The following is a 72,089-nucleotide window of genomic DNA, read 5'->3' as shown; positions in this document are numbered from 1 at the left end:
TATAAAAGCTATATAGTATACATAGTTAGCTGACAAGTAAACGTAGTAAGGTTTTATGAATATGGGCCCTTTTAACCTCTCCCTAACCCCTTGGCCGATATGCATAAGATATTACAAAGCTAGATGTCAACTAATTACATAGGCTATCGTTAGTTGACAACTAGGCTTAGTAATGTTTCATGAATATGGGCCCTGCATGTCTACTAATTATTTCAATTTATGCATGCTTTCCCTCCCTACCCCCTTGGCCCAAATGCATAAGACCTTAAAAAGCTAGTTGTCAACTTAATACAGAGGCTATAGTTAGTTGACAGCTAGGCTTAGTAAGGTTTTATCAATATGGGCCCTTTTTTCTATTGTATTTCAATTAATGCACGTTTCCCTCCCTAGCTACCCTCTTTCAAAATGTATGCATAGAATTTGGAAACAGGTTTATTAATTTATCAACTAATAGCTCCCATCCATAATGTAATGTAGTCTCTTGGTCTAAATTGCCTGCTCTGTTGAAAATGTCTCATAAATTCATGCTTTTTATTGCCTTCTGTTGGTTCTTTGTAAACAAATGTTTATTAGCTTGACTCCTTTTTTGTTGTTGATATACATCATGTTTCCTTCAGCTTCTATCTTCATTATTGATTGTTTTTTTCTTTTCCCTGCAACATAATAATTGTAACCACAAGTTAAAACCAATTTTAGATTCACCTCTCTCTCTCTCTCTCTCTCTCTCTCTCTCTCTCTCTCTCTCTCTCTCTCTCTCTCTTTCTCTCTCTTTCTAAAAATAATAAAATTTATGTTTACATTTCTCACTTCTTAATCTTTTCTTGCACTCTTGCCTGCCCTCTCATTTTAACCTGCATTCTGAAAACTAACCCAATGATTTCCTTTGTGAGTTGATCATTTGTTTTTTGTATTTAGAATTTTGTAAATATTTGTGTTAGAGGAAACATTTATCAAACCATTTTTATTCTATTCCTTCATCATCAACCAATATGATTACTCTAAGTACAAAACAAACAGAATTGGCTGTTGGCATATAAATTAGCATGTTTTATTTGATCGTTATTGCTTGATTTTAGAAACTTCTTGAATTTTATCAGAGTTCCTGAAACTTTCACCGAAAAAAAATTGTCTTTCCAATTTGAAACTTGCTAATGTGATTTATTCCAAAATGTTATAATAATAGATTTACGCTTAATTAATAAATGAAAAGAATAAAATGCTACCTTTAAAGGAAATGTCATTTGAAGGTCAGGTGACATCTAAATATAAGTTGATTCCTGTTGATGTTCAGGGCTTCATACAACTTATATTTCGTTATTCAAATATCTAAATATATTTCCTAGATTTTAAAGTATTTAAAACAATAATTTTCTCAGACCTGCTAAGCTCCACCCTAGACAAAATGCTCCAGATCTCATTCATCTTGTGACATCATCTGTCAATAGTTAGTGAGCTAACGAGACGGTGGTATGTAACTTCTCTCAGCTCAGCACATGCTCACAAAAGAATTGCATTCTTTCATACAATACCTCCACATTACCTTTCTTTTCCTGGTGATGCTACAGCAACTCATATGTTTGTATTGTATGGTCTATAGTAAACAAGTGCTCAGCTCTGGAGAAGCTACATACCACTGTCTCTTGTTTGCTCACTAATGATTGACAGATGAGGTCACAAGATGAATGAGATCTGGAACATTTTTTTTTAGGGTGGAGCTTAGCAGGTCTTAGAAAACAATGTTAAAAAATCTATGAAATATATTCAGATGTTTGAATAACAAAATATGAGTTGTATGCAGCCCTGCACATCAGCAGGAATCAACTTATATTTGGATGTCACCCAACCTCTAAGAGAGCTGAAAACTCACTTGATGAGAAACACCTGAATCAGAATATAAATGCATATTATGTTTTTTTAAATATGTGTCTTAAGCTCTTTTTGAGTGATCATGTTTGTTCTAAATTATCTTTATTATTATTATTTTTCTAGTTTTATTATTATTATTATTATTAGTAGTAGTAGTAGTAGTAGTAGTACTATATATTTATTATTTTAATCATTATTATTATTAATATTGTTGTTGTTATTGTTATTATTATTAGAATCATCATTTGAAGTAGTATTAAACATTATAATTTGCAGGTATTCCCTTCTACACATACAATACTAAAATATATCATTAATGAACGCACGTTAGGGGGGTGTAAGTTTGTAATAATCTATTTAATGTTGGCTGCAGGTACTCTGCAGAAGCATAAGTGGGAGAACTGTATGACCATTGACAAGGTATCCTGGGGATTCAGACGCAACGCTCCACTCGCTGACTACCTGGACATGGATGACCTCATTGAACTACTCGCCAGCACTGTCAGGTAACCTTTGACCTTTAAACCCATCGGCTAAAATGTAACTCCCCTATGATTTGGAAAGTGAAAACACTAGCAAATGTTTCTCCTCCTCCCTTCGCACTATGCCAAAAGGAATCATTTTAAACTGTGTCATGTGAAAGTTCAAAATGAATCCTGTATGTACACACAGTGCCGTTCATCTTCAGTATGTAGGCACCCCCCCCCCCAAAAAAAAAAAAAAAAATTGCGTGGGCAATTTCCGCCCTATAGAATGCAGGTTGCCGTTTGGGAAAAGACCTAGACAACTTGTGATATCTTTAATAGTGCTATTGAACCGCAATTTCATGCAGAATGTGCCTTTACCAAAAATACTGTCTCTTTGGTTATCGTCAATACTGCAGTGTACCTTAAACCTTGCAAGCTTATGAAACCTTTATGTGTGAGTAGTTTAAGAGCATACTTGTATGTGCAATAGAATCATTGATGTTGTTTTATTAAATTTGCTGTTACAGGAGGCTGTTTAAGTCCAACTTCATGGCAGCCCATTGAAACATACTGTATACAAGTAATTAACACACATTTCTATGGGGATGCCCATGAACTTAGACTTTAGACAGTTTCGAGAACTGGCCCCATGGTACTGGTTTAAGATTAAACTTTGTAGATTCATCCAAATTTGTGATTTTGTGATTTCATGTGCAGCTGCAACGGTAATCTCCTCATGAACATTGGCCCGACGGCAGATGGTCGCATCGTACCCATCTTCGAGGAGCGTCTAAGGTCCATGGGTGATTGGCTGAAGGTCAACGGAGAAGCCATCTTTGAAACCAGGCCTTGGAGGGCTCAGAATGATACCGTCACTGAAGGAATTTGGTGAGTGTTGTAATTTGTATGGAATGAATGACAGTAGTCCAACTCAATTGGAGGCGGGAAGTATACAAATTTATGTTCTCTCCTCTATTTAAATGTGGTGGATATACATGTTGCATTTTACAAGAAACGACTATTAGTAGTAACAATATCATAAGCGTTATTGCTGTTATCATTACATTGTATATTAACATAAGTGACTAGACAATAGACCTCTTTAATAATGTATTTCAGTTTATGCATGTTTCTCTCCCTAGCCTTTGATTCCCAGCTTTTTCATACACCTTTTTTGAATAATGGCATCTCTATAAAGATGGGATCCACTTTGCATACTTAGTTGTTGCTATGTTAGGAAAGCCTCTGCCAACGCTTGTTGTCAAGAGCAACTTTTGTTCAGAAAGTATTCATAAGATTAGTAAACAGGTCTCTTGATAGACATTGAATCTTTATTCTGAAAATTGTCAGCTCTGTCCTGCCAACAGTCACTTGTCATTTCCAAATCATATTCATAAATATTTTGACAAGCTAGTATGATATGAGGATTGGATAATTAAAACAAATTCTGTGTTTGATTGCAGGTACACCAACAAGACTACGGCTACCTATGCCATCGTACTGGACTGGCCAGCCGACAACCAGCTTGTACTCAGTGTCCCCATACCCAGCTCCCAGACCAGCCTCTTCATGTTGGGGTACAACCAGCCCCTTAAGTGGTCTGGTATTGCCTCTAAGCCTGGTATCACTGTTACCATGCCCCAGTTTACCCCTGACACCTTGCCCTGTGAGTGGGCCTGGGTGATTAAGATGAAGATGGTGCAGTAAAGGAGTATTGGGGAGGGGGATGAGTGATGAGATGGGGGAGGGGTGGATAAATGAAAGGGGGGGGGTCATAGTTTCTTGATGGCATAATGGTTACAGTGTTGTTATCACTTTTTTTCTGCCATCATACCGGTTATGCCAATGAAAGTAAAGCAGGGGCGATGGAGAAGGAGTGTGAGTGGATGGATAGGGGTACATAGCTGAGATAGGGAGGGGGGGGGGGTGGCGTGGGTGGTTATAGTTTCTAATAATGGTACGGATACAGTGCTTTAATTGCTGTTTCCTGCAATCATGCCTTGTGAATGTCCCGAGTCATCAAAGTATAGTAGGTGCGATGAAGAAGGAGTGATATTGAAGGAAGGGGTAGAGTTTCTTGACAGTATAGTGGTATCATGGTTATAATTTGCTTCAGCTCGTTCCTGCCACCATGATTAGAATGTGTGCCTGGATCATCGATGTAAAGCACCTGTGACGAAGAGGGGTGATAGTGAAGAGAGAGAGGGGGGGGGGGGGATGGTATCATGGTATTTTAGAAATAATTTTATTAACACATTCATTCAATATGTTCAATATATGAAAAAGTAACTTCAGTGTTTAACATTCTTTCTTGTCCATTAACTCAGTATGATACATGTAGTTATGGAATAGTATATGAACAAAGTAACTATATTCTCAATCAATGCAAGTGGCTTAAATAGAGCAATTATAAGATTAGATGAGATTGATTATTAGATGTGGGCAGTACCTGGTGAAAAAATAACAAATTTAGTATATGAATTGTAGGCATAAGTAAATTTGCCTCTGTTATACTTATAGACCCGAATTCACAAAGGAGGTTTGTCGACAAACCTTGGTTTTCGTACGTCATATGACGCGTTTTACGCGTTTTTTACAAACCTGGTTTGTAAAGAACAAAAGGAGGTTTGAGCTCAAACCTTGCTTCGTGAATTCGGGCCTTTGTGTCTAAAAATTGCATTTAACCAAAACAATTCTACTAGACAGCATTGAAGGAATGAAGATGAAAAATTAATTTTCTACTTTTTTTTCAGTCTTTCAAAAGTACTTGATGAAGAGAGATCATGTTTCATTACACTGTGACATCTATGACACAGTATGAATAATGTATTTATAATTTCATATAAATTTGGATTCTATACATTTTCTTTTTATTCATTTTGAAAATGAACACAAATATTCAACCTTTTTTTGCATTTTTTTTGCATTGTTTTATTTTTGTGATGTTTTGTTTTGTTTCGTTTTCATCCAAAGCCAGCCTTGTCAAAATATTAAATATTACCTTTAAAGTATACCAATCACCTTAACAAATGATTAGCTTGGAAGGGATTAAATCAACCTCAAAAACTTTACCTTTCTTTCTAAAGGCTAAAAGTTGTGGAGTATAGAAGATAAAGGATAACATAAAAATGATTAGCTTGAAATAGAAGATAAAGGATAACGTAACAATTATTATTATTATTAACATAAAAATGGTAGAAGATAAAGGACAACATAAAATGGTGCTGATGGTTCCCAACTCTGGATTCAATGTGGGCCCTATTCTATGCGAGTGCATACACACTCGTCGACTCAAAAACTCATTCTTATGTATACTGAGGGTGTATTTAAACTGCCATCTCTCTTTGGACAAATAATATGTCAAGCTCATATCTTGAATCCAGTATAGCCACATGGAACCCTTTAAAAGATCAAGAGCAAATCATATTTTGGTGATTGGTACAATTTACTGGTTGATATAACTATATTGGTCGAATGTCGTAGACATGGTTAAACTTTTAAGAAATGATTGTGTTAATAGATGGTTTATTGTTTCTTGTTTTTTTGTAACAGCATCAAATGCTTGAGTTACCTGAAATATCATAAGATCATGTTCTGTTATCATGGTGAAAAGAGGTTAAATAATGAATAAAGATTTCTACTCATTTGTCTAATGATCATGGCCCATTTGCTGTCCTCATTTAGAGTGTTGAAAAAGCCTGTTCATATATTCCTCGTTAAACCGTTACAAAAAACAACCCTGCAGGTTCTTTTCTTCTAAACGAATGGCGACTGCACACACTGAAGTTCATGCACGTATTTACTATCCACTGAGCTCTGTGATGTAGTTAAGGTACAGAAAGGTGAAGTGTTTTACACTTTGTCATCATTTTCTTTTGAAATTATGGTTTTGCCGCGTCATATCTGATCAAGTCTCAAGTCTGCATCATGCACAACATATTCGTGTGAAAATATTTTCATGGATGATAGAAAAGGAGATATTTTTGCTACCGGTGATTGTTATTTTTGCATTGATTGACACGGGCTAGTTACATATACATGTCCCCTCATGCATTACCAGCTCAATGTTCGTGTGTATAGAACAACTATACCACAAGGTGCAGTGGTTCATTCCACTGGACTCCTAGTCCAAGGGTTGAGGGTTGTAATCCCAGTCCGGTACGAACATCCTCTGGCAAGGCATAAATCCACATTTGCAACTCTTTATCCAGTACCTGGCAATTGCTGGGACAATCAATATTGGCGGGGCACTCAGGAAGACCAGCATCGATGCTAATGAGGCTTCTCTGGGTTAATAAAGTCAGTATTATTCTAATTATACAACAAACATTCACAAAAATAAGGCCCTTATGAAACTATGGCTTACACACCGTTACCAGTTTTTACGATTTCAAATTAAATCTTGTATCGTTTCTCTTTTGTGATCGTATTGATGTAATCTGATGATCCATCTCTTTATTTTCAAAAAGAAATTTGCCAAACTTTGCCCCCATTACACATCAAAAGGAAAAGTGGTATCCTATTCCTGATTTTTTGAAAGTTATTTGAAGTAAGCACCCATTAATTATTCCCTAATCTTCATACTTTCTCTAATCAATTTGATAGAAAAACTGAAGTACCGGTAGTTTATTTTCAGGAACTGAAGGGGAAGAAGGGTGATAACTTGGAATCCACAACCCAGAATGCCATTGCAGACTTTGGGCGAGATATAATGATGAAACTGGTATTTCCATTCACAATTGCTTATTTGAAATCTTGCTGTATTGCATGTGGCCAAACCTGATTTCATAAAAAGTCCTGAACATTAAAATCTTGATGATAAGTTTGTTGATTATTAGTTTATTTCAACATGAACATGTTCTTATTTATTTTTATTTTGTTGGATTTTATGAAACTTTTTGATGAACACTATTTAAACTCACTCTTCTAATTAGTGCACAAAACAAAGAAGTTCACCCTGAAGAAATACACAAGACATTATTAATTGCTTTTTGTTGTTTTCAGCAGTTGCATTTATTTCATTTACATCAGTTTATTATCAGGTAACAACAAAATGTCTTCCTTGTTTATCAGTACCTGTAATATGATAATTATAATAATGCTTTTAAAAAAAAGAAGAAGAAAATGAATCATTTATCTACATCATGTAATAGAGATTTTTTTCAGTATTGTAATACAATTTACATATTCATATATATGTTTCAAATGTACAGAACAATTAGACTACATATATGACAAGCATGTATTGGCATCCACTTCATTCAAAGCCATCTTCATAATATCATAGACAAGTTTTTAACCCCCAAGACATAGATATAAGCAGTAGATATTCATGGCTAGCAGTGCCAGCCATAAATCACAGACACAAAAAGAGCGTTAGATTTTTTACTTCTTCCAATCATAGAGCACACGTAATCATGAAAGAATAACGAGAATTTGACATACATGTAGACTGCTTTCCATATCCCACTAAATCTTTGCAAAAATACTCCAGGGGCCCGTTTCACAAAGCCTTTTTTCAACGATGAATAACAAAAATCAGTGACAAATCTGCTGATGACCAATCAGAAGCAGGATTTCAGTAGCTTATAACAAAAGCTGTCATTTGTCACTGATGACAAGTTGTGTGTAACGCCCCCTGAAGCTGCACGTTCTGTTTAGATTTTACATGCTTCACAATTCATGACAGTCTGAAACCTCTTCTTCATCAGGAGTTTATATTGCCATAAAAACGAAATCATCTTGAATAGAAATTAAAGGGAACACTTAGCTAAGGGATAACTCTCCATAATGTGCATATTGTGAGTGAGATTCTCAATTATTTTATTATGTGTTTGTCGGGCATTCATTTTTGTTCATGCAGGTACAATTAACAACTAATGTTAAAATAAAACAATTTTTTTGTTTGCAAGCATTTCCAAATTCACATCACAGAAGCACATAGAAAAGCAAAAAGAATCTATACAATTTTCCTAATGCCCTTGAAAAAAAAAGTTATTAAGATTTATCAGTTTACATGTGTATTGGGGGGGGGGGGGCAGCTCCCTTTAATAACAACCCAAATCAACAACTTGCACCACAAGGACTTCTTTTAGCTTCACCACAAAAGATAAATACATGTACAGCAATTCACACAATCTAAGGTAGCCATTCATGTCAAACTTTCAAGCACTGAAATGTATTTCAAAAGGCCCTGCTCCATTAATTTACCCCCCACCCCATTCCTTTGAGAGAAAAAAAGAAGAGATAATATGCATGGCTTTCTATAAAGTGAGTCAGAATTCTGTTATTAAAAAAAAAAAAAAAAAAATCCCTGTTCCTTATATCCTTCCTACTGTAGACTTATTGACAATGCGCTTACACTAACATTTTCTTACAAAGGAAACAAAAGATATATTTTTTCTATTCTAAATATAATCATTTTTAAACATCTGGATATAGGAAGAAAACAAATAGACATACAAAAAAAGAAAACCTAACACTTTTCAATACATGAGCAAAACACATCTGTTCACTTTTCATGCGTGAATGTTGCTTTACTGTACATGTACAGTTCAACCACGACAGATTCTTTCGTAAAAACTTACTGTTTATAATAACCTACCATTTCATTTCTTGACTGTAAATACATTGTGTCCAATATCAGAACCCGGTATTCATATTGCCATATCAAGAATGCCTGGCTGACGAACGCTGTGAATATTAAATGATGAATTCTTGAATCAAAATGACATTTTTAAGAAAGAAAACTCTCGATTTTCTTTTTCTAAATTTACCTTCCGCTTTTTTGAATTGCAGTGACCCTCCCAAGTAAAATTTTCTAAAATGTAACTTCACAGATAAGACAGATACTTGTACACTTATTTTCCAACAGTGAGATTTTTTAAAGATGAACTAGAATTGAGTGATGTGTGCATATTTCTGGTTACCTCAACTCTCCTTTCATATCTCACAGTGGTTCGTTCTGGATGAGTTTTTCTAATCTACTCTGAATCTACAGGGTAAGGGTTTTCATGAAGAGTGTCAGAAAGGAAAAATCAAACCTGCTTTAGTGACCACTAGCATAGAAAGACCAACTGTTTATAAAGACCCCAATGTTTGATTCCCTTGAACTGTGTTTCTCATGGAAAAATGTATAACAGGAACCTGTACTTAAAAACTACCTGCTCATAAAGACCAGTTTCATTGTCTCCCATGAGTGGTCTTTATACACAGGTTTCACTGTATTTATATTTGCACTTACTATTCATATCTCAAAGTAGATCCTTCTGATAGAGTTTTAATCTACTCTGAATATACAGAGAAAGGGGTTGTATGAAGAGTGTCAGAGAGGTATTTGTATTTGCACTTGTTTATAATAATACAGTGAAACCTGTATACAAAGGCTGCTAAAGGAAGAAAAAAAGGGGTCGGTTATAGGCAGGTGGTCTTTATGTACAGGTTCCTTCAGGGCTTGTTTCAGTGACAACATTCGAGGGAAACCGAAATTTCAGTCTCTTTATAGACAGGGGGGGGGGGTGGTCTTTCTATACAGGTTTCACTGTGGCAGACTTGATGGTAGCAGGACTGCGCGGTCACTCAACTGCACCTACGTGATGATCTCGAATGAAATTCATGCGGCACTCACCAAGGCTTGTGAATTCACAGACATGTATACATATTGGAGAGATCATTGCAATAGTACATTTTACACACTCGTGTAACTTCCAACCTACTGGGTAAATGATGCTGAAATGCAATGAGGTACTACTGTACATGAATGACTGTAATGCCAAAAAAGTTTCTACAATAACATACCAGTACTAATAGAGAGAACCCTGCATAACATGAGATTCCATTTTCCAACAGATAACACAAGCATGCAAACAACTGATGCAAAGCACCAATGACTGATGTAGTTAGGTTTTGAATCCTAGGAAAATATGTTAAGCAAGAGTATCCATACGATCAACAATACATGGATCTACATGTATAATAAATATAGCGTTGAAGCATTTGTCTTTGTGGAGAAGATTTTCAACTATGGGCAATCTCAGGAAATGTGTCCCATTACAACACAAGTCTTTTTCCATTTAGTTCACCTCAAAATGAATACTATTTTGAAATGAACATTTAACAATGTTGATAATGCCAGAAAGAGCCATTGCTTGATGGCCATATCAAGAAATTTTTATTTTTTGATGAAATAAATGGACAAAGTTCATGTGTTGTTCAAGACGCATCACATTGCACGGAATAGCCCTATATATAAACCCCTCGACAAAAATTCTGAGAGAGCCATTGGTGTTCTCAATACAGGCATCATCAATGCATACTTTAATGGTGAAGCCAAGTTGATGATATGGGCACCATCCATACTTACAACCTTGTGTGGTAAACAAAGACAGTAGATAAAAGGTTCCTTTGGACTTTTAACAGTAATGATGAAAATGCCCCGCCTCAATTCTAGATCAATTACGACAGAATCTAATGTGTGAAATCAAGAGACAGATACAATGCGGCACAACAAATGTACATAGTGTCATACATGCATGTATGATTCGTTATCCATGTAATTTATGTTGATGGGTGGGAGAAAGGAGGGGGAAGGGGGTCGATAAATTACGTAAGATCTTGGTTAATATTTCTCTTGATAATAACAGCAGTATGCCCACTTGCACATAAAAATAGACTCCACGGAGGACGAGCGGAGTCGGTTTAGAATTTGCACAGTCACATGAACAATGACAAAGACGTACGCAAGACTGGATCCGGACCGTCTTAATGCGGTCATTCCGTGTGTTGCATCATGGGAGGGAATTCATTGTCGTCGTCCAAGCGTAGTTGGTTGAGTCCTGCGGCTATACCAGGGGCAGCGAACTGGTTGTCGTCTGCATCGGCGGTCACTAAGAGTTCGTCGTGCCTGTGGTCCACCGTGCTGGGTATCATTGGCTCTGAGGATACAGAAAGAAACAGTTGACGTTCATCTAGAGTCTCATCTTCAAAAAAGCTTATTGTTTAATCCAATATATTTGGATGAAGAAAAACTGGCTTTTCTTCTTGAATTTAAAAACTAACTATTGTATTGTTAAGTTTGATATCATGGAACATTGCTTGTATCAAGATTTACATGGAAAAAGAAACCTCCAACTAAAATCTGGTGCTGTGAACTTGTGATACCTCATCTGCGCATGATGCATGTTTGCAAATTTGGTGGCACCATACCGATTAAAGCCTGTCTGTACTAGTTTGACCAGGGGGACTAGACCTCCCTGCAAGTTCTTTAACAGGTGGTTATCTCATCAAAGCAGCTCTCAATTAACATAAGAAAAAGGGGATCATGGGGGACCAACAGACAACGATTAGGCATTGTTTGCTATATAGAGGGCTATATAACGTTTCACTACAACTGTAGGTACTCAAAAGTGTAACGTGAATAGAGCGTCTCGCATACGATGCAGTAAATGTAGCAACAACAAAATCATTTCATGAGTAAATGAGTGGAAAGTGGAGTGAAAAATGTAGTTGCATAGAGCAAGGGTCCCTAAATTTACTTACTCATCTGTGTGCTAAAAGACAGAATTGTGAAGCACAAATACATCATTTCATTTTTCGACAGCCAGTTTTTAAGGCAGTTAAAGACCTGTAGTGGTAAAATTGCAGTTCAAGGGTTTTGGGTGGAAAATATCCATTCAATATTGTTATTAAATATTGCCTTCAGAAGTGCATACGCAATATCTATCCAGGCCGGATCAATATGATAACTTACCAAATATATCAATTAGTGGGTGATTTCCCGGCAAAATTTGTATCATCACTTATTAGTCAAAACATATTCTTTCACATGATTGGTAATAGGAGGTTCCATTTCATTTTTTGAGAGGGGGGGGGGGGGCAATCATTATACTCACCTCTAGCAGGGCTTCTGTGAGGTGATGATGAAAGCAGATCCACGTTCCTGGATCCTCCCGTAGCCGAGGCAAACGTCTTGGCAGGAGCGGGCGAGTACCCCATGGCAGCCTGCTCTCCGTCACTCTGATCGTCGGATCCAGCACCGCCAGCTCCAGCGGCTCCTTCTCCTGCTCCTGCTGATCCTCCAGCTGTGGCTCCGACAAGACCCCCGCTCCCTGCATCAGTCTGTCCATCTAACCTGTTTCGTGATGGTAATGGGTATTGAATGTCTTTTAAACCCAATTGACAACTGAATTCTCTTAATCCCTACAAGACCCCCGCTCCCTGCATCAGTCTGTCCGTCTAACCTGTTTCGTGATGGTAATGGGTATTGAATGTCTTTTAAACCCAATTGACAACTGAATTCTCTTAATCCCTACAAGACCCACGCTCCCTGCATCAGTCTGTCCCTCTAACCTGTTTAATAATGGTAATGGGTATTAGATGTCGTTTAAAGCCCCACTGCACTACTTATGGCTACTTGCACCCTCTACATAGAAACAATGCCTAATCGGTGACCATTGGTCCCCCATGATCCTCTTTTTTAAATATTAATTGAGAGCTTATTTGATGAGATAACCACCTGTCAGTAACCATGCAGGGAGGTCTAATCCCTCCTGGCCAAACTAGTGCAGTGGGGCTTTAAACCCAATTAACAACTGAATTCTCCTAATTCCCTACGAGACCCCCGCTCCCTGCATCAGTCTGTCCGTCTAACCTGTTACGTGATGGTAATGGGTATTAGATTTCTTTTAAACCCAATAGACAACTGAATTCTCTCATTCCCCTAAGCTTCATACAAGAACCCCGGTTCCCATAAAAAGGATAGATGACAATGAAATAGCATGTTCCTACAGGGATTAAAAAATGCTGTTACTTTCCATTACTTTCCGGAATTTCCCGGTACGCGCTTCTGTAGAAACACACCATCCTCTGATTATAACAATGGCGCTAATGGAATAGCGTTTCCATCTCAAGACATGCATTTATCTGGGTACACTTGCCTTCATATTTATGTAGAAACATTTCCGAACCTTAGCGTTAGCTTACCGGTATAGGTCCCATGACACAATGTATCAATACTGCGCACAATGCCCACTTTCCAGACATTCGGTATACCCACTAAAATCGGCTAACGTCTGTTAACTGTGTTACTTTAGAGATTGGGTGGTGACATCCCAAAAGGGGTTACCTTACAGTTCTATTCTTGGTATACAATACCATTACTTTCTGGGTATCCTATAGATATACGTCGAAAGAAGAGGAAATCTCTTCTAAACTAGGTACCTAAAATAGACCGACATGAATTTTTTAAAAATTTGAATAGAAAGAACAAACATAACTCCAATTTTGTCTACAAATTAATTATTCTATACATCACTTGCAACTCCAGAGATCAAGATTATACCTGTGTTGCTTGAGTAATGTACAATCTCCTCCGTCCGTAGGATCAAGATTATAGATGTAGATGAAACCATCGGCAGCTGCAACTAGAACCCTGGGCTTGGAGATGCTATTGATGAAAAGGAGTATTAAAAACCAAAACAATTATTTTACATCTGTCCTCGATATTATATATACACACAACCATTCATGTTCTGATTTTTAAGAATAATTTTTAAATTTTGACAGTTTTGTATGCAGCATTTGACATTTGTGCTTGTAATTTGCCTAAGCTTCAATGTAGTGCAAGAAATGGTAGTTCAGTTATGATATACATATATGCATGTACATGTACATGTATCTTTATCATGCCTGCAATATGTACAAACAAATGCTCATTGTAAACTGAATTTTATTTGTATGAAAGCAAGCTCACTGCACTGTTATTTTTCAATTCCTGATTAACAATGAAATATATATGAAGAGACAGCTACACTGCCCTGGCCACTATCATCAGCTGTAACCAGTGCGATGCAAAGGAAATGGGAATAAGATGATGACAGACAGATAATCATATCTCATGTTGAGGAAAAATATCATTTGGATTGTGAAATTATTCCACTACCAGTGCATCCTCCTCCTTGCAAATATCTATACAATTTGGGAAAAAGGGCACATAATCATATTATATTGATTAGACTCAAGAGAGATGATGATCATATTTCAGGAGTCGGCAGAACTAGTGAAAAATCTTCTACATGAGTGAAATATCCTCTACATGAGTGCTATATGCCCTTGCACCTTACAAAAGTAAAGCAATTCAATAATGTTATTATTAATTGTATGATAGCTAGTACCTCAATTTTCGTCAATAGGCCCTTACCTTTTTAATTCATTATATTTTGTCATTACCTGTACCCAAGCATTTTGCAAGGGCTGCGCACAATTGCACATATACATCAATTGTCTCTGCCTTTACGTATATAACGCGTATGCGCTCTTTTACATTTTTGTGCACCCCAAACCATAAGATATGGAGAAATAGTGCACAGTCATCTTGGTACTTTTCCACAAATCATGAGATAGAGTTTTTTTAAATTGCAGTCATCGGGGTACTTTTGCGCAAAGCATAAGATCTACACTGCTTTTTTCTGGTCAACACACAACCCTTTATACAAATAATAATTGACAATATCTTGTCTGTTGAATCGTGTTCTGGCTTTTATTTCTAAAATGATATGGAAATTGGATGTGCAGAAGAGCAGCTTACCAAGTGCAACATAAATTAAATATTTGGAATCTAAAGAAATTGATGTGACTTTTCCAAATCATATGAACTGAAAATAATTTGAAACAATATGGAACAGAAAGCAACAAATGAAAATTTTGGATGAAACAAAAAACATGGGTGAAAATATGATAGCAAAAGAAAGCTCTTGACCGATGAAATATCCCAATAATTTTTGGTAAAACGAAGAAGCAGCATATAAACGTTTGGTGCTAAGAAAGTCCATGAGACTTTCTTCTATGCTAATTGGCTTGTGTTATGTTGTTCAGTCAGATAGTTGATTTACCTTTCTGTTATGGGAAGGCTTATATCCCATCTATCTTTTGTTGCAATACTATTAGAATAATCAAAAGATAATACCAGAAGGTATTTTATTTTTCAAACACAATATCACAAGAGTACTGGTGCAATCTTTTATACAACAAGTATCTGAGATATTGAAATGGTCAAGAGAGAGTTGATTAAACTTTTTCATCACATTTCATCAAGCCCATGTGGCTTTTACGGATGCACCTTTTTCCATCCTATACTCTTATTAGATTTAATCATGTCTTCTTTTTTCTTTTTCTTATTTTCCTTTTTTTAAATATTAAAAAAAAAAAATGTATATATTTCAATGTATTTTTCTTTGCCTATGTATTACAAAAATGTATGTCAGTTTTACTGTGATTGGAATCAAATAAAGTTCAATTCAATCACCTACCGGTACTTTAAAGAGAAAGAATTGCAACACTTTAAAGGTAAAGACCAGTTATGGTCATGCGATTGCATTGTGAAAGAAACGTTGTGGAATCGATCAGAAAAGGTTGATCATCTAGCATCTAGCATCTGCAAGGTTCTGGAATCATCAAAATGATAAGAAATTTGGCCCATTCTTCATAAAGTTACAATCACTATACACAGAAAGATGTATATGGGACTACCCTATATCTCTCACAGACCATGAGAGAAACAAATTTACCAAATATATGAATTAGTAGGCAGTTTCCCGGCAAATTTTTTATCATCATGTATTAGTCAAAACATATTCTTTCACATGATTGGTAATGAGATCTTCCATTTAATTTTTTGAAATTGGGGCGTTTCCAATACTGGTCTTTACCTTTAATTCAATAGACATGTTCAAGTTTAATGCATCCCAATTCTGTAAAAAAAGTTCTTCTTTCTTTTAGTTTGACGATGTTTTACTACTTTTTTTTAAAACAAATACTGTGAAAGAGACAGAACGCTTTAATTTTCAAGACTACGTCCAAGCATGTCTCATTTTGGAAATAATATGCATTTATACAGGTCGTTTACTGCCAGCTCCACGTCACGATCATGAAAAGTCCCTTATGAATGTAAGAATTTCTAGACTCTTGTGGCAATGAGAAAATATAATCAATACTCTAACATCAAGCAAGGTATGAGAATAAATAGGAACTGCATGAATGTCTTCTTACTGCTGATAGCCTACATATACTACAGTCTAATCTGCCCAGGGGACCGCCTTTGTAGAATGCCACTTTTCTCCTTCCCTTAAGCAATTTTCCTGTAAGGGTTCGACTGTAATATGGCCATGAGTTGTGCCATTACAAATTTCCATTCTTTCGGGTTGGTCGTATTGCCTTCTTCATACAGAATGGCAACTGATATAATTTTCCTATTCCTGTTGTTAAAATGTCTCTATCACATGTTTGATTCCGTATACATATTTGTTTTAAAGGACACCAGGGTGCCCACAGTCCCCGTTTTCTGAGTGACTACATAATGGCTGAAGAATTGTTTTCAGGTCATTAGACCAAACAAAAAAAGATGTTGTATTGCCCCTTAGGTGCCAAAACATGGGTCAGTCGGTCGGAAATCTTTTTTTTTTTTTACTTCTTTTATATTTTTAAAATCCCTCGTTGGGCTGATATTTCTCAGTTTTGAATGCTCTATATTTTTTTTCTAAAAATCAGTAAAAAAAAAAAAAAAAAATCCGACCATAGATTTCAAGATTTTGGGTCGGTCGCAAAGGGCAATACAACATCTTTTTTTTGTTAAGGCCTTATGTATGGATACCACAAGGTAAACTTGGTCAATGGTCGTATCAAGTGATTTTTTATTTACAGGATAGAATAAGAGATGAATTTAATATGACACGAGGGGAAACATTCCACACAAAAAAAATCTTCAATCGTCATGGAAACTCACTTAGCGAGAGCGCAGACATTCTTGAGCCCTGAGAAGGGTAGTTTGACGATGGCGAATGCTCTGTCCTGCGTGAGTACCTCCGTTACCTGAGACGGCAGGTAGTTAGCAGGAGTCATCAAGGCTTTTCCTAGGTATCCCATCCATGTGGAGGGCTCCTCCGTAGGTCTAAACAACGATAGGACAGAAGAGGACAGTTTAATAGCTGAACACGTCTATAAACAGTGGCATAGCTACAAGGGGCACATGTCCCGCCTCCAATCAAATGGAGGGGAAAGCGATTAGAGAGAGAGCTAGAGAGAGAGAGATATAAATGGTTGACAGTGCCAAATGTGGAAAGAAGATGATACCACCCCTTCCTACACCCTCCCCTCACTCAATGGCAATTTTGTCTTGCTTATCACCCATCTTGAGCTGACCTGTGACCCTCTACCCTCCCACCTGCCCCATCACAACATCAGAAAATAAAGAACATAAATATACGTTTTACCCCCTGTGCTGGCTGTGGGGAGCAAATCTCTTCTCATTTTAAACTTGTGTTTTACACATTGAGAGTTGCATTGGTTTTTCCTCTGGAAAAAAAAAAAATTGAAATAATGAACGAAACTCCACATTTGACTCTCAAAATTTATTGATATATAAACTTGGAGACACTGAATGGGAACTTACTTTTCTTTCGGTAGCTCAAGCTTGAAGATGTGGACTGTCTCTGTGTTACTGGATGCACACAGGAATATCGAATCTGCGCTGAAAGCTAAGGAGTTTATGCTGACACATCTGACAGACGAAAAGAAATATTTGTCAATACAAAATTATCAACATAACAAAATACCAAGACGTCATTTGCCATCATTACTTATTGCTCATTACAAAATGCCTTCATATTCTCTGTGATACATTATTAAACAAATCATAAATTACAAATAAAATTTTGACAGGTGCATGTATAATACCAATTTAATCCCTGATTGGCACTTGACACTATATACAAACAAAGAAACAAAATGGCAAAATCAGGGTACATAGTATAAAATTTATTACAATGAATGGAAAAGGACTCTATATTTACCTCTTCACTCCTCTCCTAAATTCAAACAATTTCTTGCCGTCTGGAATGGAAAATACTCTGATCACGGTACCCTGACAAGAAAAAGATAAGGGCAAAAGATTACTTCAGAATCATAAATCCAGTCAGTATTTAAAGAAGTGTCTAGAACTTTATCTGTCCAAAACTATTCCCATTATATATACTGTATGACTTTAAAATGTTGGCGGTAAACCTCCGATGGCAATGAAAGGATTACTACAATATATATTAGCGCCATAGAATGGACTAGTCTTCAAATCACTTTCTAGTTTCTATATCTTTTTTCTTCAAAATTCAGTACAGCAAAATAAAGATTTTCATCAACATGTAATGTACAGGGGTGACAGTGAGTGCTTAAAAAAAAAAAAAAAAAAAAGCATTCAGGAAAAAAAAAGTGGCATTCAACAAAATCCCCCCCCCCCTTTTAAATTAAAAAATGGAGGAAAAATGGGTCAAATGAGGAAAAAAATAAGGGTTTTTTTTTTTTTTTAATCCAATTTTTTAAATTAAAAATGAATAAATTTTGTAATCAGGTAATTATCAGGCCTGAATGTATAGACCATGACCTAGCTTGACTTTGACCATCAGAGGACGCCAAGGTCAAACAAGCTCAAGGTCACCTTCACCTACCTTCTCTGAAGCCGTTGCCAGCTTGGTCCCTGACGTATCAAAGGCCAGCGCCGCCAGGGGGCTGTTGTGGGCCGAGATCATCGTCACCGCCTGCAGGTTGACCGTGTCGAAGATCTGCACCTCTCCTATCTGGCTGCTTCCCGGGTAGGCCAGGTAGCAGTTGTCGTTGTTTATGGATAGAGCGCACAGCCCCAGGGGGTTGGGAGGGGTGTCCCGTATCGTGTGCAGCACCTTCATATCCCGTATGTTGTGAACGTAGAGACTCTCTTCTAGTGCTACAATTAATCTCTGCAAATATGACAGAAAGTAATGATTCACTCTCTGTTAATTCTCATGATTTGCTTTTAATCAAATGGTGAATAATTAGAAAACATGATGCAGTGAAGATGGGAAAAGAAACTGTACATGTGAGGCCATTGCCAAAGAATATTCATATTGCCCGATATAGTTTATGGACACTATACCAGTATACCACCAATTTACATAAAAATCTGCTGTACACTTTCATATAATGCAGTATGCACTCTTAGGATACAGGTAAAAGTGATATTTTCAGTAAATAACATTATAATCAGCCCTTAAACTCAAATGGGATAACCACATGTATACTCTGGCAATAAATCTAACAACAGATATCTATCTGGTGCCTTGGACTTTGAACCAAAGACTGTGTGCCAAAAATCTTTTACCATCAGACAACCACTAATCAATTGAGTAATGCAAACGGTCAGTAAAAATCAGGGACAAGTTGTGTCAACACTTCCACGTGATACAAATACAGGTGTCATGTGATAAAGAACACCTGACTTATGTACTTGTGAACATATGTCATCTGGAAGATACGAACATGTATGATGTAGATCTACAAATATTGTTGTTGTGTATCTGCTATACAATACAATGTATTCTGCAACATCAGTATGAATCACACAGATCCAGGAGGGGGGGGGGTGTACATAAATTCACATTAAGTTTAAATTGAGTAAGATGTTGTTTGAATAGCATTCTTAAGAGATAAACATTCTGATGTTAAATGACAAAAACAATTAAAATTGTACAATTTCAAGATAAAATTACTTTTAATACAATGAAAAATGACACATTAAAGCGGGACTGCACTACTTGTAGCTACTTGGGCCGTCTATATATAGCAAACAACTCCTAAGCAGTACCTGTTGGTCCCCCATCGTCCCCTTTTTCTTATGTTAATTGAGAGCTGATGTGATCTGGCCAAACCAGTGCAGACAGGCTTCAATACAAGTTTTATGGTAGAGTTACAAGAACTGACAATAAAATTATACAATTGTTCTATAAACGGAAATATATACGGCATAATTTTTCCTTTAGGCAATGCCAAAACAAAAGCCACTGTAAACTAAGTATTGGACACTGACCAAAAAATGACCTGTGACATCGTCATCACCATCGTTCTACCATACCTTGCGATTAAGTTTGACGGCTAGAATGGTGTTGGAGTAGCTATAGTTACAGATCTCGGTGCCCTTCTTGAAGTGGCAGACCTTTAGTTTACGGGGTGCCGTGAGCGACACCACTGCCACCAGGCTGCTGGAGAACAGCCTCTCCACGATGCAGATATCTTCCGAGTCTGGAGAGAGTGGAATGACGACAACAAAATTATCACAAGTTTTGAGGGATATTTTCAATTTTATTCATCTCAAAACGCTTTTGTGAGCCAAATTACGAATACCTTACAGTCAAACCTGTCTATAGCGACCGCCCAAGGGAAACACGAAAAGTGGCCTCTGTAGACAGGTTCCTTAAGTACATGATTCAATGAGAAACCATTTTCAAGGGAAACAACAAATGTGCCCTTTGTAGACAGGTGGTCACTAAAGCAGGTTTGACTGTACATTTAACAGCAAAAGGTCATTGTGCATATGGACATGGTTACCTGGCTATAGTTAATTATGTTAGGTTCCATATCATGATTTACCAATAATGAATGATTATCACCCCGAAAGCTCATATGTTTAATATGGATGATTACTACTGGACCTACACATACAGTGTACGGTACACAGAATTTATTATATGGTTCAACTAATTTTAAGCTTGACTACTTGGTCATGAACATGTACATGTATGCACATGCAAACATCTTAAGATTTCAATTTAAACTGTTTTAAGGCCAAATTTAAAGTGCTCTAAGGCCAAAACTAACATGACTGAATATCTATTTGCACAAGCTTACTGCAGCAAGAAGCTGTCAAAGTCTCTTAGATGCATAATTTATCTCGGACCTTTCATACAGATGCCACTTTAAAGGCAATATATTTTACTGGCATCAATACCACTGCTGTAACGTATTTTCAATAGCGTCATCTTTCAGAAGTAAATATGAATAATGCCTTTTGAAATGCTAAAATATGTTGATTTTTTAGAGTTACTACACCACCTGTTCACCTGTTTTTCTTTTTTTATTGTGTACCTAATTTAATTTATTCCTAGAGACCGGGGCCCGTTCCTAGAAACCGTCATAAGTCGAACTTCTTGACTATCCCATTGAAACGCGTGTTAATTCTATAACACACGTTTCAATGTGATAGTCAAGAAGTTAGACTGTTTCGAGGAACGGGCCCCAGCTCTTGATAGGTCAATGGCCTCTGCTGGCTCCACCACAGTCTCAGTATCAATTCTAGGTGCTCTAATTTTTTTCAATATTGTTACCAGTATGCTATTTTCTTGTGTTAATCAGATATTGTACATAAATTGTTCTATGTTTTTTTATGAGAAGTGGAAATAAATGAATTAAAATGAAAAATGAACAACACAGGATCGCCAGCCTGTACCCAAGCGTCATAGGGTAAAATGACCAAAAAATGACAGTTTTTGCATCGGGGCCGAGTTGTCCCCGGATCTAAGTTAGCCCGGATCCCATTATATATATGTCTGTATTTTGAAGATTATATGATATTGTTTTTATCAGGACATGGAAATAAATAAATGTAATGAAAATGAGATTCTGTTTGTATGATCTTTGTGTGAATACACATAATACACACTGCTTTCCATTGCATATTGAAGCATGTTTCATATGAATCCTTGATCTAAAGACTAAATGTTAATCTTACTTACCATGTTCATAGATCTGCTCTAGCTTGTCCACAGATGTCAATGAGAACAGTCTGTAGCTTGTCTTCGTGCCTACTGCTAATGACCTGGAAGGTCAAAAGGTCAAACAAAATACAAATGAAAAACATAATCTACTATACGGAACAAAACCAGTGCAGACTTTAATAGCATCAAGAGTATGCGTGTTGCTTAGCTGCATGTTACTTGAGCACGATCGCAAGCTCCACCTCCATTGTCTTCTGTGTGCGGGTCTGTTCGCCAATTCACAAACACACACATGCGCGATCCGAATGTACACACGCAGCACTTTGTGTACGAAGGCTTGCAACACGGGCAGCGTGCACAAAGATTGGTTCGCGCCGAACGTGCAATACATATATCAGTGCGCCGTCACCATGGTTTTTGGCTGAGCGGAGCTCACGACTCCCTACTTAGCTGATCCAAAAAATGGGGGGAAGGGTATTTTTAAACTGTACGGCTTGAAATCCCTTGGGGTACTAAGCGCATGGATATATTACTTACACCTGGCCCACCTTAAAGTAGCCACACGAAGAATCAAGGTGTTTTGAATTGATGCAAAACTCATATCATTGCGAAGGGGAAGCCTTGCCGATCGAATACAACAACTCTTCTCTTCAAAATATGTTGGGGCCCGCAGTAATCAACTCTCAAAAATGTTAGATTTGAGATCCAGATTTTCTGCCTTCAGCGGTCCTTTGTAGAGCGTCAATATTTGTGACGTCACATACAGGACACGGCTGGCTAGCTGCATACTGCTACACGGCACTGAGCTGTTCGTCGAGTGTGCGACGTCACAATTCAGAGCTTGCTACGCTCGTGTGTTTGACTTACCTTCAGGGGCGTTCGGGGGTCTAAGGAGGGTCTTGAAAAATTGCAGTTTACGTCGTTCCATGATATCTATATTTCTCAGCAAATTGTTCATGTTTTTCAAGAGTAAATCTTTCCATCCATACATGTACATGTAATTTGTTCTGATTATGAGTTGTTAGTGAATTTTCTTTGTGTAGCTCCTTTAAGCCTCGGGACGTCATTTCTCCAAAGTGGCAAATCTTGGAGCTCGATTGAAACAACATTTAAATCGCTATTCTGATCAAGATACTTTTAGAATTCCGAAATGATGCCCCTTCGGGAATATAGAGAAAAACCCACTCTTTCAAATATGACACCTCATTTATTGAGTATCACCTTCCGGATTACAAGCAATAAAAGTTTGAATCTTGATTTAGTAATAAAAACATTGACCAATTTTGCATGATCGCACAATGCACGTAGACTGCAGAGGGATGCATGCAATCTCGTTCACCAAGTTTGCAGAGCAGATTCTATGGTCAGCTTCTGTCTCTAAAGAGAGGAGCCGACCCTCCCCAAATCAGAGGCTAACGAACGAAAGAGACAGAAATTTTCAGTCTAAGCTAAATCAGCTTAAATTAATCGTAATAATCATCATCTGGCTTACTCCGCGTAGGCTATCTGGAAATCATCACTTGAGTCTTGAGGAAAACTATTAAAAAAAAAAAAAAAACAGTTTCATCCAAAATTACATAAAGTTAGGGTGTAAATATTCTAAACGAATGATGGACAAAATAACAACGTCAAAAACATAATCTGCAAATCTAAACAGCAGAACAACTAGAGTCTAGATTAAATAAATAAGGTAGCACAAAATGATCATGGTCATCAGCTATGCATGAATTGCATGACACAGAGAGCAAGAAGAAATTTTCATGATAAAGATGGAAGTTGACTTCTGTCATCTTCAACCAGGGAGTTGGAATGAATAACTCCCTGGCCTGGTTCAACTGCCAAGTGCAGTGCAGTTCTAGGTGCCAGGCTAGGCCAAGGGCAAGGCATTAGCCATTACACTTGTTTTGCATTGAATTGCGAAATGGGCAAGTGACATCGCAATGTCGCAGCTACTCACGTATAATCTTGATTGAAATTGACGAATAATAGATTCGAATTTGAATCCGAGGGCTGATTTGCGAGGTTCATCGAGCCAGATTTCCTTCCCTCTCAGTTTAAATAATATATTCGGAGCATGGTAGTTGAAATAGAAGCAGAAAGTTCAATGTTGTTGTAGATTTCTCGCCAATTCTTCGTTTACAGTGTTTTGTATACATATAAGACTGGGGCACGATTTTTGTATAGGTACGCTATTAACTGTGATGAAAAAATATTCACGATAAACTACACCAGTCTGTAGTCGAGTGTCTTCATACGCATGCGCGAAACTCAGCTGTCTGCTTTGAGCCCTTTGTTTTGCCTATTTTTGGTAAGAAAACCTAAAAAGGTCAACTGTGATCAGTCTGAAAATTACACAAAGAAAACGAAGACTCTTAAAAAAAAAAAAAAAAAAGGGGGGGGGGGGGAGAATGGCTAGTTGTCTGCCATATGCATAACCACAAACATTATACTTCGATATAGCAACAAGAGAACAAGGGCATACAGGCTGCATATACTTATGCAGCCTCTATAATATTATTATGACTATGAAATCTTCATCATGAAATATTAGAGTTCCTACAATGTTAATTGGCCTATCATTGTGATTATTTTTCTTTGTCATCCTTTTCGCCGTCTTCTTCAACAATATGAGATATCACGGTTCCATCATTTTCAGCTTTTAATCCTAATAAGATTTGCTTGAGCTGCAATATGGCCGACTTCAGAAATAATTATGTAGGTTTTTGTATAGCGCCTCAATAAATAGTTGAGCAGTTTTGTTTTTGGTTGTTTTCGTTTTTGTTATTATATCGTGTCACATTCCTAATATTTCATTAAAATTTCTTCACTATACCATTCAATCAAACTGTTTGATTGATTAGAGTATTGATTAAAGGCCTATACTTATAGATATATAGTAACGGTCAATTTCGCATCCGAGTGCATGTGTCCGTCTATGTGGCTAGGCCTATCCTAAATAAATGAATAAATAAATGGTTTGTTTTATTGAAAATCAACTCGCAGCCCGAAGGCTGAATTCACTGTGACTTTTTACAAGTTTGATAAAAACATTAAAATACAGTAAATACATGTGAAATCAAACTTTACATTTCATAGTAGGTACATAATCAGCAGGTAATTCACATTCCGCTTCAATACACACCTTAAGGATTTCTCCTTTACAATTTGCAATTTGAAAATATATATGCATGTATACTTTGCAATTGCAAAATATATAGCAAATTAAGCTAGGTATCAACAGAATTATTGTTGACCGCTGGTCATAGACTGGCGAACAGTCCCTGTATAAGGAAAGTTCATAGGTCAATCAAAATGTGCAGCCTCTGATGATGTTATATTTGTCATTAATCTATTAGAAACCAAAAGCGACTAAATATTGCGAACTATATTGATGATTGGCAAAGGGTTCTGGATGATCCATTAATGTATAGCTGAATACGAAGAAAATAAACGGATCTTGCGATGATTATGATATAAATAATGATGATTAAAGTGTTGGGAGCTAGAGGGTTGTAACTAACTCATAGGACATACATGTAATGTCAGACGCATGAGTTAACGCCTTTCTCGTCCTCAAAACGGTGGTACAGTGCATTACTGACATTGACGTTTAGGCAATTTGTAGCCTAACGTCAACTACTTGCTCTGAACAATATGTTTTCACGGTTCTTCTTATTTCAAGAGTCGGGTGATTAAAGTGTCATATAATTAATTGTATACTTTAGAATTCCATAATTTGGACTGCATAATTATAACAGTACACGATCCCAAAGACTTTTAAGAAATCAACTTCAGGGCATTTCAATACCCTGTTTGAAAAGTTCGGATTACGTGACGTATCATTGTAATGTTCGCACTTTTCCAAAGCTGGTGGAAAATGGTATTGAAATTTTAAAGTCTTTGCGATCGTGATATGCAGAAATGCGATTTTTTTTTTTTTTTTTTTTTTTTTTTTTAAATTTATTTATTTATTTTTAAAATAATTTTGTTAATAGATAAATGTAAGGATGTATCTCTTACTAAATAGTCCTAAAAGGTCAAATAGTGTTTGAAAGAAAATATAACAACTAAAAAAAAAAAAAATTCGTAATCGGCAGGATTCGAACCTGCGCGGGGAGACCCCAATAGATTTCTAGTCTATCGCCTTAACCGCTCGGCCACGATTACTTCGATGTAAGTATGAGTGTATCTAGAGAGGGAGACCTCATTGTTCTATATTGGTATAGGCTTCTGTTTGGACTTTGTCATGTTGTAGGCCTCTAGATATTTTTTTTTTTTTAAATGACATCACCAAGCCCAAGGTAGGGGGGGGGGGGGGTTAGGAGACACATTCAAACAAATCTTCTGGGGGTCGCCACCGGGAAATTTTGAAAAATTGCCAAAAAACACACAACAATTATTATGTAATTATGATATTAGTGATCTTTGCTCTATTTTAATCGTTTAAAACATATATCCGTGTATACATAATTATATATGGTGTGAATATGCCCGTTATTGCATGAAGACAGTATATTTTTTCTGTACATGAATACTCTTTGTACATGCTTGCATGTAGCTTTGTATCGTTGTATGTCCTTTTGAAACGAATGAAAGAACAAATAAAATGGAAAAATGGAAACAAAACAATATATCTCTCGATGCATGGCTACGCGCTCTCGTACATTAGTCCTTCTTTAGAAGATAATCGTAGGTAATAAAGTAGACAAATCCTATATGGGGTGAGATCATCCTACATTTTGCAGGAAAGCGGGGATATCTTACTACAACGCGCATGATATCAATTTTGTTCTTATATCACTTTTACTTTTTTTTAAGTTGAGGCCAGCTATAATCTATATACTGACATTTTCCAGCACTCCCCGTACTGTCATACTTTGCAACATTAAACTTCATGGAAGGAATGTACGTTTAACCATGGACCTATCTTGAGAAGAGGGTCTCTCTCTCTCTCTTGATCTTCTCTATCTCCGTCTGTCTGTCTCTATGTCGATATATATATACATATATTATATATCTCTCTCTCTCTCTCTCTCTCTCTCTCTTTTCTATCTCCGTATGTCTGTATGTCTCTCTGTTTCTCTTCTCTCTCTCTCTCTCTCTCTCTCTCTCTCTCTCTCTCTCTCTCTCTCTCTCTCACACACTTACTCTCTCTTCTCTCTTTCCTATCCAATTTAAGACTCCTCTAGTCATACTGGTATCAAGGAATTTCAATAATTATCATCATTACTATCATTGATATTATTTTGCAAAACTGAGGGTAGATACAAAGTACATGGGTACCGCCCCAAAAATAAATACGTTAAAATGGTATTCATTGTAATATTCGCACCACGACCTGGATCGCCTGAACTTGAAGGCTAAACGGCACCCTTGAACTAGATGCCATCATCGTTTACAGTATTTTGATCATCAGTTTTATTTAGACCGCTGTATTTATAACTGCGTATTTCATTTGTCGTCGTCGATACGTCCTACGTGTCACATGACTGACCCTTTGTGACCCTATTGATGATGACGTCGGTTCCAACCACTTCTATATCCTGGGCAGAGCGATGAGCTGTGCAGATGTTCATGCCAGTAATCTCTTTTAATCCGCCGTCAGCCCATCGAACTTTGGCCTACCACGTTTTCGTTGACCTTCAACATGACCTTGGGCGTTCTTCTCCAGGTTGTCTCCTTCTATCCCACAAAATAATGTGTCCAAAACATTCGGTTCTTGACGAAATCATTTAGATTTTATGAACCTTCCAGGATATCCTCAGCATCCTCCTCATTTCATTAAAACTGGAGAAAGAAAGAAAAAATTTCGTAATCGGCAGGATTCGAACCTGCGCGGGGAGACCCCAATAGATTTCTAGTCTATCGCCTTAACCGCTCGGCCACGATTACCTTGTTAACGGTTTGTTAGTCGTTGGGTCCTGGTTCATAACAAATATTAAACTGTATTTTGATGGTGTTCATATTTCACTAAATCCACAATTATATTCTTGCAATTTCTTTTTTTGCAACAAATCTATACATGCCCTACATTATTGCCTTTAATTACTGCAGAGAAGAAAAGTATAATTTATTATAATTTACATGTGCATTACTCTTTATATATATTGATAAGGGTATCTACAACTTACAACCTATATTATCTATAGCAGTTATTTATTATATTCCCTCATATTTCACTGCAAATATGTTTGTCTAATTTCAGTTTAAATACCATGCAATTGTATTTTTATATCCATTTGTTATTTCGACTCTATTATTAGGCTACTTTCAGGGCTTCAGATCATTGTATGTATTTTTATACCCCTTGAAAAAAAAAAATTGGTCATTCTTCTTGCTCATTGTTATACGATTTATGTAATGAACGTGAATGCATGTGATATAAACTGAAAAGTAAACTGAAGACCATCTATTACAGATTTACTGTAATTTGAATTGAGGTCTAGATATAGAACTAAATTGAAACTGTACCGTTAATTGTGTTTGCTTCTATCTCCCTCACGATTTCCCATGTCTTTCTACTCTCTCTCTCTCTCTCTCTCTCTCTCTCTCTCTTTCTCTCTCTCCTTCTTCTCCTCTCTCAATCTCACTAGCTTTCAGTCTCACAATCTCTGTCTCTGTCTCCCCTCCTCCGTCAGTCTGCCTCCCCCCTCCCCCCCTCTCTCTCTCTCTCTCGTCTTCTCTCCAGGCCTCTCCTCTATTTACTTCCTTTCAACGAGGTGTTCCCATTTCATATAAGTTACATGTATACACTCACTCTACCATATGCATGATACATCGAACGCACTTTTAAATCATAGATGTATTAAAGGATGTTGGAGATGCCTTCTTCGTTGAACTGCCCCTGAAAATCATCAGTATGGCAGTTAAAATAGCCAGAAGAAAAAAATCCAGCTCTCTGCATGAGTACAAGTAATTAAACGCCAAAATATTATAAACATATGATACTTGACGTTAGGCGAAATCACTACAAAACATGATTCTTTATATTGTTATTACTATGTTCAGGGCTCAAATTAATTTTTTGTCCACGGGGGCTCTTCCCCCAAAAAAGAGCCCCCGTGAGCCTTCTCACGGGGGCTCTTTTAGTACTGACGGGGGCTCTTTTTTATACAAATATCCATTGAATTGGTACCTATGATACTCCTCAATTATTTGCTATTTCATCATTATCATTCCAATCAGCATTTTCCCTCTTACAAATTTACAAGCTACATAGCTGTTACTGGCCTGTGTATATAATATATACGCATACAACACTGATCTTTATGATGTCTTTAACGTGACATATCTTCTTCTCCCCTTGCAAACGAGAAAGAAAACAAGGTCATTAAAAGGGATTAAGCGACAAATAATGATTGTGATTCAAATTGATGCGAATATTTGTTTGAATAAGCACTGCTAGTCACCCGAATCTTCTTTGTAAAAACAACTTTTACAAATCTCAGTCATGCTTACTGAGTTGAGACGTTCCATTCAATGTAAAATACTCTTTAAAGAATACACTTCTCCTAATCTGAAAGTGATCTTACAACACAGTGGCAGATTTGCATGGCTGAGATTTGTAAAAGTCGTTTTTACAAAGAAGATTCTGGTGAAAAGCATTGCTTATTCAAAAAAATCCTTGCATCAATTTGAATCACAATGATTATTTGTCGCATGATCCTTTTATTAAATAACCTTGTTTTCTTTTTTGTTTGCAGGGGGAAAAGAAGCTATGTCACGTTAAGAAATCATAAAGATCAGTTGTATTATGCGTATATACATTATGATACCAGAACAAATGTTGATTATCAGAATGTCATTTTGGAATACCTCTATACAAATACCACATTGTCTTTAGCCCGTATCAGTATTAGTATGATGCAATATAAAGCTATTATTCTTTATTTAATTCAGTATAATGCTTTTCCTCAAAAATAGTTTTGCCATTTTGTTAGGGTTGAGACGCTAAGAAATGGTTTCAAATGTACATTACACGAACCCTGAACCATTGCAAAATGATGGTGGCTCTCTCTCTCTCTCTCTCTCTCTCTCTTTACTTTAATCATGCATTATCAAATACATATAAAGCAGCAACCAAAAACTTAGGGTTATCTGAGATAGGTGAAAGTAAGAGTTAAAAAGAAAGTCATGCTAAAACGGCGCTTCACTCCCCCCCCCCCCCCCCCCCCAATGAAAAAAATAAAATAGATTAGTAGTCCTCCTCTCCAGCATCCCCCCCCCCCGCTTTAATATCACATTTTCACTTGGCAGCCCAAGGGGGCCGGGGGTGGGAGGAGGGGGTTAAACCCCTAACCCCCCACCCCGTAGATCTGCCCATGTTACCATATCATTCCACGACATCTTGGTCTTCCTCTTCTTCCCAATAGGGACTTTTAGATTTGCGTGGACGTGGACGTGTTACGTCCTTTTAAGGCACTGGCAGTCACATGTGACGTCCTTTTAAGCACTGGCACTGCCTTAAAAGGAGGTCACACGTTTCAGTCCACGTTCCCATCGTGCAAATCTAAAGGTCCCTAATATTGATTTACTGGTCGAGGTTCATTATTTGCTAGTCATTTGAAATCACCAGATTTTAGCAGGTTAACGCTTTCACAACGAAAAACTTCTCCATGACCATGTTTCTGCCCTTGCGCGATCGCCTCCAGCTCCAGCAGACATAGCGCGGCAGCGTGCACACGTACCGCTACTAAGGGCGCAGTAGGCCTATAACCACTGCTGACGGCGGCACTGCACTGTGAGCTGAATCGGTAATAATAGGCCTACTCATAAAACAAGAAATCTTGCACGCTAATCTAAGTTCCATTTCATTTGAAAATTGAAACTCAATATTGTGTTAAAGTTATAACAGAAAAGAAAATCTTTATTTTATAATTCCACCGGGGCGATTTTTAATTTTGCAATCGCCCCCGTGAGCAACCTGACGGGGGCGATTATGTAGCTCACGGGGGCGAATCGCCCACCGCCCCCGTGTATTTTGAGCGCTGACTATGTTTGTATTCTTTATTATGTATCATTATCATGACATGTAAATGTGTTGTACTCTCATACCCCAGAAGAGGGTCGTACCACAGTAAGAATCAATAAATTATGATTCTGGGTATCAGGATCATCCCATAATGAGGGACTCAATGAGACGGCCGCCCCTCATTTTACAACTCGAGGGTCAAAATGAAAATATCCTTGCAAACGAAATTCTCGCTATTTAAATGCAGTTTAACAAAAATAAAAAATTTAGGCTTATTATAGGGGTGCCTAGTACGTTGTGTGCATTAGGCGCGGATCCAGGAATTCTTAGAGGGGGGGGGGGGGCAATTTTTTTTATTTTTGTTTGCTCCCGCAAATTTGAAAATTGCGCCGGCCGAAAGTTCGCTCAGTGGGGGGGGGGGGGGGGGGGGGGGGTGTAGTGATCACTAATTTTTTATTTTTTTGGCCGGGGGGGGGGGACACGTGCCCCCCTGTGCCCCCCTAGATCCGCCACTGACGTAATTGGTACCACCTTACACTCTGTTGAAAATGTGTGATATGACTACGAAAGGACATTTCCTGATCCTGACAATTCCGTTTTTTGAATAGTATTTTATTAGTTTTTACATATATGCAATCAGGTGTTAGATGTTAGGTGTTAGGTGTTAGGTGTAAGGTGTTAAGTGTTATAGGTTAAAATTCGTTATTATGTCGCAAGGGACCAGCACAATAACACAAGACCTAATTGTTCTCTCTTGCTGGTTCCTCATTCGTATTATATTTGTATTTTGTGTTTATCTTTCGTTATGTTATTTGTTTGTTCTTTACTTATCTGTAAATACCAATGTTATAATCATGTATGTTTTTATATGAGGAATGAAATAAAATGAAATGAAATGAAATGAAATGAACACACCTGTAGTTAGTTTCAGTAGGTTTCACGCTTTCAATTGAAACGGCCGGAAAGTGGAGTTTCATCCCTTACTACCCCAGTACATGCTCCAACGCATACACCTGCAGGGGTCAGTGGCAGATTTAGACAAACATTATTGAACCCTTGAACTCTATTCAATTCAATTCAATTCAATTCATTCATATTTCCTCTTTCAATTTGTTCATTGATTATTATGAATAAATATTTTAGAAAACAACAACAACAATAACAATAACTGATTCAGTAAAACAAAAATCTTTTTTTTTTAACGCAAAACAAGGATAAATAGGCCTACATACATAAAAAGAAACAATCAATCTCACAATACAGATTATATTTGATTGGGGAATAAAATAGCCTTGTCACTATTCAGAAAAAAGCTTTGGGGTCTACTTTCGAAAATTTGTATCGAATTACACTGATCATTTGACCATCGAATTCTACTATACAAACTTTCACACTAGGGTATACGTGGAATAGCCTTGGAGTGGTTCGAAAGCTACCTCAGGGGTAGGAAACAATACGTATATACAAATGGAGTAGACCCAGCCTTTCAACAGTTAATTTGTGTTCCACAAGGATCTTTTCTGGGGCCTCTTTTATTTATATTGTATATGCATGACTTTCAAAACTCGTCCAATGTTTTGCCGTATATATTATTTGCTGATGATTCTTCTGTGTTTTTCTCACACAAAACCCCAATGCACTACTTGAAACAGTCAATCTTGAACCGAAACTTGTTGAAGAGTGGAATTGTGCTAACAAACTTTCCTTAAATTTAAATAAAACTCAATGTATGCTCTTCAGTAACTCTATTTTGGGATTGCCTAGCAGTGTTTACATTAATAAAACAGTTATAAACTCAGGTGATTCGTCAAAATTCCTTGGTTTTTATCATTGACAATAAACTTTCTTGGAAAGAACACAACTTATATTTAAGCAAAACACTATGATCAAGGAACATTGAAATAATCAATAAATTAAAAATGTCGTTTCCTGTATATTATGTTGGAAAGTTTGTACTCTACGCTTATCTTGCCTTATCTTAACTATGGCATACTTGCATGGGGGAATTCGTTTAATTAACCAGTTGGACAAATCATTGATACTTCAAGAACGGGTCATACGAATAATCTGCCACACTAATAGGTTAAGCCACACTAATACACTGTCGTTCATATAGTTGGAATATTTTTGTTTTACCCCAATTTATGGAATTATATATATTTTTAAATAATAGATCTAGATAATAGTAGACATTCTCAGATTTTATTGAATAATTATTTGCCAATGTTTGTTTTGCGTGACTGCTAAAGCATGTTTATGCTTCTATGCTTATCAACTAGGGGACCTACGCCCTTAAGTCATAAATGACAGTAATGAGGATTAATGCCCCACAAGAGGGCACTAATATAGACATCGACACGGTTTTGATCCTGGGGCCTCACAATTACGAGGCCATTGCTTTGTCACTGAATCATGACTGTACGCAGCGGGGGCTAGGGTAGGGGGCAGTTTCCATAAATTAAAAAAACAAAACAAAGAAAATGCAATAAATTTTCAATAATTTATTGCATTTTACCCCGGTCCCCAACATAAACAAATCCTGTGGACGGCCATGCATTATGGCTCAAGGCATGGGCTCTCTTTCATCTCTCTCTCTCTCTCTCTCTCTCTCTACAAACACATACACACACACACACACGCCTTCTCTCCTATCATTCAAGTTTAAACTTCAAAGGTCCAAAACTACATCAATTACATTTCGAACTTCACGTAACACGAACCAAAATGGCTGTAAACAAATATGTTATTAGAATAAACATATAAATGTGCTTTCGAACTTCGAATAGTAGCTGTTGATAGCCTTTGATATTATGTGCTTTTAAATTCACAACTAAATATACAATTTCATAATTAAAGCAGTTTTTGTGGCAATAGTGTGCGTTCTGCAAAGGCAGCAATTTTGTATTTGTTTATTTGTGAAGCAGATGTTTCTATTATATTGAAAAATCAAGTACAAAATATTCAAATAACAATCGTAGTAGGCCTATATAATATAATTGACGTACATAACATGTACTGAAATACAAAAAAAAAAATTGTATTTACTTATATGAGTTTAAGTTTGAGTTGAGGTTTTATTATCCAAACGTTCAAATACAGTAATAAAACAATAGTAAATGTATGTCTATGTTTTACAAATATCTCGAATGAATAATAGGGTCCAGAAAATAGCATAAAATGTTAATCATGTCTGGTACCTTTAAAGTATAGTATCTTAACATTTAACAATTTGTTTATATATATATATGTAAATTATTATACAGGTACAACTTAAGCTATTACTATTCTATGTATCTAACATGATTGAAAACTTAAAAGTATGGAGGTATAGATCAAAGAATCTAGATAAATGCAGAGGCCAACCATTATAAGAATGAATGCTTGAGTCGATATCAGTCGGGAAGGGGGGGGGGGGGGTGTATGACGCTGTTATAAGAGAATGTAGGAGAATAGAGAGTCACGTATAAAGATTTGTTTCCTTCTCTTCAGAAAGTATCTAAATAAAAAATGGGCAGAAAGAAAGAAAGAAAAAAATGCCATCTTCCTTCTGCCTGTATATTTTTGCTTTGTTTCATTTTCCTTCTTTTCTTACGAAATCGGACAAAAAATAAGAAAGTTGTGAATATTTGATTTTGTAAGATGTAGTCACTAAACGTCTGGGCACTTCAATTTTCTGAATGGGTGGAGTCACTATGACTTCATTCTAAGGGAGTTTACAGATAGCACATGGTATAAATCACCCCAAATATCCACAGATCTTTTACACATGGAGAAGTTCCACTTTGAGCATCTTAGAATAATAACTGCCAAAGTCCTAGATGTGCTTCATGAATACCCTTTGATTGTCCTCTTGAAAAGAATACTTCCACCTGCATATCATAGAATGTACCGTTGGTGCATAAATGAATAATGTTACATAACTTTCATGAGCGCATATCCAGTATTCATCTCTGTGGGTTTTACCATTTTGGTACAAATGACCTTTATCTGCCCATGCATCTATGAACTGGCTTATACTTTGCGCCCCTGTCCCATGGCTGCTAATATAGATTCACACATACTGGTGTCCTAGCTAGCACCTCAGAACAAGGTGTATAATGGATGAATTACTTAGACCTGGATCCGAACTTCATACATTTCGTCATAAAACTTCATAGCCTGATCGGTACATCTAATGACGTCAGGTCGAACGTCGTCACGTGATGGCATCTTACTTGCCGGCAGAAATTCGCTGCTCATGATAGCTCTGTCGAAGAAGTACACCATATTCTCGACGATGTAGTCCGAAGGAACCATCCAACTCTTCGTCACTTCGGAAGACCCATCCCACTTCAAGAGCGATTCGTCGTATGGCAGCCCGGCCGCTCGGCAGATCTTCGGTAGTAATTCGGCTGGATTCGTCAGCAGATCGTCACTGTCGACAACAATGGTTTCAGAGCCTAGATTTTCTTTGACATACTTCCACATGTCATAAACATATTTATGAGACGAGTCACCTGTGTTTCGGAACGGAGAGTCGCGTCTTATGTCGAACGTTTCCTCAACTGCTGATTCGCCTTTCAACATCCCTCGGGCTGATAATAGGGCAAATACTGATTTTCGAAGCGAATTATACACTCTGAGAGGATGTCGAATTAAGAAGATATGCTTGAAACCTTTTGGGAGGAACTTGTACTCATCGGGTGTGAGAGCCATATCCTTCACCAAGACATGACGGCTTACTGACTGGTCCAAAAAACGACCGATCGATGCATAACTGTAAAAAAAAAAAAAAAAGTGGGGGGGGGGGGGGGGGAACGGGGCAAAGTATAAAAGTATGAAGTAAACCTGCTTGTCCATCACTAGTCTTTCGTCGGGCCTGGACATGGCCTATCAGGGCCCTGATTCATAAAACTTGCTATCAATAACAAGTTACAATAACTGTTATAAGCTACTGAAATCGTGGCATTTGATTGGCTTAGAGGAAATGTGTCAAAGGAATTTGTAATTGTTTTATTAAATCGGGCCTACATCCTGCAACAAATTGAACTTACTTTACCGAACGGTTGGGGGCAATAAAATTCAAACGTGGTTTATTTCTAATTCGATACCAGTGATTTTAAAATGTTGCTGAAATGACATGATTTTTCCCTGAGCTTCCGGTGGCTTTGCCCCCTGGACCCAACCAAGGGCCCTAAGGCGGGCCTCTAGTTGCTCATCTGACCGTAATTTAATTCTAAAACCCCTGGTCGAGCTTCCGGGTGCTCTTCCCTCCTGGACCCCTCTAAGACCCCTAAGGCGGGCCCTTGGTTGCCCATCTGACCGTAATTACTATGCCTAAAACCCCTGAGCTTCCGGGGGCTCCGACCCTTGACTCCCGCCGGGGCTTTGGACCTGGTACCCCACGCCAATTAACGCTCCACTCGTTTCGCTAGCTTTGCTCTACCTGATCGTAAATGCTTTAGTCCCCCCCCCCCCCATTTTTTGTCTGTCCCCCCCCCAAAAAAAAGTTTTTACTCATTAAACCACTAGAAGGGGTGTACGAGGACATTATCTAAAGAAAACTTACGAAAGGTTCTCCTGTCTCGTTACGTTTGACTGCCCGGTCTCTCTAAAGTGATCAGTCATCCGTTTATAAATCTCTTCATTCCCTTCGTATTCGGTGGGTAAATCAAGGTCTAGCTGTTGCTTTATAATCACTCGGGTGTTTCTGCAGTAGGCGTAGGGTTCGAACCACACTTGGATGCCTTCAATGAAACTAAGACACTTGGTGAGAGCCGTAGAAACAGAGCGAGGTACACACCAGATAATTGTACGACTTCCACCATCACGAGCAGCTCGCCCTTTACTTGCAAGGGTACATTCTGCCATTTCACTTCCAATGCAAGGCGATTCCATGATTGATATTCAAGGTATATAAGGTTCAAATGATCGGTTTAATCTATAAAAAAAGAAAAGTTGAACGTGTTGAAAGTTATTATACCATGTAACAAAGTCGGAGTAACGTCCACATGAACAGTTTCAGTATAGGGTCCACGCCTTCAGTGGGGCGCTTTAGTAACGAGACGGAAGGCAAAGAAGACGGGAGAATTCACTCAACCGAGATCAAATAATGTATGCAGATCGGATTCTGTCTATTGAAATACTACTATTCTTAGCAGGTGAATGAAATAATTTGTATTGAGGCACTTCACAAAGACTTATGCATTGAATTGGGTTACATAACGAAAATGACGGAAGGCAAAGACGAGGGTAACCGAGCAAAATAATCAATCTGCGCAAGTGCGAACCAGAATTATCTCCGTCTTGTTGATTTTCACGACCGTTCTCAGCCATAATAGCGTTCGTTCCCTAAACTCGACGGAAGAGTTGTATCGCCGTACAATACACCATTTTCGTAATGTACCCAATTAAATGCATAAGTCTCTGTGAAGTGCCTCAGGACAAGTTATTTCATTCACCTGATACGAATAATAGTATTTCAATAGACAGAATCTGAACTGCATACATTATTTGATCTTGATTGAGTGAATTCTCCCGTCCTCTTTGCCTTCCGTCTCGTTACTAAAGCGCCCTAGTAACTGAAACGGCACGACAGCGAAGTTTCTTCCCATACGACCCCATTCCATGCTCCAACGCATACACCTGCAGGGGTCAGTGGCAGATTTAGACAAACAGTATTGAACCCTTGGACTCTATTCAATTCAATTCCATTCAATTATTTATTTGACCTCTTTCAATTTCTCATATTTACAATGATGGTACACTTTTTCATATTAATATACATATAGATCAATTTACACAATACAATACATTAAAAAAACAAGAAATTGAAATGGGGGGGGGGGGGGAGGGGGGCTACTAAAAAGCACCGATTGTAAGGTGTAGGCCCTCCTGTAAAAGTAATTATTGTAAATTGTTTTTTTTATGTGAAGAAAAAAAATTAACATTAACTGATTCAGTAATACAAAAATCATTTTTAAACGCAAAACAATGATAAATATATACATAAAAAGAAACAATCAAAGTTATACAAACATCTAGGTTGCATTATCTCACACTACAAATTATATTTGTTTGGGGAATGCATTTGCCGGCACTATTCAGAAGAAAGCTTTAAGGTCTCCTTTCGAAAATTTGTCCCGAATTACACTGTATAATATCATTTGAAAGAGAATTCACAGTTTTGGACCTGTAAAAACAAATTGTGCACAAACGATGTGCTATTTATTGGTAGATGAAAAGAGCTCGCCTGGCGAGTAATGTAACTATTAATCGAATATTTTTTTACGAACATATCATTACAAGGCAAAAGTAAATCTTTGGTGTTGAGCTTGTACATAAACTGTCCAAGCTGAAAAATATACAAGTCTTCAATTTTTAAAATGTTGTCATTCAGAAAAATATTGATGACAACGGGCCTATTGATGAATTTTGTGAACACTCAAACTCCCTCTTTCACACACGCCTTTTCTCCTATCATTCAGGTTCAAAGGTCCAAAACTACATCAATTACATTTCAAACTTCACATAACACAAACAAATAATGGCTGTTAAAAATATTTTATTAGAATAAACCTATAAATGTGCTTTCGAACTTCACTAAAAGGAAACGAGTAGCAGCTGTTAATAGCTTTTATTATTATGTGCTTTTAAATTCACAACTAGATATATTTTTCAGAAGTGTAGCAGTTTTCGTCACGGTGGCAAAAGTGTGCGTTTTACAAAGGCAGCAATTAGGGACTTTTAGATTTGCGTGGACTGATACGTGTGACGTCCATTCAAGGCAGTGCATTAAAAGGACGTCGATAGTAGCAATCCACGTTGTCGTTGTGCAAATCTAAAAGTCCATATTGTATACAATCAGTCAACTGCACACACAGGAGTACAGGGATGGGGTACAGGGGGCGGAGCCCCCGGAAGCTCAGGGGTACCTTATTTGTGACACTGATGGCAGGTCACGAATTGGTGTGGGGTCCAGGGGGCGGAGCCACCTGAGGCTCAGGGGTTTTAGGCAATAGATTACGGTCAGATGAGCATCCAGGGACCCGCCTTACGGCCTTTGGTTGGATTCCGGGGGCAGAGCCAGGCCCCTGGGAACGATTTTTTTCACCGGGGGTGCTCAGGGTCCTGGGAACGATTTTTTCACCGGAGCCGCTGAGATATATATATTGCGAAATAACGACTCAGCCAGCCGTTGAATAAGCGGGGGGGGGGGGGGGGGGGGGGGGGGGGGGGGGGGGGGGGGGGGGGGGGGGTAAGAGGACATTTTTTTTTTCTCGCAAAATAGCTCCATAATTTGAAAATTTGGTTGATCGGTATTGGGGTGGGGAAAGGTCTGTCATTTTTGGGCACCAATTACCACAATTTTTTTATTTTTATATAAAAAAATTAAAAAAAATACGCTTCGAGGGGTAATTTTATATGATTTTGTGAAAGAAACGTTATAATTTCGTATATATACAGTAAATATATATCATACCAAAAAAAATTGCAGGGGGTGCTATGCCCCCCCTGGAAAAATTCCTGGGTGGCTGCAGCACCCCCAGCACCCCCGCTTCCCAGGGCCATGGGCAGAGCCCGGAAGCTCAGGGGTTTAGGCATTTATTTTCGGTCAGATGAGCATAATGATACCTTATTTGTGGGACTGGCAGGTCATTAATTGGCGTGGGGTCCACGAGGCGGAGACCCCAGAAGCTCAGGGGTTTTAGGCATTTAATAATGGTCAGATAAGCATGCAGGGGTCCACCTTAGGGCCCCTGGTTGGGTCGAGGGGGCGGAACCCCGGAAGCCTAGGGGTTTTAGGCATTAAATTACTATCAGATTAGCATCCAGGGGTCCGCCTTAGGGCCCTAGGTGGGGTCCAGGGGCAGAGCCACCGCAAATTAAGGGCTTCTGCCCCCCTCCGATCTACAACTTGTTAGGGGGGAAATAGCAACTGATATCCCCCTTCTTTTCTTTTCTTCTTCCTCTTTTTTCCTTTCCTTTATCTCCTTCTGTCTTATTTTTGATGGGGGAGGGGGGGGGGGGGGAGATAACAGCTGGACCTTTCGGCCCCCACGATCTCCTTCTTTTCCCCCTTTTCTTTTCTTCTTCCTCTTCGTCCTTTCCCCTTCTCTCATCTTTCCCTTCTTTTCCTTCTCTCTCTCTCTCTCTCTGTCTCTCTGTCTCTCTCTCTCTGTCTCTCTCTCTCTTTTTTTGCAGGGGGGGGGGGGGGGCAAGGTCCGCTGCCCCCTCCCCCCTGGATCCGCGCCTGGTTTGCATAGACCCCTTAATATCGTCACCATCTATAGTTGAACCTTTATTAATAAAAAAAATCATGGGCTTGAAGTTTTCTTTTTTATTAATCTCAGTAGGATTTGATATTCACCCATTTCAAAAGAATTAGTTGTGGGATCACGATTAAAAAAGATCCTACTGACACCGTACTACGTGGAACTTGTGTGTGGTTAATTTGATGAACGCAGTTAAAGTTCATTTGTAGCGCCATCTCTCGACATCTAATTTATCGTCGTGAACTTCAAGTAAATAACACTGAAACTCGTCCTATTATCATTTTATTTCGGCTTTCACCGCAGATCTACTGCAACCTCACAGGGGTCATTTACTCTTAACATACCTAGCAGTTATAAGCATGAAAGTTAAAGGTGAGTAGAGTCCTTTCAAATTATATATTTTGCCTCTATTTATTCACTTTATATTTCCAGTAAAATAAGACTAAGAGTTGTTAAGGTCAGTCCCGTGCGTTGTTTTATGTGTAGGTATATGACTGCCTGTAATTTTTGGGCAGAATGAAACGATTCCATGAATTGGCGACAGGGCTTCTTGGGCATCGCCGGCAAAATTGTTAATCCAAATAGTCGATTTTGATATTTCAAAAGTAAACAGTGTCAGCGAATGGTAATGATGATTATAATGCTACGTTACTGCTGCTGCTGATGAATTGATTGTGTAAAAACTGTAATAAAACTGACAATTAATCTTGCCTTCTTAAAATTCTTTGTCTATTTGACTATTGTTTTATTAATTAATTCATTTCAATATTAACTTTTTTCCCAATTATTTTGTAAGATGTGCCTGTTTAAAATAAACAGAAAAGTTGTGAAGCAAATTTTTGGGAAAGATTTCCTTTTGCGACAGCCACCTAAGTACTACTACTAGTACATGCATTCTCTCTTCTCTCCTTCCATTCCTCGTTCAATCTATTCATACTCATACTGTCATAGTACCCTTCAGCGGCGATATAAGCTGTACAGACCTCAGCTCCCTAACACTAACCCTTACCCTATTTTATCATGTTTTATATATCATATTATTATATAGGGCCTATATTATTCTAAGCTGTACCCATATTTTTTTAAAATTTGGGTGGCTGTCACAAAAGGAAGTCTTCCTAATTATTGGTTAATGGTAGATAGATCCATTCTTGAATCTTTGTTCTCTAATAGTGTTTAGGTCTAGCCTCAAGCCGGGTTATTTCAACATTTTTGCGAGTTTGTAAATTACTCAACATATTTATAAAGTTTTTTAATGTTTGTGTGAAGACCGTTTCAAAAACATTTGAATAAAGAGTGTCTGGTGCATTTTTGATGAAAACATGATTTTAACTTATCCTTTTTTGTGATGACAGAGAAAAAAAAACTGAGCTAGAATCATGAAAATAATAATAAGATAATTATCAGAATGTGAAAAATGTTGGAGAATGACCCAAGTTGAAGAGAGATACCAGAAAAAGAAGTAAATGGAAAGGTAGAAGAAAAGAAGGGGGAGAATAGAAACATTACATGTTGGAGAAGTACATGTACAGTACAGTAGGTTGTAGTCCTGAGGGAAAGACTTAGAAAAAAAGAAGGAGGAAATTATGATTTAATGTCACTTTTGAAGGACATTACATTTTAAAAGTTCCTGTTGATATCAAACATGCTCAAATCGCTTGTGATATTAATATTTACAGCAAAAAACTTTCATATTTAATAATAATAATAATAATATTTAATTTTTATATAGCGCTTAATACAAATGTCTCTAAGCGCTTTACAAATATTCTATTATATATTTCTCCTTTTCTTGGTCCACTCACACTACAGCACAGCTAAAGTGCTTTTACAATTGTGCCGAACTGCCCAAGTAATACAGACTCTTGTATTTCTCTCATTTTATTTTCTTCCTTCTGCAGATGGCCGATCTTATTAAACATTTTGACAGGATACACAAGAGCTCTACATGTGTGTAATGGTGTAATAAAAACCATGCATCAATCTTGAAATATTCCAAGCAGTACAAACTTGCAAGTAATCTTGTAAACTACATGTATCTTTAAAGAAGGACACAAGTGATCATGGTCTTCACGTCCCCATTCAATACCATCCTAGTTGTGTCTGGCCTCTTCCTTGTCATTTACAATGAGTACTATGAATTCTTAACGGTCAAGCACAACCAATGGACAGCATCGGAGGCAACCCTTCCTCCATTGACCAAATCAGATGGACGTGACACGGTGCGAATCCTGTTCGTCGGCGACCCTCAGATACAAGGATATCAGGACGAGCCGGCCCTACTGGGGTATCTGACCCGATGGGACGCAGATCGCTATTTGAAGACTTACTACCATCATGCACTCAACTTTGTTAATCCTGACATAGTGATTATAATGGGGGATCTATTGGATGAAGGCAGTATATCCGAAGATTGGGAGTTTGAAAGATATGCAACAAGGCTAAAGAATATCTATGAGGTCCCTGAAGGAGTACAGGTAAAAAAATATCTTTGAATCTATTTTCGTATTCATTTCCATACCCCCCAAAAAAGTTTTTAATCGATATTGATTAGACATGAAAAGCAAGTTTTATTGCCCTGTAAACTAAAACTAAAGAGTTTTGTGGTTAATCTGAAGCTATTTTGTTAAAGAGGAATACCGAACAAAAATAAATATACACCCTTTTCAAGCTTAGTGCATGTAAAACAACAGCGTTTAGTTTATCACTTTAGAAGGTCGCGTTTAGGAGAAGAGCTACTTTGAAAAATTGTATTCTAAACCATGTTTAATTGCAAATTTCGAGAGAATATTGAGGCCCAATTTGATGACGTCATGGGGTGAAGTAGGTGCAAACCCGGAAGTATCGCTTGTGAGACAAAGCCTATAGCTAATTTGCTCACCGGAGTGATTGTTTTCTGCTATTAAATTTTCTGCTATTAAAAAAACCCACCAACCAAACAAGCAAACAAACAAGAAAGAAAAAGTATATAAGTGGTAGTAGTGTTGCAGCACTGCTTTGCACACAGGAGGCTTAGCATTTTTTTAATAACATACTTGTACTTCTAATGTTTACAGTCAGTCAAATGGGTAGTGAAACAACTGTTTAGAATACTTGGTACATGAAGTTCTTGATCCTAACCATGTGTAAAATTACTTTAATAGTAATCAAGAGGATTTCATTTCTGCATGTACATTTCACAGGGGAGGGGTCATCCCTGATGCCTCTAAAATGCAATAGTCCAAATAATTGCAAAATGGTTTTTATTTTTTCCCTCATTGATAAACTTGATAGAGCTGTTGGAAGTTTCTGTTCTTTTGTAATGGAAACCAACATGAATCTGGATTTTGAGGTACAGTGTACATGTACATCCATAACCGATTCCATATTTTGTAGGTAATGTGACACTGTTTACAAGTATTGAACTCCTCCAAGAGTAAGAGAGCACAGTATGTAGGCTTATCATTCAAGACAAGTATGTAGAGTTCTGTTTTCTGTTCTTTATCTGACAGGATTAAAATAATGATTAATGTAATTGCGGGGGTTCAAAGTACGATAGCATTTGTTTGGGTCAGGGTTATCGGGGATCATCAGATTCAAACTGATTGTAACTTACTCAAAATTCTCACAAAATGTAGACATGATATCATCAAACTACTCTGCTGTTTTCTTTGATGAAATGAAACTAAGTGAGAAGATATTGTTTGTCAAGGTTGTTCCTGTGAATTTTCTATTATCAGTTCAGGGTAAACCTTGACATTTGAATGTAATAAACCATTCAAGTCGTAATGTTTTACCTTAAAATACAAGTAGAAACTCTGGATAGTGAGTGATTGGGATCATCTATAGTGTATGGAAGTTTGGTCTTTGTTTTGTTATTTCTACAAAAAGGCCAGTTCATAGTTGCAGTCTGAGCATGAGTAGATAAAGGTCACTGCAGACTATTAATTGTGAAATACACAGAGAAAAAAATACTGGATACTTGCTAGAGCTGTAGAGCATGAAAGTTAAGTTATCATTTTTCATTCATGCACAAGCATTGCACTCCATGATACACAGGTGGAAGTAAATTCTTTGAAAAAGGGAAACAAAGGCTAATATTTATGTAGCACCTCCATCGCTGTAGGAGTGATCATTTCAAAATGTACAAAGTGGGACCTCTTCATGTTTTGGAGATCTGTGGATATTCAGGGTCATTTGGGACATGTGCTAACCAGGAACTGGTCTATAATCAGAAGTATTTGGCCTAACAAGTAAAGTAAAGTATAGTCTCAGGGCATTTAGTATTGCTGAGGTGAGAGACAGCAAAACTCATTAACTTTTTACATGTAGATGTAAAGTTCCTACATGTAGCTCTCAGCAGTTGATACCATGACAAGCTTCATTTCTGCTGAAGTGATTTGGCAGAAAAAGAAGTGATATGTGAAACATCTCTGCGGTGTACATAATATCATTTGTTTGGAGCCAGAAGGGCGTTTACTCATAAAGTTTTACATAGAGTTGGTGCCCTTCTTGCTCCAAACAGACAATATCACTTTCATCTGTCGGATCAAATATAATCTGCACTTGGGTGTATTGCATTACTGTGCATACAAGTCACAAGTATGCACAGAGAGTCAGGGTCATTCCCCTCACAGAAAAAAAATACTGGTGTGACATTAAAGTGTGTACCAGTCACCTAAAACAATAACTTGTGTATAGTATAGCGAGAATGTTTTAAAAATCAACCTCCAAAACTTTATCCAGCAGTGCGTTATGGATGAAGAAGTATGGTGAAAATAAAGATAAACATAAAGGCCTGTGCATGGAACCCAAGTCAGATTTTGGTTCCGTCTAGGCCCTTTTCTATGCAAGCGTAACATGTACAGGTATGAGTGCATCGACTACTAGATGACTAGTCTACTCCTACATGTACATCCGCTTTGTGTTATTTGATAGTGTAATTAAACTTTCAACGTCTGTTTGAATAAGTGATATTTGGAGCTTATATCTTTAATATAATATAATAATTATACACAAATTGTGTATAGCGCTTGTGACATAAAAGTTTCAAAGCGCTGTACACAAATCAAGATTACTTCAAGAAAAATCAATATTACTAATGGAATCAATATTAATAAATTACCAAGAAAATAAAATATTATTAACATAATAGAACCATAGAACGTGTAACATACAGAGTAAACCATTTGTTGGTGATTGGTACACTTTCAGCTTTATTCCACTGTATAAGAATTATGATAGACCTGTACTCTAAGAAGACAAGTTAATATGCAAATGTGATTTATACATGTAGATACATGTATGTCTATAAGACTATAAAAAGTGTCCTGTTACAAATTATTTAATTCACCTGTTAAAATTGATTTAGTGTTCACTTGCAATAATGCAAACTGCATATTGTGTATCGTTCAACATGACAAGCTATTCGGTTTGTCCGACCTAGCAAGTAGCAACAAATAATTAATGCAATCTGTATTCTGACTATCGGGATACAATGATATATATTATAGGAGGGAATCATTTTACAAAAGGTCAAGTGCACCGACACCCCATTGAAACATGTGTATTAAATAACACACAGTTTCAAAGGGTTGTTTGGCAAACTTGTACTTTTATGACAGTATCATTAAATGCTGCCTAGATGAATATGATAGCTCATGGCTTAGCAAACATAATGGTCTATTGGTAGGGCTATGAGGAAAGAGGGAAGGCCATATTGTCTATCGTCTTGGACATAGCCCAAAAGCCTACTTCTCCCTTTCGTTTCTGTGCTTGATTTTTAAAAGGGCTATTAAAGAGTTCAATAATACTGTACTACATTTATCAGGCCCTCGACAGTTGACTTGCTGGCTTGCTTGGTATTCTATTACCCTGACCTAAGGGCCTGAACCACAGATTCAACAATCAACCTGCCGTTAGTAATGTTGAATGTATTGAAATGTACTTTCAATGAGTTCACATCTACTGATGATCAAAGTGTGTTGGATTTAAAATTTACAGTCTAAAAGGAATACAGGAATGACAGATCTACATGTACATGTACATGTACACTGTATGTGGGAAATGAAGGTTCAGTTGAATACATTTTGATTTTTTGATGAAGCCTCTTTGAAGAGGGACAATTTATGGTGAAGAAAAAGGAAAATAAGAAGAAAGGATAAACAAGAAAGGAGGAAGGAAAAGAAGGAGGAGAAATGAGAAAGAAGGAAGAAAAAGAACAAAAAGGAGAAAGAAGAAGAAGAAATGAAAGAGAATGATGAATACAGAAGGAAGAAAAATAAGAAGAAGAAGCAGAAGAAGCAGGAAAAGAAAAAAAAAACAAGAAAAGAGAAGGAATAAAGAAGAAAGAAGAAGAAGAAGAAGAAGAAGAAGAAGCTTTAGTTCCATGCATTAATGTATTACAGAGAATCAGAGATGTGGACTCATTTTTAAATATTTGTTCCGCTCACTCACTCCCAAGTACAATAAATCTAAATGCATAAGTTTTTATATTCCACAGGGTGAAAGCAAAAAAGAATTAGCCAGGAGAATAAAACCTGAGAAGGATTAAGTGTTGGAAAGCTCTGTTAAGAGCTCTGCAAAATAATCCTCATAAATTCTGCCCTCAAGGAAAATTTCAATTCAACCTAAAGTAGAAAAGTCCCATAGAGACTAGAGAGTCTCGTGAATTTTTAGTTCACAATGATGTATTGGGTACTCGGTAAAGTGCATGTTCCCTGCACAGGGGGATGTGACACACAATAGCATTAGAGGCATCAAAGTGAAATTTCTAGGTCGGCTGAGCTTAGTGTCTCTCCTAAGAAAATTGTCGGCTGTGGGACGAAAAACAACTAAGCCGGCACACGGTGGGTCTCGTTGTGATGTGAGTGAATATTCTGAAATCAATTCATCTCCAGTCAGATTGAAACTGCAATTGCATGCTTTGGCAGGGTAAAACTGATTTTCGTCATCTTAAATAGTCTGCATCCAGCAAAAAGGAACATGGGTCTGAAAAAGGTATAAATAATGTATACCCAATACCGGTACCTTTTGACTGTCCAGAAATATTTGATCAAAGGACATGCAGTATTACATCATCTGTTCGGAGCTAGAAAGAGGTACATGTAAAACTCTTAAGTTAAAGATAAACTTGAGTTCTGGTAATGCGATTGCATTGTGAAAGAAAAGGTGTGGAATGGATCAGAAAAGTTGATCATGTAGCATGTACATGTAAGTAATGGTGTGTAATGCAAGGTTCTGGAGTCATCAAAATCATCATAAATTTGGCAGAGTCTTGGTAAAGTAACAATCACTTACACAGAAAGATGTATATGGGACAACACACATGGTGTCGGGGCTAGTACTACCCTGATTTCCTTATCTTTCTATGCTCATTACTCAGCCAGTACACATTTTCTTCCAAAATTGTTTGGCACATGACATTTATTTGTAATCTTGAACATTCAGTGTAATAGATTCTGTGAGAATTCATTTTCTTTTTTTACCAGAACTCAAGTTTATCTTTAAAGGCAATAGCTAGACTTTAACTGTTAAAGTCTAGCTATTGCCTTTCTGGCTTCAAACAGAAAACATGTTCATGGTGTGTATGTTCATGTTGATGTTCCCAGTTTAAGTTTTAGTAATATCTTAAAATTATAGTCAAATTATCTCAGAAAAAACACAGGTTTAAGCGAGGAATGTAAACTTGTTGTATAAAACAAAGTGGGAAAATGAGCATTATTTATACATGTCAATTTAAAAAATGTTATGTTGAGAGTACTGTACATGAACGTGACTTGACTGGTTTCTTTTCTTGTAAATACATGAGGATAATTGTGTAGGAATGCATGCAGGAATGTTCTTTTTATTGTTAAACAATGTGTATCATTCTATTACACATATGTAGTTGCCTGCCCATGTGCAGGTGTACTATAAGACCACTCAAGGGAAACAAATTACCTAATCAATCAGAAGGCTGTTACTAGATGTAAAGTGTGCTTTGGTGCCATTGCTTCATATCCAGAAGCTCTTCTCATCAATCAAAATGTTTAGCTTCCTGTTAATAAATTGTGATCAGTACTGAGTACTGGGAATTCTTGGGGCTTGTTTCAATTTCCCCCAGAGTTACTCAAATAGCCTACATTCATGACGTAATGTATTTTCTTCTTCAGGATAACTTTATTTTGTGTTGAACGTTTGCGATTGATTCTCATGGGAGGAATAACATGTCTCAAGCAACATGACAGTGAAGTATGCAAAATATGACAAGGATTCTTGCATCTACTGTACATGTATAATAATAATAATAATAAAAACGTTACTTATAAAGCGCTTACCACCGAAGTCTCTAAGCGCTATAACAAACAAAATAGAATGATATACAATTACATCTTATACAAAACTAAAAATGCAAATAGACATACAAATTACAATACATATGGAATGCACATCAAAGTGTATATGTGCAATCTAATGTGTGTGTAGCATAGAGTTGTAAAGAATGATACATGGTGCATGAGGTTTGAAAAGTGATGTATTGCCGATATTAATAAATTATGTTCAAGCATTTATCTGAATTAATCAATCAATATACACGTACAATGAAACCTGTATACATGTATAAAGACCGCTCGAGGGAAACAAAAAAATGTGGTCTTTATAAACAGGTGGTCACTAAAGCAGGTTAACATCTAAAGTAGCAAACAACATTCTCACAATAAGAAAAACTAAAACTTTGAATAATTTCAGAGATTTCTTGATATTGTGAGAACTTTTTTTTTTAGGGGAGGGGGGTATAGAGATTCAAGCCTAAGAGATACTAGCCTATTAAAGGTAATACAAAGTTTTGAAAAATGGGTGGATAATGATTCTTTACTATTTTGATATATTTGGATGCCCCTGTGGATGTATTAGAAGCACTAGAAAAACTAGCCCCTAAAACACTTCTGCTTTTGGGAAAAATTGAATATAAAAATTTACCGGTGTTCCCGGTAAATTTTGATAAATTTCAAATAGCGCCTACGGCCGTACAATGTTAGCTGCGATCATGAAAATCTCAGAATATGGAGTTGTGATATATAATTTCCAAACGGGAATAGCTAATTGGTCGATTTTAGTTTTGAAACATTGTTTTATAGCTTAATTAATATCTTGACCTTGAGAGGGAGCTATACAACATAAAGAGTTTATTATTTACAATTTCATAACTTTAGACTCGTTTTCAACCGCGACAACGATCATTTAATATTGTAGGATCGCATTTCCTTCCAATATGTTCATTTGAACAAAATTCATGACCCCATACCAAACTTTGTAATGTATTACCTTTAAGAGGTACACGCCCATACTTACTGTCTATCAAGATCGATCGATGGTGCTTCACTCGAACTGCTCACATACATGTAAAATGCTAAATCCAATTTGTGCAGGTGCCACTTTCACGCTGTCTGAAAAGTGTCGGGTTTACAAGGTATACCTGCATTGATGTTAAAATGCATGCATGATCTCTTTTTCCAGCTTGCAATACCTGCTTTATATACGAGTCCTTTGCGCCCTGGATAGATTGGGCCATGCCTCATATGGCAATTTGTGTAAAGAACACTTTTCTGTTTTCGGTTCATTCAGGAGCTCTTTTAAAATGATGTGCAGTATAAGTTTGTTTTTTTCTCACAGTGATATCAGGATTTGATATGGTACATTTAAAGGAAATTCAACCTCAATAGCAAATTGCTTTGGAGGAATTAAACAACGAAACAATTAAAAAAAACAGATTGGCGAAAGTTTGAAGTTATTTTGTTTTGTATACATGTACAGTATACATCACATACCGGTATCTTTTTTAAAAATGTTTTTGTTTTTATTTTCATTTAAAAGTTGTTATTAGATTTGCCATGCACATGTATATTTATGTTTAATATTTTATGATTTATTATTTTTTTCATAATAGTTTTGTGAAGCATGCCTCTGTGGCACTGAATGGGACTACCCTCCTCTTTTTTAAAAACACAATAAATAAATAAATATATAAACAAATAAATGAATAAATAAATATACATCAGAGAATTTCAAATTGGGCCCCTTGGTCACTGTCACTGTGATATATTTGCTAGAAAATCTCGCACAAATTTTTATAGTGATTTAATATTTCAACCACTGATAACTGTCTTATCATTGGTCCAGTTTATTTCAAACTTTTGCCATTCTGTTTCTCTTGTTTCTGCTTTCATGCAAATGAACTCCTTACAAAGGTGAATTGCCCTTTAAATGTGAATATGATATACCCCCATTAGGGTACGGATACAGATAATTCTGACAAAGTATTATTTCTTTGAAGTCTAAATAAAGATAATTCTGACATAGTATTATGTTTCTTTGAAGCCTTAATACATTATCAGGGAGCCAATTCCTATTGGTGAGGTGTAATTTGATTGCATGTATCTTGCTACTTAATCTGAGCCAGATTAATTACATGCACAATGTCAATCATCTTTCGCTTATCCCCCAGATAATCTACCTAGCGGGGGACAACGATATAGGAGGAGAAGGCAATGATCCCATCACCCCGCAGAAGATCGCCAGATTCGAGAAGCATTTCTCCTCCGTCACCGAGGCAGTGCAATATAAACACGTAGCTTTCCACAAGGTAAGTCCACAAACAAACGGGGCAGACTTTAATTTAGGCGCCAGTCGATGGATGCTAAAAGCGATGCTCAAATGAAAGAAATGCAACATTGAAATGGGTTGTGCCACAAAGAGATTAGGTTCCCTAATAAAATTGCATTACCAGTAGTTCTTGGATGCATCTAGCAAAACAGCCAGATTGTTTGCTTGCTTCTATTTATTTGGAGAAAAAGGGAATGGATATACTTTTGTTTTAAAAACAGGCTGTTAAATGCATCCTTTCTGAAATGTATACAGTCATGTAACCCTTTCTACATATCTCTTTCCCTGGCATCTATTCCTTTATTGTAATTATGTTCTTTTTCTTTTTTTAAATATATTTGTCCTTGTGTTTTGTCTTGAAATTTAATTATTTCCTATTTCTTTGAATTAAAACTTATCCTCTATTCCCCCATGTTCTCTGATTATTTCAACCTCGTTTCATGAATATTGCAAAATAACAAACAGTGTAGTGACTACAAGTATTATAATAAGCTATTTGTCTTTTTTTTATATTTACTTAACGTGACTTACATGGTTTTTAATTATTTAAAAAAATAAGTAATCACTCTTAACATGTTCCATTGTCTCGTTAATTTGCACACTGTTTATCTAACCCTTCTCATAACTAACAGGTTTTTGTCTCGCCTGCGTAGCAAAAAGCGAGACATAGGCGCCGCTTTTTCCGGTGACGGCGGATTTTCAAAATGCTTCTTCTTCGTTATTTTTCAACCAATTTTGATTCTGATTGTTTCATATGATAGGGCTAGGAGGGGGATTTAAAACTTCTACACAGAATCGTGAAATTCATTGTCTATGCTAATTTATGCAAATTTATTCGAAATCACAAAAAATGCTTCTTCTCCTTCATTTCTCGACCGATTTTGATTTGGTTCACTTTATCTGGTAGAGCTAACTTTGGTACACTAAAAATCTACACAGAATTTTGAAATTGTTCTCCATTAATTAATTATGGTAATTTATTGCAAATTTATTCCAAAAATAACAAAATTGCTTCTTCTCCCTCATTTCTTGACCAATTTTGATTTGATTTGCCTTATCTGGTAGAGCTAAATTTGGAACACTCATTACTTCTACACAGAATTTTGAAATTTTACTCCATTGATTAATTATGGTAATTTATGCAAATTTATTCCAAAAATAATTAAAAAATCACAAAAAATGCTTCTTCTCCTTCATATTTCGACCGATTTTGATTTGGTTCACTTTATCTGGTAGAGCCAATTTTAGTACACTTAACATCTACACAGAATTTTGAAATTGTTCTCCATTAATTATGGTATTTTATGCAAATTTATTCCAAAAATAAAAAAAAATTGCTTCTTCTCACTCATTTCTTTACCGATTTTGATTTGGTTTGCCTGATCTGGTAGAGCTAAATTTGGAACACTAAACTTCTACACAGAATTGTGAGATTTTGCTCCATTGATTATTTATGATACTTTATGCAGATGAAATGAAATGATGTCCTTCCAGGGCATCAAATTTTTATTTTTTGACCAGTTCAAAAGTGTACCACATTAAATTTACGATATTTTGTTGCGATGTTGCGATGTTGCGGATGAGCGCTACGTCATTGAAGTTCCGGTTTATCATATTGAATTGCGTTATGCAGGCGAAACCGCCGAGAGCGTTTCCCTTGTTGTTTGATGTGATTTGATTTGATTTTTCATTCTTCCAAATATAATAACTAAATAACAAAGAATATGTAAAACTTATGGTATAATACACATATAAAATAATAACTTCATGTCAAAATGTGATTTACATGTATAAAATTACATGATCCTCACCAAAATTTTGCTTTGTTGCTTCAAGTATTTGCTAGTTCATACACTGTACAAAAAAAACGTAGATTTAGTAATGTTCATTCAATATTTTGTTTAGATATTAAAGTGATTTGTTTTCCATTGATTTGAATTTGATTTCAATGTCTTTTCAGCTTTGAGGTAAGGAAACATCAACATTTTTACTCTCACATGCTTAATATAGTTCTTCGTGGACACAAGGGGTATCTTTACGGAAAAATTGCGTCATTCATAATTCATTTTGTCCTTGGGCAAAACATTGCCTCATGACATTTGCTGTGTATACATGTATTTAAATTATATGAACTGATTCCATACATTTCTGTACATGTATTCCAGTGAAATTTCAGCAATAGTATATCAACCATAACCATTTAATTTATTTAATTTCAATTGTTTAAATATGACACCAGCTATTGGCGGTCAGTATCAGTTCCATCGGGGACGTGTGGGTCCTGCTTCAGCACACGCATTCAAAACATGCTCAACAGTCTCAATTTGACTACCGGTACATGTACAATCTTGTTTGTTCATAGTTTCTGGAGATTTTTATGGATCTGGAATTACCACATGTTATGCCAACAAACATCAAACAGAAAAGTGTTGTTATATTGCAAAATAAATACGGGACTAAGTAAAAAGAAAACTCCAATGAGAGTCATGGCAGTTTCTGACGATGATCATTAAATAAAGTAATACAAAAATTATACTTCCCACCATGACTCTTGTCAGAGTTTTGTTTTCAGACCTGTATGTATTCATCATTTGTTACTCTGCCAGCGTTTTTCAACCTTTTTACAGTCACAGCACCCTTTTCAGAAATATAATCTTTTGCATCACCCCGATCCCAAATTCATCACAGAATATTTCTTGTGAATCACTCTGAAACTTGTTGAGCAAGTCCCAAAATGTTATCTTTGATATGTTACAAATTTTTGTTGTAATCAACATACTAGATAAGATATAAAATAATGTATGCGGGCTCCCCAAATATGCATAAATATGAGGACGTGCGGGCATCGATACGCCCAGAATTTACCCGTTTATATATATATGTTGTGAGTGATTGAAGCAAACAAGCGGTAAAAATTTAATTTTGATTATATATTTGTAACACATACAGGCACCTCGCTGACAAATAGAATGATATTCAGGCACCTCTTAGTTGCCTGAAATCATCCTGTTATGAAAATAATGCAAGCGAGCGAAGCGAGCTAGGAAGAAATACACTTGTCATCTATAAATTGCTATTTCCTCATCAAATTACATACATGTAGCAGTTTATAATATTTGGTGTTTCAAGAAATCATCATTATTCCAAAACAAATTTTTGATGTAACTAAATTTCTCTCGCATCCCCCCCCCCCCCTAGAGATGTCTTGCGGCACCCTGGTTACCGCTCTAGATGTGTGTGTCATACTTCATTGAGCAATTTTGTTTGCCTCATGCCATGCTTTGTTTGCATTGTATAGTGTCTACTCGAAGAAAAACATTTTTCAGTGCTTTGCAGACAACTGACATTTCCCATATTTTTTCATACAGACAATATAAACACAAATGGGATTTATTCTACATTTTGATTAAACTCCTTTTCCATGCATTTCATCTGTATGTACAGCATTGAAATATTGATGGCTACACATTTATATTCTTAATTATATACCATCGGCTTTTGGATATATGATATACAATTTATAATAATGATGATGGTGGTGATGGGGATGATGATGATGATGATGACGATGATGACGACGACGACGACGACGACGATGATGATGACGATGATGATGATGACGATGACGATGACAACGAGGATCGTGATGGTGATGGTTGTGATGATAATGATGATGATGATAATAATAATAATCGTAATAGTAATAATTATGATATTTATAATAATAATAATAACCACATTATTTAGTCCAGGGTTGACTCTAGGAATTCAGTTATAAAGTACCAAATTACCACACACAGATTATTGCAGGGGAATATGCTGTACAACCATAAATAATCACAGCTCAAGTGGTGGAATGACCAGCTCCAGAAAATATAACTTAATTTTAAATCGCAACAATCATTTGTGATTCAGAACAATTCATTGTACTGGTACCTGTAGCTTGGTTTTCTGTCATTGCAATATGAAACATCATTAATACAGGTGTACCATACAGTAGGCTTGCGGGTGCACCATGTGTGTGAGAGAGAGAGAGAGAGAGGATTGAGGAGTCATGTAAGGACCCTCTGTAATCTTTCTTGAGGGTGTGTAGTCCCGAAAAGGACTGTTTGTGTAGTCTTATAATTAAATACCATCATACTAGATTTGCTGACATGCATCCATCCATTGTGCTTTCATGATCAGATCAACGTGCTACCATACATCCACCGTCCTCCTAACGAGAGAGAAGACAGGACCTTCAGGAACCAACTTCAAGAGATGGGGAAGGAGACCCAGAGTGCCAGCATCCACATCGTCCTCTCGCACACCGGTATCTCCGAAGCCATGCTGCATAGACATATACAAGTAAGTAGTGAAACATGACACAAAGGTTAAAGGTCAGCTTTTAAAGAAGTTTGAATGAATCTCTCCGCTCCGCCCCGCCCCCCCTCTCCCTTTTCGTTCTCTCCTCTTTTAAAGAAGTTTGAATGAATCGCTCCGCCCCGCCCCCCTCTCTCTCTTTTCGTTCTCTCCTCCCTCTTTTTGTTCTCTCCTCCCTCTTTTTCTTTCATTTCTCTTTTCTGTCAAATTGGATGATCAGTTCAAGAAAGTTATGATTTTATCCAAAATGGTTCAAAAATTTGAGATCATAATACTTGTAAGTAGGAACCAACAGGACATCCTTTCATGAAATCACCATTTTGTTCTGTTTGGAGCCAGGAGGGATACTCTTTAAAGGACAAGTCCACTCGAAAAATAACTTACTTTCAATAAAAGCAGAAAAATCAGACAAACCAATCAAAAAAAGTTTGAGCAAAATCGGATAAATCATAAGAAAGTTATGAATTTTTGAAAAAGTATGTAAAACTATGGAACAATGAGAATCACAACAAAAATTGCCAAGATGGTTATCAGTTTGGGACGTCATGTCCTCACAACTTATCAATTGCTTTACATAGTTTAATCCCATTAATTTACCTTTTTATCCCCCAAAACTTGATTTCCCCATACCTTTGCCAAGGTTAAATGATTTGTTCCATATTGCGTGCATGACATTTCCAAAAAACTTTCATGAATTTAGGAGAATTGATACTATTTTCTGAATATTGTATTTCATAATTATTGATTTTTATATAAATAGTTCATCAAAATTCATTTTTTTCATGATTTAATTGGACAAAAATTACTCTTTAATTGTGCATCCACACGAACACATATTGCTAACAAACTAACTTAGATGCTCGTGTGAAGAGATAAGATTCTTAGGGTGAAAATAGAAAATTTATATTATCAATATACAGAAAATAATAAGTGGATAGTGAGGACCATACGTCACAAACTCATGAGTGAGTTGCCAATTTGTGTAGTGATTTTCAAAGTTTTTCATGTCATTAAAAATTCATAACTTTCTTATTAGTTATCCGATTTAGCTCAAACTTTTTTTGATTGGTTTGTCTGATTTTTCTGGTTCTATTGAAAGTAAGTTATTTTTCGAGTGGACTTGGGCTTTAACACTTCTGTCTCTCAAAGACAATTTTGTTTGTATGGAGCAAGTAGGGTAACTGTATCCTTATTTTTCAGTTTTGAACAATCAGGACAAGTTTAAGTTGGAGTTCTACTAGAACTCAATATTAGCTTTACATCATTTATTGCCAGTTAGATGGGAAACCTAGATGGTTGCCCAAGGTGTCACGTTCAAAACGTAATTCACTTGGAAACGACTGTATTAATAACAATATAGATTTTGCAAGTATTGCGAGTTTGCCTCACAAGATTTTACAGGAGTCCCTCAATGACCTCCAGACAACCACTGTTTGAAAGCTCTCAAATTTTAATAGTAAGATGAAATGTTGCCAAAATTTGAAAAGTTAATACCTCTAGTACATCTTTGAGCAGTTTTGTCCATGATGCAAAAGTTGGTGGACTATCTGTTACTGCAAATTTTGTACTAGAATCTCACTATCTTTTTTTTTTTTTACAGCTTTATGAATTACCATTTCCCATTCAGGCACCTATGTACAATGTTTGTGCATTTTGTGTTTTCTGCATCTTTAAAAAAAAGATTAAAGGAAATATTGACATTTTTTTTCTTTGTTTGAAAATTCTTTAATTTTGACCCGCTGGTGATGAATTCATGCTTTTGTGGCTGACAAAAGTGTCTTGCAAAAAATCACAAAAGTAAGGTGAATGAATGAAAAGGTGTTAGGAGGATAAAGATAAAGACCAGTTATGGTCATGTGAAAGAAACGTTGTGCAATCGATCAGAAAAGGTTAATCATCTAGCATATAAGTATTGGTGTGTACTGCAAGGTTCTGGAATCATCAACATGATAAGAAATTTGGCCCAGTCTTGGTAAAGTTACAAGCACTGTACACAGAAAGATGTATATGGGACTACGCGACACGGGCGCGACACGTGTGTTATATCTATCAGGTCCAAATAGATATAATAATGTACCAAATAGTAGGCCTGTTTCTTGGCCAAATTTGTATGATCACGTATTAGTCAAAACATATTCTTTCACATGATTGGTAATAAGAGCTTCCATTTCATTTTTTGAGAGGTGGGCGTTTCCAAGAAAATTGGAACATTCATCATTGCATGTATATAGTCAGTGGAGGACAACATAGGATGCACATAATTGATGAAATGTACAATAATGCTCTAGTAGCATGGGTTAAGTATTGATCAACATGTTGGTGACTCTTGCATTCGTATCATGCAAGTCTCTTCTTGGAAACAAGGGCTGTTACATCATTGTCGGTTGAGCGTGTAATTAGATTTTCAGTGGAGTCAGAAAATGTAATCAACGACCAGGATTGATGGGGAGGCTCTGAAAGCATGCCATGGTGATTACCACATTTAATGGCACTTTTTCATTGTATCGTTCACATTGTGGATCAATGTATTCTATCATGATAGGCCTGGGTAATCGGTAATTGATACCAAGATAAAGAGAGAGAGAGAGAGAGGGTAGAGAGAAAGAGAGAGAGAGAGAGAGAGAGGAATTAATATGGATAGGCATACAGTACACTTTACCAAAAGGGAGTAGAGTAGAAAGTGAGGTACTTGGGGAATTATATCATGAGAAGATTTTGATATATTCTTTGACATAGGTCTGCAATAAGTCTTATGAAAACAACCCTATGCTGTTGAAGCTCAGTCTAAGATGAGTTTAGAGACGTTTGAAATGTCAGTCTAACTGTCTTTCTTACGTACAATAGGCCCATTTACTCATCCCAAGCACCATTTTGTAAAATCATCAATTTTTTGGACTGCCATTTATTTTACTGGAAAAACCCAACATCAGTGTTTGCTCTTACCGATTTTTTGGTGAGTAGTAGGCATGCATGACTTGTTGCTACTCTGCATGCGATCGCACAGAAGCGAGGAGACTCACGTGAGGACAAAAATCCGGAATAGTACTGAAGTTACGATTTACAAGTTGCAAAAGCAGTGAAATTTCAGAAGGCATTTCTGGTGGATTTTTTTATTTTGATCATTTGTTGTGTTTACCAGTAGTTGCTATGTATAACTACAGATGAAACATGTGAGAAAAATTGATGAATTTCGTTTGCAGTGTACAAGTAAATGCAACTAATTTTTGAATGAGCTTAGCTTTATTAGAAGATGGGACATTTTTATTTCTCAGGATTCTATCTGTAAAGGTCATGCACATTATCCCAGTAGCATCGCATTCAGTATTCATAGTCCCCTCCAGTGATCATTTGTCAATGTCTAAAGTATGAATTATTTCATTTTGGTCTTTAATGTTTTGATATGTAGATGCCCTGTCAGAAGGCAGAATGACGGATGAAATGCAATAGATTTTAGAAAATGTTTTATAGATGCAATACTTGAATGTCTTTTAATTGTACACATGACCAATTCAGCCATTGGGCTGCAACACATTTTTTAATAAACCTTGAATTGAATTTAATTGAATTGAATTTGTGTAAGATACAGAATCTGAGGACAATAACACATAATTTATGAAAATGAGCAAGTGAGGATAAGAATACAATGAGTCTGTATTGGAATCAACAGATGAAAGGGGATGGGTGGATGGCTCTTGTAAGATACTGCATAGAGTAATGTTTTTTTTAAATTGAAATAAACCATGAAATTGTACAAGGTTATGTAAAATTCTTAAAGCAAGCGATACATGTATCTTTTAGAGCTCATCATTATTTCATATTTCAATCGACGGGCTAAAAATATGAAACCAGCATGAGCACAAGTTTGCCAAAATATTTGTACCTAAAAATGGTCTAGGATTGGATAATAATTATATTTACCTGGCAAATTGGGCAACTATGGTTTATTTTCCTGTCTGAAATATCTATTTTGGTATATTTATACGAAAGCAGGATGGTGGGTGTTTTCATAACCTTGTGTATGTTAATTATAAAGTAAGTAAGCAGATGTTAATGATTGACCCCTCAAAATACTTCTCCAATGGCTCATATCAAATATTTACGAAAAAACAAAATACCCCAAGAGGGATCAGTCATAGCTCATTGGAGACTTGCAAGGGAATTTTCAGTTGTTTTAGCAACAGATTATTTATTAATATGAGCTTTGTACATGTACGTGTACAAGTACCAGTACTTTAAAGGGGTCGTTTAACAATGTTAAATCTGAGATACACGGCCCTATGTGTTATCAGCGTCTGTGATATGGTGTAATATTGAATCCCTAAAAAGATTGCGCTTCAAAATGATCAAGAAGTGCCTCAAAAAACCGGTTTTACCATACTCGTTGTCCCCAATAGACTGTAGTGTTATGAAAACCGTTTGGCAAATGGTTTTCAAAATTTGTAATTCCAATCATAAATATCTTGATAACCTAAACCAGACAGGCGATCGGCTTGTAAAAGTCATGGGGTTCCTGAATGACTTAAAGGTTATTTATAATTATCATTGCAGCATGAGCTAAATCCATAATTTTGTTTCAGAATCTGAGACAAAGTTACCGGATCCCTTTAAGACAAACATATTTTGAACCTAGCTGTTAACAAACAACATGAAGAAGCACTTCCTGACTCAAATCCTCGCCTGCTCAAACATTTCTCTGCATTCTTGCACATCAATATTCTTGGTTAATCAGCAACTCGTTTGGAGAGGGATTTTGCCCACGTCCCATTTCCCCGTCTTCCATCTTCTCCTCGTAGTCTCATTTCCTTTGCTGAAATGTAGTCTGAATAATTCAATAAAATTGCCATCTCGAGCTAGAATTGCATCGGTAAATCAAATTGCATGGTTTTGATTTTTGAATGGGAAACTGAATTTCTTGTATCCGTGGTATATTTTTCTTTCCCTTGAGATTTATTTCAATGTACTTGTGGTGTGATGTTCCAAAGATTAATATTCAACAGTATGGAATGATTGTTTTTGTATCATAGCTGTTTGACAGTCTAAGGTTTGCAACATGATCGTAACCACTTTAGAAATATCAATTTCAATAGGCCTGTTTACCTACTTTTGAAACAGTACAGTGATATATTATTATATAATCCTACCATGATTTCTATGGGATAAGATATACACAAGACTATTGAAATTGCTGTAGAGTTGATTTTTCAAGAGTATTTTTATTTGATTGTATTTTGGTTAAAGGGACTTGGTAACATTGTTCAGTTGAGACATACTGGTACTAAGGTAGTAACTTCAATGCCAGAGGTACAATTAAAGATAATCTGAAAATTTGAGTGAAAACAGACCATTATTAATGATAAACATTGGGAAAAACTGATCTGATCGATTTCTTAATTCTCCCAACTATATTATTGCAATTTAGTTACATTTTAGGTGAATGTTAATCTTCACAAAGCAATAAATTGGCTCTACATCCCATTCCAGACTTTTAAGTGTTGACAGATTTTTAATAGCCTGTTTTATGTCTTTTTTTTTCATGGAAAAACGGTTAGGAAAATTCAAAAATGGTTGGGAGAATTTACTGTTAATCACTGTTAGAGGGTGTTGCACAGTGACGCCTTCAAAGAAAACCATAGATATCTTCGTAGTTTGGGAATTTTTTCAGGATTTTTTGCATGTCAGAGGGTTAGTACAGTAGAAGGAATGTACATTGTAATACAGTTTGTAAGTAACATTTTATACAAAAATTAAGCAATTTTTTCATCAACCTTCAACAATGTTACTGAGTCAATTTAAAGACAATTAACGAAAAAAAGTACCTTTGAAAGACTATAAAGTATCCCCAAAAATATCACTCTCAACTCTCAAGTAATACAATGGATCATATTTTGTTATAGATCTATATATGATTGATCAGTAATTGATTTATTTGAATCACAATCAAATCAATTTAATTTTTTAGTCTTTTAAATGAAAAAATGGAAAATGATGCAGTTGGATTGGAGGGATTGGGATTAAATGACAGGCATTATTGAATCATTTGTAGAGGCAAGTTTCTCAAATACCAGCCACAAATCTAACCCTAACCCTACCTGATGGACACAGTAGGTATTGTATGCAAATGGATGCAAGTTAGCTAACTCGGCAACATTACATTGTGACTATTTTTGAGAAACATGCCTTTTCAACTGATTGAAAAATGCCTATCAGGTTTAATGTTTTTGTGAAAAATCATTATTATCTCATTTTCTCGGCTGTTACCGGATACCTCGTGAATTGATCAGGGATCACACATTCAGGATTAGCCTAATACTCTTGAAATTGGAAAATGGAATTGTATCCTCCTTTCTGTGTTGTATCTTTCGTTATAAACAAACACTTCTGATTTCATAATGGTTGTTGGAGAATATTTTGTATCAGAATAACTTCAGTGATCATCTGATCATTATGGATATCCTGTATGTTTATCCCCCATAAACAGCATATCCTTTGAATGTGGATTAAAGAAATTTTATAGGGGTAATAGTACATTGCCTTTTTCATTTTCGTATTATGTTTCTTGAAAATCTTACATGAATTATTATCTCATCAATACCGTACATACTGATGTATGCCTCAGTTTCATTTGGCAAGACACCAATCTACATTTGCCACACTCGACCCAGATGTAGTAAGTGGGTACCTGGTAGGATTCATTCCTTGACTGCACAGAGTGCCATGGTTGCCGAAGCATAGACACGTTATATCATGATGTGATATACGCTATACAAGAACGTCATGTTATTATTATTATTATTCAGTGTAACCTTTTAGAGTATAAAGATAAGTGCTTGAATTATGCATATACATGTATGTACATCTCTTCTAGACTACTGCTCTACAGAGAATATTAGAATGTTTCCAAATGATATATTATTGAGTGTGTTTTAAGGCCCGGTCACACAGCCTTTCGCGTCTGTATCGCGGGTAAAATTTCGCGATTTTTTTTTGCCCGCGGTTGCCCGTGGTGGAAAAATGTGCAAAATTGGCTTACCCGCGGTTTACCCGTGGTATGCCCGCGGAACAGACGCCGGCGACTGTTCCGCGTCCTTATCGCGGGTGAAGCGCGGCAGTACCGCGGCCTACCACGGGTATAATAAAGCAGCCGAACCGGGCTGTAGAAATCATAACCGCTCCGTGCTTACACGCGGTACACACGCTAATGCATATTAGCGGTACAGACGCGGTACAGACGCGGAACAAACGTGCTTTGACCGTGCTCCACCCGCGATTACCCGCTAAAATTTCGCGTCCTACCGCGTGTAACCACGTCTTAACCGCGGCCGTAGCACGTCCTAGCACGTTCGTTCTGCGTCTGTACCGCGTCTTTACCGCGTGTGTACCACGTGTACCGCCCGCGATTACCCGCGGTCTAAATTTTTGGGCAGCCCAAAACTTTTTCGCGCGGCCAACCGCGTGTGAATTTCTTACCGCGTGTAACGACGGGTAAAGTACGGCTGTATCGCGTCTGTATCGCGACCTCAAAGCGTCCAACAGCGTCTGCTTCACGGGCAGAAATTTTTGGCCGTGATTCGGCCGCGATACGCCCGTAAAGGGCTGTGTGACCGGGCCTTAAGAGAGAAGCTGTACTCTTGTGAATTATCATTGTGTTCTGCTTGTCATTTATAAATGAAGAATGTGGAAAGTGCGAAAATGACATGAAAATTCATTTTTAAGAGATGAAGAAAAAAAAAGGTTTAAATTATGCAGACATCTACATGTAAATTGTACAACAGGCTGCTTTATGAAGATATTAATTGTTTCCAAGTAGAAAATTACTAAGTTTATTGAAAGGGTAGATTTCTTCCTGTGAACTTCCTCATGTTCTGCATATGATTTGTAAATTATGGAGAATATGTTAAAACTACATTGAAATATTATTTCAAGAGGATGTTGTCACATTTATTGTTTTTATCGATTTTTGATGTCTCAAAACTTTGGATGAATAGCCCTCAAAATATTAAATAACCATTTGAAGAAGACACTATTTGCTGCAGTTAACTTGCAGGTTATCATACACAAGATTGATATTAGGACTGCTGTGGGGGTGAATCAAACCCTGTCATTCCAATATGTGTACCCATCTGTCTTTACTGTATGTAGTTACCAACTCTTTGCTCTAATTGTCAAGAGCTAAATTATGCCATATGAGGTCTAAAGTCTTTTAACCTCTACCCATAACTTTGAATTTTTGTTCATTTTTTCAGATTATGCGAGTGCTGAAACCCAAGTATGCCTTTAGTGCCCATTCACATTATGTAAGTATGCCTTCCTGGAATTTGTAATGTGTATAGTTTAGATCTGAGCAAGTTGCCTGTATAGGCCCGTCTTCACTATCTCGAGATTGCCAAATATCCAGCTATTTGAACTATCCCGATTGCAAACTATCCAGCTAATTGCGTCTTCATTAGAACGAAGTAGCAAATTAGCTGGATAGTTGGTCGGGATAATATCTCAAGATATTTCGGTCTAGTTTGCAAAATATCCCACTATTTCCGAACTAGCGGGATAGTTCGCGACCGTCTTCATTAGACCGAAGTACGGAGTCAAATATCCCGATCCCATCATGCACCGCTGAGCGGTATAGATCGCATGTGCGTGTGCTAGTACAACTAGTTAACACGGAAAACCGGAAATCGGTGTGCATGATGGGATCGGGATATTTGACTCCGTACTTCGGTCTAATGAAGACGGTCGCAAACTATCCCGCTAGTTCGGAAATAGTGGGATATTTTGCAAACTAGACTGAGATATCTTGGGATATTATCCCGACCAACTATCCAGCTAATTTGCTACTTCGTTCTAGTGAAGACGCAAATTGGCTGGATAGTTTGCGATCGGGATAGTTCAAATAGCTGGATATTTGGCAATCTCGAGATAGTGCAGACACGCCTTATGTATTGGGGGCTAAGCTTGCAAATTAGAAAGGCAAGGCACAGTTGCTTTTTGACATTACCTTTGCAGGAGACATTCTATCTATTTCTTTTTGTCTTGAACATTTTACAGATTGATGGGATAGAGACTGTTTTTTAGGATTCATTGACTTAAAATAAAATGTTTTACAAACTACAATATTGAACTGTATGTTAGGGTTATGCATTGCTGCATGTACTTGAGATGAAGTTGTGCTAGTCACAAAATATAATTTAGTTTGTTTTTTAAAAAGATATGGGTTTTCCCTCATCTTTGACTCAGAAGCGAGACACATCTTGTATTTTATCAAATGATCTCATGCAGTGTATGAAAGCTGTACATTAACAAGAACGAAAAATTCCAAAATAATTAGAAAGTAAAATTGATTTCCCCAAGTCACGGTTTCCAACTTATAAGCTGTGAGGTATTACTCAGCTCCTTTTTCACAAATTAGGTACATGAATTTCATTAATAGTTGAGTTCTGTTGCAGAGGGTGCTACACAAACTAATTTGTTTTGTGAGATAATGAAAAACTGAGTGTCAAATTTGAAAGAACATACATTTTAAAAGACAAAATCATCTTTGTTTGATTAAAATCAGTTCAGAGACGGCTGAAATATCCATAAATATAACGATTTCTAATACTTGTGTACCACCACAAATATTAGATAATTTGAAAAAGCCATTGAAAAAACAAAATAGCCCCTTTTACGTCGTATTTCAGCCAATGCCGATGGTGGCTTTTTTGTTTGCATTTTCGTGTTGGATATATTACACACAACCAGCCGGCCCATGTATTGTTATTTTTAATCAAATAATTAATTAACGGTCACCATATTTTTTTGAAAGTGGACCTGAATTGGTATGAGTGTATGGGCTAAATTTCACACATTTTGGCGTCTACAAATTACCTTCATAGCAGTTTTAGGTTCTAAAAGGGCACTAGAAATGTCATAAATAAGAATAAGAGCAATAACCATGCACTTTGAAGGCATTTGCGGTCTTAAAACAGAACTCAACTATCCCTTTAAAGTCATATTTAATGGCTGGTTTTTCTTTTTTAATGGCCATTTTCTCCATGGCTGTGATTTAATGGAGGCAGAATTCCATTAGAAGGCTTGGAGGAAACTTAGCCGTATTCTTCACACTAAGAGAAGAAGTTTGTTCTAAAATTAATACCATTTTATGAAGCTTACTTTCATTATTGTTATCAATTATGCACCATTTTTATTGAGCAAAGTACTGCAAACAAATTTATAGGATTATGAATACCATTTTTGACGGTTTTTTTAACTTCAAGGCATGGATTATAAGTCAACTATAAGATGGATGTTCATGCTGTTGCCTTGGTAATAGTAGTTTTCAGTTTTTATCTGGTGTCACAGACTTAGAATTGTCAAAGTTCATGACATATCCATTAGTGAAATCACGTTTAATTGTCTTGAGGTACTAGAAAATGTAATCTTCATTAAAAGTTGTTATACATAATTCATCTGTTTACAGCAGTATATTTTATAGATTAAATGTTGGTAACTAATGGAAAATATTATACATGTACCTGGGACTTCGGATATTGTTTTATTTTTCAAATATATCCTCTTAATTTTGCCCTGATTTTTGTATGCATTCAATTAGTTGAAGTAATAATGAACAATCTAATTTAATAACATCTGAAAATGTTTTTTAGAAAGTCAAAGGCAAACTTTGACTACCGGTATATCTTTTAACTCCAAATTGTATAAACCAAAATTAAAATAATTGTAGTCAGTTATAATCTGGGACTATTTTAGTCAAAGTAGCTCTTTTTAACTCACCACTTCCTTTATTTGTATTATAGTGCAATTCGCATTTGATGTAGGCTATAAAATCAGCATAAGCGTAATTCATATTAATTGACATCAGACACGAATAGTAAAAAATTGAAACCTACAATTGGATTCAGAGTCTTATGCAGCCTCCCCCGTGTAATCGGCTAAAACAGATGCACAAAATGATTGAACCATAGAGTGGAGCTAATGTAAAGTTTTTAATGACAAATTTACTTTCTATGCACTAGTTAATGGCTCTTCCATGTCAAAATTTGTTGTACAGATATTAATTAGCAAATGGCATATATGTAGCCTGAGGGAAATGCCTAGTCACAAATCATTCGTTTGGAGCCAGAAGGGCATTAACTCATATAATTAAACTTGGACTTAACGCCCTTCTGGCTATGAACAGACAAAATGATTATTGAATGATAATTAGTACATTAGGCTCCGGGTCGTGCAAATACATATTTTAAAGTAGCCCTCAGGGAACTAATATTGAGGAGTTCAACATTTATATGTGGCAGGGTGTTGAAAAAATGAGGACAAGCATTGTTTCTCCCTGTGTGAGTTTTATCCCATTTAGTACTGTCATATTTTAGTAGTGATGCAAGTGGCACTTCTACAATATGGCTTTAGACAAGATACCATCATTGAACTCACAGCATTGTTTCCTAGTTGGTCTCCCTTTACTACTCCTGGGTATAAAGAGAGGCAACTGTAGAGAAAGTGCTTCGTCTTTAATAGGATGTAAGCAGCAGGCTAGTATTCCAAATCTGGGCTCCCTAATTGAGAGTCAAGTAATTTTACTCTAGTGCCAAACGACCACCATGTAATAAACAAGATATTAATTATTGCTATGAGGGAGAATGGACTTAACTAAACCATGGAGTCAATGCTATTCTGGTTTTCAACAGACATTATACACTGTATTTTATCACTTGATAACTTTAAAGGTATAGACCAGTTCTGGTCATCCGATTGCATTGTGAAAGAAACTTGGCCCAGTCTTGGTAAAGTTACAAGCGCTGTACACAGAAAGATGAATATGGGACTACACGATATCTAATATCCAGTCTGAATAGATATAATAATTTACCAAATATATCAAATAATAGGCTGTTTCCCGGCAAAATTTTTATCATCACATATTAGTCAAAACATATTCTTTCACATGATTGGTAATAAGAGCTTCCATTTCATTTTCTTGAGGGGGTGTTTCCAAAACTGGTCTATACCTTTAAGGTGGGTGAGAGAACAAGTAACATTTTCTGCTTCCATATCTCAATCCCACTACAGTCTAGTTACATGAAGCACAACCTACTGCAGCTGGTGGACTTCTTCAAGAAGGTGTATCCTCGAGACAGCTCGTTGGATCGCATCAAGGAGGACATCTTCATGGAGGAGTACAGGATACCAACCTGTAGCTATCGCATGGGGGTACCCAATATGGCGTATGCGGCCGCTGTAATAGGTGAGTAGCTTCCCCCTCTGCCACCCCATCCCCTTTTAACTAACAAATAAAGATAAACAAATGAAAATGAAGAAGCAAAACATAACAAGACAAAGTTAAACAAAAAGGAATGAAGAATAAGAAACATTTTTGTTGGGAAAATGAGAGGATATTTTGTTACTTGAAACCACATTCATTTGATAAAAACTGATAATAAAGTGATATGAACTGCCTACTCTAGATGCTAACTGTACATACAGTGGACAAAATACGTATTCATCAGATAGGAAGCAAGGTACTAAAGAGAGTGTCAAATAGTGTCAGACGGAGGGAGACAGAGATGGGGATAAAATATCGGTGAGGGGTGGAGTTATTGGCACAGAGAGAACAAGAGAGAGAGAGAGAGAGCAAGATAGAGAGAGAGAGCGAGAGGCAGAGACTGGCAGATATTCAAAAAGAGGAAGAGAGAGAGAGACACACACACACACACACGCAGACAATCACACACATGCAGACAGACAGACATCGAGGGAGACAGAGGGAGATAGAGAAGTGGGAGAGAAAAGAGAGAGAGAAAGGTACCGGTACACGTATGTGATTGGGGAAGAGAGAAAGAGAGCTATTTAGGAAAATTGACAGAAACATTAAAAGCCTGTCCTTCCCCTGTTGAGAAGAAAGAAATTTATCCAGCTTCGACATGATGCCCACCATACACATCAGGATTGAGAGCATAACTAGGTCAATGATACCACTTACATGTAGGGTTACCTTTCACGTTCCACTTCTCTAGCCCCCGGGGGCGTGTCTGGATAACGAGGGTAGACGGCCCAGACAGGTTTGGAGTGGGGGTTGATAAATGACTCGTGAGAGAGAGGATGCTGATTATGCCATTACCTGTGAGTTTAGCGGAATAGAGACATCAGATATTGTGAAAGGGGGGCATTTCGGGAGCTGACGTAGATTTGGGTATTTACAGCTAGAGTGGGTTTTTGTAAAAGGTGATGTGCTGATTTTGTATGAAGTTTGGAGGAAGGGAATGGAAAAAAAATACATTAAAGCTTCATATAATTAATAGATAAATTTGATCTTGTTAGAAAAATTGCCATAGAAAGATTATGAATTGTGATATTCTTTGTGATTGCTTCTGAGAAATTGGTTCAGAATCAATCAATCAGTAATAACAGAAGGTATCACATTGTTTCATGGAGTATTTAATATCAATATATTGTAAAACGCAGCTGTATTAAGTCTAGTCATAGAAATTATATAAAAATTTGATAAAGATAAGATTTATTGAAATTGCAGGCCTCCTAAACGTTTATCATAAGGAAAAATGAAATTGCCTGATTAAATGTTAAACCCAATATAAAAAACCTTTGTTGATTGAAAGGTTGCGAACGAAGATCAACTTGACCTTTTGGACTTTCTTTTGTCTTTGCTACAAATATCTTGGATTATAAATATGTTTGTATAGTGGAAGAAATTGTTAACTTGAACATTGCATGATAATGTTTTAGAAAAAGAAACATTGGAGAAAAGGCATGAAACAAAGGCAACAATGAAATGGAGAGGGAAAGTTAGCACATCTGTTTAAAAAAAAATGATCATCTCTTTATTTTTTCCAGAGATAAATGATTCTCCCCCTCTTGTGCATAATTTTGTATGCAGGATAGGCAATGTGCATGTAACAGCGTAATAATGCAAGATATAGTTTGTTTTCCTGGCATAGTTTTCCATGACCTTACCAATGTTAAACCATGAGAGGTGTGTTAAATTCTTGTGGATACTGAAAGGTGTTTGAGATATTGGACTTTCGATTGACGGTGACATCATGTAGGCAGGTTGCTATTAATAGATGATTGATATTGATGGTGATGGGACAGTGGCTTGATTACAGGCAGAAGTGATGGTGTGAAAGTTAGGATCGAAAAATAGGCATCAAAGCAGTGACAGATTGAGGATTCTGTTAAAGGAAGGGGGAGGGCAGGAGGGCGGGAGGTCGAGGGCTCGGTTTAAGAATAATTTTGACAAGCAAGGAAAAAGAATAATAAGAATGATTTAAACTTTTTTGTTGTTGTATGTATTAGGGGGGGGGGGTCTGTGTGCATGCAGGACCCCAGTAATTTGAATATTATTTTGGTGTAGGAGTGGTTTACATTGAATGATGTATTGCATATACAGTATATATTAATAATATTACTCTTATAATAAAGCGCCTTTTTATGTAGATGTTTACTTTATGATTACAGTGCATAGGGATACACGTAAATATCTGAATATGCATTTACTTCTCTCTTTTCTGACAAATGACAATAATTGTGTAGCACAGACATTTGTTGTTTCAAAATTATTTCCTAAATGATATACAAATATTAAGAACTTTTGTCATGCTATTTCTGTAGGTTTGCATTTCATGAACATGCAAAATCCTTGGCTGTTTTATGGAAAAGTCACTTTCTAAGATGTAATATTTTGTTGAGTAGGAGATGTGTTTACAGTAGGCAAATATTAGTGACGTAATGGGAATTTTGACAGGAGTTTCTTCTTGTTTTAAAAAGAAAAACATGAAATAATTAACATCATCATCACATAATTCACATCATTGAACAGTATTACAACAAAAATGGGAATGGTGAATGATTCATTTCCTCCGTCAGCCACACTTTCTTTTAGCACAACAGTTTCTGTTGCATTGCACTAATCTTCCTTCATGTTGTGTGTTGTGTTCGTCACATGCATTGTGTGCTGATTACTCATAAAGTGCTGTTGTCATAGCAATAAAATAGTGAGCAGTTTTTGGTTTATTGTGGCATTTTGTCAAGTTGATAAAAGATGTCTGCTTATTGGCAACATGAAGAAATGCTGTAATGATTCTGCATTGCTGCGTGCTGTGCTAACTGCTTTTAAAGTTCTGGCTCAAAATTGAATACAGTTGGCAGATGGATGTAAGGAATGGTACATAAATCAAATCAAATCATTCTATTGAAATAGAATTCCCAATCGCAAAAGTTCAAAAAGAATGTGACAAATTGATATCAAGTGAAATCATGGACCATTAAGTACATGTATCACTACTGTAAAACTGGAAAAATTTCGCAGCTGGTTAAAGATTGCTATATTTCTACGGCAAAACACTTCTGAGAATTGCAAAAACAGTCAATTGTGATTCAATTATTTATTACAATGAGCCTCTCACTAAATTCACGAGCATTTCATGCATGCTAGTGCTTCTGGTTTTACATTACTACAAAGACTGTTTCAATGATTTTTTTCTCCTAACAATGGGGCCACCAGTACTACCTTTAAAGAGAAGGTTGAGTTCTGGGAAGAGGTGAAAAATAATTTGTGAGCATCATCATTCTTATCATGCAAGTGTGGAAGAACATCAGATGAGACATGTTCCCTGAAAAGTATGGCTCTTCAAATGCCTTCATATTCTAAATATGTCATGTAACATCGTAAAACTCCAGGGTAGGATTTTTACGCCACGTGTTTGTGTAGTCCCATATACATCTTTCTGTGTACAGTGTTTGTAACTTTACCAAGACTTGGCCAAATTTCTTATCATTTTGATTGTTCCAGAACCTTGCAATACACACAAATTCTTATATGCTAGATGATCAACCTTTTCTAGTCGATTCCACACCGTTTCTTTCACAATGTAATCGCATGACCAAAACTCAACTTCATCCTTAAGCGTTTCTTTTGTCTCTATTTCCTCCTTGCTTTAATAGATGCAGACGGCACCCTGCACTACACTCTCCTATGGCTTCCCTCCCGTTACAGACAGCTGTACAGGTACGCAGCCTTCATCATCGTCATAGCGATGATCGTCTTCTATCGCTTTATGTGTAGACCTCGAGGAAGAAGGAGACATGACTACCACTCTTACAATTCTTATATGGGTTCATGATCATAGGATTAAATAAGGTTTATGTCTATTTATGCTGTAATATTTCTTAAAAGTACTTTAGTCTGTGTTTTGTCTTTTCTATGCAGAAGAGAGTTTTTTAGAATATCAGAAGAAAAAAATTAATGAGAAGAGTCTTTTTTGTATTTTAAAGAATAGAGTATCATGTAGATTGAAAACAATGAAGTTAAAAGCTAATTATGCCTCCGTTACGAAGTAGCCGGAGGCATTATGTTTTCGGGTTGTCCGTCCGTCCGTCCGTCCGTCCGTCCGTCCGTACGTCTGTACGTACGTCTGTACGTACGTCCCGTTCTCGTGATCACGTTATCTGAAGAACGGATCGATGGATTCCTACCAAACTTTGATCATATATGTATCTAGCAAAGTCGATGAACTGATTAGATTTTGGGGTCACGAGGTCAAAGGTCAAAGGTCACAGGGCTCATTATGTATGCAAAAACAGCTCGTGATCGCGTTATCTGAAGAACCGATTGATAGATTCCTGCCAAACTTTGGTCATGTATGTATCTTGTAGAGTCGATGAACTGATTAGATTTTGGGGTCACGAGGTCAAAGGTCAAAGGTCACAGGGCTCATTATGTATGCAAAACGGCTCGTGATCGCGTTATCTGAAGAACCGATAGATGGATTCCTGCCAAACTTTGGTCATGTATGTATCTTGCAGAGCCAATGAACTGATTAGATTTTGGGGTCACGAGGTCAAAGGTCACAGGGCTCATTATGTATGCAAAAACAGCTTGTGATCGCGTTATCTCAAGAACCGATTGATGGATTCCTGCCAAACTTAGGTCATGTATGTTACTTGCAGAGCCGATGAACTTATTAGATTTTGGGTA

General features: G+C 36.8%; 4 protein-coding genes and 2 non-coding genes across 8 annotated transcripts in view; 2 read left to right on the top strand and 4 right to left on the bottom strand.

The window, feature by feature from the left end:
• LOC592157 (alpha-L-fucosidase) overlaps positions 1–4,209 on the top strand; it is a 9,507-nt gene extending 5,298 nt beyond the window's left edge. For both annotated transcript variants that reach the window (XM_030984209.1, XM_011683508.2), the window contains exons 6-8: positions 2,240–2,372; positions 3,051–3,221; positions 3,797–4,209. In XM_030984209.1, coding sequence (XP_030840069.1) covers positions 2,240–2,372; positions 3,051–3,221; positions 3,797–4,040 — 548 coding nt within the window. In that variant the 3' untranslated portion in view covers positions 4,041–4,209. The remainder of the gene's footprint in view (positions 1–2,239; positions 2,373–3,050; positions 3,222–3,796) is intronic.
• A 5,367-nt stretch (positions 4,210–9,576) lies between these two features.
• LOC575901 (WD repeat domain phosphoinositide-interacting protein 2) lies at positions 9,577–24,075 on the bottom strand. Of its 2 annotated transcripts, XM_030984207.1 has the most exons (11): positions 23,859–24,075; positions 21,920–22,002; positions 20,263–20,429; positions 18,824–19,111; positions 18,176–18,246; positions 17,776–17,883; positions 17,110–17,274; positions 13,672–13,776; positions 12,950–12,981; positions 12,224–12,430; positions 9,577–11,266 (listed from the first exon to the last, which is right to left on the bottom strand). In XM_030984207.1, the coding sequence occupies exons 1-11, from the start codon at positions 23,927–23,929 to the stop codon at positions 11,103–11,105; spliced, it is 1,461 nt and encodes a 486-aa protein (XP_030840067.1). In that variant the 5' UTR covers positions 23,930–24,075; the 3' UTR covers positions 9,577–11,102. The 2 variants fall into 2 exon arrangements, with proteins under 2 accessions (XP_030840067.1, XP_030840068.1); XM_030984208.1 differs by lacking the exon at positions 12,950–12,981 and having other exon boundaries at positions 12,224–12,462.
• Positions 24,076–25,986: 1,911 nt separating this feature from the next.
• On the bottom strand, positions 25,987–26,068 carry TRNAS-AGA. The gene has a single exon. It is a non-coding gene; the product is annotated as a tRNA-Ser (tRNA).
• Positions 26,069–27,711: 1,643 nt separating this feature from the next.
• On the bottom strand, positions 27,712–27,793 carry TRNAS-AGA. The gene has a single exon. It is a non-coding gene; the product is annotated as a tRNA-Ser (tRNA).
• Positions 27,794–34,814: 7,021 nt separating this feature from the next.
• LOC100887840 lies at positions 34,815–36,978 on the bottom strand. The gene is made up of 2 exons (XM_003727329.3): positions 36,421–36,978; positions 34,815–35,628 (listed from the first exon to the last, which is right to left on the bottom strand). The coding sequence occupies exons 1-2, from the start codon at positions 36,747–36,749 to the stop codon at positions 34,983–34,985; spliced, it is 975 nt and encodes a 324-aa protein (XP_003727377.1). The 5' UTR covers positions 36,750–36,978; the 3' UTR covers positions 34,815–34,982.
• A 3,373-nt stretch (positions 36,979–40,351) lies between these two features.
• On the top strand, positions 40,352–71,426 carry LOC763638 (metallophosphoesterase 1 homolog). Its single transcript, XM_011678607.2, has 7 exons — positions 40,352–40,498; positions 42,028–42,603; positions 50,592–50,729; positions 54,935–55,096; positions 63,355–63,405; positions 67,169–67,343; positions 71,057–71,426. The coding sequence occupies exons 2-7, from the start codon at positions 42,190–42,192 to the stop codon at positions 71,233–71,235; spliced, it is 1,119 nt and encodes a 372-aa protein (XP_011676909.1). The 5' UTR covers positions 40,352–40,498; positions 42,028–42,189; the 3' UTR covers positions 71,236–71,426.
• Positions 71,427–72,089: the final 663 nt, after the last annotated feature.

The sequence above is a fragment of the Strongylocentrotus purpuratus genome, unplaced genomic scaffold (genome assembly GCF_000002235.5).
Source record: "Strongylocentrotus purpuratus isolate Spur 01 unplaced genomic scaffold, Spur_5.0 spur5_scaffold_14, whole genome shotgun sequence".
Taxonomy (NCBI): domain Eukaryota; kingdom Metazoa; phylum Echinodermata; class Echinoidea; order Camarodonta; family Strongylocentrotidae; genus Strongylocentrotus; species Strongylocentrotus purpuratus.
The sequence above is the reverse complement of the archived record's forward strand: the minus strand, read 5'-3'. Positions and strand labels throughout refer to the sequence as shown.

Bases quoted from the DNA above. Each gene is read 5' to 3' on its own strand.
- LOC763638 (XM_011678607.2), top strand. From the start codon at position 42,190: ATGGTCTTCACGTCCCCATTCAATACCATCCTAGTTGTGTCTGGCCTC. The intron at 42,604-50,591 runs GTAAAAAAATAT...CTTATCCCCCAG, and splicing joins AGGTCCCTGAAGGAGTACAG to ATAATCTACCTAGCGGGGGA. The intron at 63,406-67,168 runs GTAAGTATGCCT...ATCCCACTACAG, and splicing joins TTAGTGCCCATTCACATTAT to TCTAGTTACATGAAGCACAA.
- LOC100887840 (XM_003727329.3), bottom strand. From the start codon at position 36,749: ATGGAATCGCCTTGCATTGGAAGTGAAATGGCAGAATGTACCCTTGCA. The intron at 35,629-36,420 runs GTAAGTTTTCTT...TTTTTTTTACAG, and splicing joins ACGAGACAGGAGAACCTTTC to TTATGCATCGATCGGTCGTT.
- LOC575901 (XM_030984207.1), bottom strand. From the start codon at position 23,929: ATGAACCTCGCAAATCAGCCCTCGGATTCAAATTCGAATCTATTATTC. The intron at 17,884-18,175 runs GTAAATATAGAG...TTCGTCTGTCAG, and splicing joins TTTAGGAGAGGAGTGAAGAG to ATGTGTCAGCATAAACTCCT. The intron at 11,267-12,223 runs GTGAGTATAATG...CTGTATCCTCAG, and splicing joins TCACAGAAGCCCTGCTAGAG to AGCCAATGATACCCAGCACG.